This window comes from Dendropsophus ebraccatus, chromosome 3 (genome assembly GCF_027789765.1).
Source record: "Dendropsophus ebraccatus isolate aDenEbr1 chromosome 3, aDenEbr1.pat, whole genome shotgun sequence".
Lineage (NCBI taxonomy): Eukaryota > Metazoa > Chordata > Amphibia > Anura > Hylidae > Dendropsophus > Dendropsophus ebraccatus.
Window position 1 is genome coordinate 139126461 of NC_091456.1, and position 72089 is coordinate 139198549.

A 72089-nucleotide genomic window follows, 5' to 3' on the forward strand; every position below is an offset into this window, starting at 1 on the left:
GCACAATGACATCTGAACAGGTCACTGAGTATGCATACGCAATGCTTTCATAAAAGTCAATGAGTCCCCTCTAGTCTATTGCTCCCTATTTTCTCGTAGCTGCTGTAAAACAAGAAGCTCAAGCAATATGGCTGCCATCGTAATCATGTACAAATAATTCTGATGAATGACTGCATTGTGTCAGCTGTAAAGTTTGGTAAAGGGGGGATAATACTATGTGGGGGTGCTTTTTATTGGTTAACCTAGGCTCCTTAGTTCAAGTGAAGGGAAATCCTAAGACATTTTAAACAATTGTGTGCTTCTAACTTTTTGGGAACAGTATGGGCTTTTGCTTCTTTTTTTTTTCTCCAGTATTACTGAGCCCAGTGCACACAGCAAGGTCCACAAAGGCAGGTTGGGGGAGTTTGGTGTGGAAGGAGCCCTGACCTTAACCCCATGCAACACCTTTGGAATTAACTGTGATTGTGAAGCAAGCCCTCCTATCCAACATCAATGTCTGATCTCACAAATACTCTTCTGAATGAATGGGCAAAAATCTCCAAAATCCCTACAATAGGATAAAGATATATGGTAGTCCCCCTAAGGCTGTATTCACACATTGCATTTTTGCAACTTTTTTTCTGTCTGCCATGATTTTCCCAAAATTCCAAAATCAAAATTGTGCAAATTAAAAACTACAGTATAAAAAAATTATACAGCATAAATACTGTAAATATTCAACTCCAAATTCAGACACAGCCTCGATTGTCAAATCTTCATTTTATAGTTATCACTATTAGTCAAATCATTTTCTTCTCTTAAAAATATCTCTTGCAAAAATCCACTTGGAATTTTTGTGTTAAGAAAAAAATAAAAAACGGATGCGTTTTTTTAAATTTTTTATGAGGGAATTCAAACAGATACAAACAGATTCGCACAATTTCATCTGTTTTTGCATGTTTTTTCCCCATTAAACGGATACATTAAGTGAGCACAAGGTATACACAAGAACCTTTACAATTATTTCCTACGCTGCACTACACAAGCGGAAATTGTGTATAGGTTTGGAACAGGGTGACCTAAAAGCACCTGTAGGTGTTATGTGTGGGTTCCAGTAATTTATCCGTGTAAATTAACTTTTTTATGATGACCTGATACTGGAGAACAACTGAAGAATCAGACACTTATTGAGTCCCATAGCTTCTAAAAGAATTCACAGTATTGTCAGTTTTATTCCTTTGTAGGAAAAACACTGTCACCACTGTCTTAGAGATGATAGCACAGGAAGCTGCTTCAGTTTATCAAGTGGGTGCTTTGCAGGCACTTTGGAATATACATACTTTGCACAAAACCTTCCTATATGGTACATTAGTGAGTGAGGTCAGAGAGGGAGAGATGGACCTGAAGGATTATGGACAGGCATTGTCCACCAAGAAAATAGGTCCTTGACATTTACAGGAAGGCTGTGTTTTTTATCACAGTTCTTAAGTATTCTGACTGCTATATCCATGACTTCTACAAAACATATAGTATTAAGTGCTAAAGCGACCTGACTGATTTCATGAAGCATAGGAAGGACAAAATGAAGACTGTTTATGCAGCTGGCTTTTAGAGACATCTGTTCTTGTCTCCAGAAGAAAAGAAGAACATAGTGAATGGATGTGGCCATTAGCCATATGATTCTGACTCCGCACGGAAGATAGAAGCATCACCAAATCTGACTTCTCAATACAATTTATTCCAGTCTGACAATCAGTGAATTGCTAATTGGAAAATGTAAGAAAACTAATATCATGTAGGTGATGGCAATATATAATTAAAGTTGCCATAAAAAGTTACTCTGACATGAAAAATGATAAAGAGCCTATTGTTACCTCACTGCCCTCCCCCGGTGTCCTCCTGTGGTGTCTCCAGGTCTCCCGCTAACTGTTGCCACCACTTCTGTTACGAACTTGTCCCAACACAGCCAATCACTGACTCTGAGACAATACAGTGCTGCAACGAGTGATTGGTTGAGTGGGCTGTCACTGAGTGAGGAACCTGAAGATGCCACTAGAGGGCACCGAGCGAGCGCAGTTAAGAATTGCTTCTGATTCAAAATCTGCTATGAGAATGGACTTTAATGTTAATCAGATTTTTAGCAGATTTTTAGAATTCACTGTGAGAAACCTGCAGCGTGAAATCTTTACCTTATAACTGCAGCACTATATAAAAAGTTTTGCAATGCTGGAGTACCCCTGTAAAGTGTTACTGTCATTGGAAGTAACTTTTTACATGTGAAAAGTTACTAAGGTCCCCTAAGACTCTCTGTGATCCTGGGATGCAGCCAAGAAGAGTGCGCAGCATTGCACTCCACTACCTTGTTGGCAGGACATATTTCTTTCGCTCCATACTGTAATGTAAATCAACTGGTGTCAGAAAGTTATATAGATTTGACATTTTCTTCTATTTAAAAATCTCAAGTCTTCCCATACTTATCAGCTGCTGTATGTCACGCAGGAAATGTTGTTTTATTTGCAGTCTGAGACAGTGCTCTCTGCTGACATCTCTGGCCGAGACTGGAACTGTCCAGAGCAGGAAAGATTTCCTATACTGCTTTGGGCAGTTCTTGTCTCAGCCAGAAATGTCAGCAGAGAGCACTGTGTCAGTCTGAAAATGAAACATTTCCCGCATGACAGACAGCAGCTAATAAGTATGGGAAGATGTGAGATTTTTAAATAGAAGTAACTTACAGATCTATTATAACTTTCTGACACTGGTTGATTTGAAAGTAAAAGATTTTTGCTGGACAACCCCTTTACGGGAGCAGCACATACCATTTCTAGGATGAGCTGGACATATTACTCAGTAAAGCCCCTATTACACAGGGCCACATAGAGGACCAAATGAGCGCTGTCAGCAATTGCTCCTCGTTCCCGGCTCGCTGCCGGCGCTATTACATGCATCGGCAGCAAGTGGGTAAGTGCAGGGGAAGCTATTTGACGGAGCATATCGCTGCTATCACAGTGGTTTATCTTTCAACATGTTGAAAGACAAACAACAGCAACGATCAGCTGACATCATTCATGTCGACTGATCGTTGCCTTCTAGTACACTGGACGATTATTGGCCGTAACGACTGATAATCGTTCCGTGTAATAGGTCCTTAAAGCCCAGAAACTTTAATTTATAGCACTGATAGCATATACACCCTATCCATCATGACATTACAGATGGCAACCAGTGACATCATGGTTTAGGTGGTGGTGGGCTCAGATATATCTCTGAAGCTTCAGATATCGGAATAAATATACTAAAAATTAAGCTGTCGTTTTTTGAAATCCTCATGATTGCTTACTGCTCTTTTCCTAAGGCGGGCAAAAACAAGATTATCTGTTATCTGCGGCTGATAATACTCAACCGCTACTGGATCTGCTGTATATTTCCAGACCTTGACCATAAACAAGCAGCTCCCGATCCTATCTCTGCCCACAATTCTCCCTGTTTGAGGAAACTTGTGCGTCTCGTTTTTTTTTCCATTTCAGTTGTGCGGCTCTAGAATGACAAGTGCTATATTTTCTCTGGAGACTCTTCCATATTACATTATCAAAGCATCAAGGTTTCATTTAATTAGAGTGTTTTTTGAGAACAGGAAGAGCGATAACCCTGTGATGTCACTGCCCCCGCAGATAAGAAGCAAGAATGCTGCCATAGAGCTGGCTACACAAAGCTTGTTATCTGAATGTAGCAATCCCGGCTGATCCTTTGTGTTCTCACAGATATTCACAAACAATAGACTAAAAGTCATTGACAGCTTAGTGTGTGTGTGTGTGTGTGTGTGTGTGTGTGTGCGGATTTACAGTTTAGGGTCAAAGTTTGACATAATTATATGATTGTACAAGAAAACTTTTACACATACTGAGCACTGTGACTATGCATCCCTATGCATCACAATTTATTGACCTGCTGTTTGTATATACTGTACTTCCATGTTGCACTATACCTGTATCTCTTGAAGTAAATCCATCTGTATTTACAGATATATCACAGATCCTCTGCTTCTCAGCACTATTAATACTAACATCAGAAGTAAGTCTACAATTTGATTAAAGTGTATAAGCCCTGATTAAACACCTAACTTAAAAATGGTGGAGCGCCACATGGCGACCACCACAGCCACCATAAAAAATGCCTGAGAAGGGACATGTGGCCATGTCTGTTGTTTCCCCCTATAGAATTACTTGGTATATATTTTGTACCCTCATTTTTTTGTTGTTTTTGGTTTGGTCCAACACTCCCCCAACCAAGTAGTTAATAAGTAAGTGTATATATAGGGTCAGTACTTAAAGTGACACTGTCACCCCCAATAATCATTTTTCAATCTTTACAGGTGTGTGTAACCCGCCTATATCTCTCTGCATACCTGTAACTATGTTTCAGTTTCATGAGGTGGCTTTCCCTGAAATTGTAATTTGGCCGGGTATCTTCTAGCGCCACTGGGCGGGGCTTGGTCCCTGAAGCGCCACATAGCCCCGCCCATTACTGCGCCGTTGACCCCGCCCCCTTGGGCTCCGTTTTGAGGCCTCCTTGACGTGCGCGTCCACATCTCCCGCCGTCTTCCGCGTGAGGGAGCGTCATGTGGCGTGCAGGCGCAGAAGGTGACCGCCGGGTCACCCACAGCCGGGCTTTTTCGCGGTCCTTTTCGGCGCATGCGCAGTGCGCGGCGGACGCCGCAGTGCGCCTGCGCACTATGTCTGCGCCTCGCTGCTGGCTGTGAGGAGGGTTTCACAGCCGCAGCGAGGCCTCCGGAGAGTCCCACGCAACAAGGGACGGTGCGGCCGGTGTAATCGGTGGGCTGTGCGATCGCACGCACAGCCCGGCTGTGGGTGACCCGGCGGTCACCTTCTGCGCCTGCGCGCCACATGACGCTCCAGCACGCGGAAGACGGCGGGAGATGTGGACGCGCACATCAAGGAGGCCTCAAAACGGAGCCCAAGGGGGCGGGATCAACGGCGCTGTAATGGGCGGGGCTATGTGGCGCTTCAGGGACCAAGCCCCGCCCAGTGGCGCTAGAAGATACCCGGCCAAATTACAATTTCAGGGAAAGCCACCTCATGAAACTGAAACATAGTTACAGGTATGCAGAGAGATATAGGCGGGTTACACACACCTGTAAAGATTGAAAAATGATTATTGGGGGTGACAGTGTCACTTTAAGTACCCAGCTTCCTTCAGTCTTTTGGCTGAAAACACAGAGTAAGCTTTTTCCATTTGCCTCTCCTTTGTGTGGTGTGGTGCCATGCAGCGGCCATTATTGTAGCAGTACAGTATCTCTGGGGTGGTGGGACCCAGCGCCCGGGGGCCTATGTTTAGCAGCATTGGGGTTGATAGGCAACTGAGTCACACTCTCCTTGGGCGTCGTTGTTATGGCGGTGTTGGTTGCTGGGTGGTGCTATGCAATTCTTTGGTTAGGGACTCACACAAATCAAGAACTATACACGTTAATAAAATTAGTTATTCAATGATGTTAGTATTTTGCTGAGAAGCAGAAGATCAGTGAAAAGTTTATGGATGTGCAGCCATGTCTGTTTTTTCCCCCGAAAGAATTACTATAATAAAGATTCAATTTGTATGGATCTGTAATACAGTGCACCTAGAAATCTACAGGCTCATACTGTGCTATGTATCCATAAATGTTGTTCTCGTAGATTCCACAGGAAAAAAAAAAAAAAGACTAGGTTAGGTTCAAATTTCCAACTGGCTTCCGTTTGGATCCTCCTTTGTTAAGTCCGTTCAATAATAGACAGACACCTGAAAAATCTTTTTGACTTCAATGTCTGGAGTCCATTGAAGAATAAGGCCCCATTCACACTATGGAATCAGCACCGAGACTCTGTGTGGAACAACCGGCAAACCCCCCCCCCCCCCCCCCCCCCTTTCCCCGTGCCGAATCCTGCCTTCTATCTAGAGAGAACGGCCCTTTGGCCTCATTCACACGTTTAGTAATTTTTCCGGGCCACAAAACCTCCCGCTATTTTTTCTCCGTGATCCGTAGAAAATCATCCGTATTCGCATCCGTAATTGCATCTGTTTCTGTATACGTAAAATGTAAATATATTACATATGCATATGAAGACTACAGATACCTATGGATTTCTACAAGGTGAATACAGAAACTTATTTCCCATTTAAATCTGAAGAGAAAGGCATATGAAAAAACACAAAAAACAAGCTGACAGATAATGCAAAAGTTAAATGCAAACTACCCACAATTCTATGTGATTTCTGACATATACCAGCAGGAGAGAATTACTGAGATTTGCATGTGTTTTTCCTCAACTATGCACAAGAATATGCTTTGTTGTATATTGTTCCAAATTAGTAAAAAAAAATCAGAATATAGTTTTGACAACCCCATCTACCACTGTTATTGTGTGGTTAAAGCTGCGTAACTCTGGTGGAGTAAGATCTGGGCTCTCTTTTCCAGTTACTAAAGAACTCCTTGAAGAAGGACCAATAAAAATAATTCACCTCCTTACCATTACACACTATATTTACTGAATACACAAGAGTACATATGAAATACAATGGCTGTTCTGTACACAGCTGAAACAGAGCTGCCATAGAGTTGTATAGAGCCTGTAATGTATTGATTTCATATGGCAGAGATGAATACAAATCCAACTGAAAAAACATTTTGGCATGCTCTGTTGTGGTCTATATATGCAGGGGTATCCTCTCCTAGAAACACTGCATCTAGGGGAGAATATATCTGTCTGCTCTGTAAAACAGAGAAACTGAAGAGCTCGACACCTGGGAAAGAACAGAATTGTCAGTGTACTGACATGTCCATGAGTCCCTAAAAATGACACCTTTAAATCCATCAATATTCTGTGGATGTCCCAAAATTAATTTGAAACAGTGCGGAAGGTTTACTGAGCAAAATGCACCATAGCTGTATTGGGGCCCAATACAGTCATCGACAAAACAATAACGTTGTTGTAATTGAATGGAACTCTCTATGTGTGACTGTAATGATGGTAGTAAGTGATTACAGTAAGGGCCCTATTACACCAAAAAATTTCTGGCCAATTTGTCTGAGATTTTTCAAGTCAAAGCCAGGAATGGATCTGAAAAGAGGAGACATTTCAGTCTTTCCTTTATGACCTGTTCTCCCTTTATACTGTGTTCCTGGTTTTGGCTTCAAAAATCTGTCAGATAAATTCTTAAAATATCTGTTGGTCTAATAGGGTCCTTATGTTTATTATGTTTATTGAAAGGAGGCTCTAGGACCCTGTTGGGTGTCTCTAGCCTGGATACAAAATAAGATATGGCTGGCCATGGAGGTATATCTGTGGAACATTTGGCGATAGATATTGCAGCTGGGACTGTAGATTCTAAACACATGTAGGCTGCCAAAGCTGGCATGCTATAAATGGTAGATCGTTGATAAATCTGGGAAAACCTAACTGTTTGTAAGGAGTATTATCCTGCTGAAAAATGCCTACTGGAAACCATGAAATGAGAAGACGACACATGTGGCTCCAGGATGTTCGGCACCCCAACTGTATAGGGACATCCTGGTGCTTTTGTGACCCCAGAAGAAATGGCAGGTTACCTTTAAAGACGGACTTTTTTTTTTGTTGTTGTTGTCCATCCTTTTTTGTCCTGTGGATCAAGCGACTGAGGCCAGTAAAAAAGCGTTATGCAAGTTGTTTAGCAGCCAATAGAAACACCTCTCTATCTTTTATTGTCAGCACTTGGAGGCGGCCAGTGATTGTTAACACTCCACCCTATCCGTACTCAGTTGAAAAGCTCAGCCTGATCCCTTGCACTTCGATCATGAATATGACCCCTTAGGCCCCATTCACACGTCAGTGTCCGCTTTTACTGTCAGGAAATCCTGATCAGGAGGCTTCAAATGTCATCAGGAAAGTATCAGGAAACCTTCAGGATTTCCTGACAGTAATCCATTTTTACCTGTTTAATATGGTCTAGTATGCCAACATACATCACAAGTACCCACATCCCTCCTAGTGCACCGTGCCACTGCAGTGTCCCAGAACGCAAGGACTACTACTCCTATCGTGCTCATTTCTATCACTTAGTCCATGCTGGTTCTGGTAACTGTGCACACTGCAACTGCTGCTAGTTTTCCCCCTGATATTCCCTGGTAATGTGTATTCTCATGTATATCTTGGTATATATATATATATATATATATATATATATATATATATATATACTCATGTGTATTATTATTACCTTGTACAGTGGTATGCAAGGCTGTGGATCACGTGCCACTGCCCTGTAACCATGGTTCCTCCAATGGCCGACTAGCTCTGGCCAGGAGCAACCATGTGACTTCCCACTTCCTGCTGACAAGGGAGTTCAGCCCCTGCTTTCAAGCAAGGAGGTTGTGTTGCTCTGTCCTCTCCCTCAGAAGGGGACAGAGGCGTCTCTGCAGCCTTTTCACCATAAGAAGAGTGACTGATTCTGCTGCTGCGTTCCAGTAAACGGCTGCCTGCCTATACAAGTGTCCGGAGTCATCTTCTCTCTCATCTGGGTGTCGTGCGGATATCTCTCTCATCTCTACAAGTACCCACAGCAAGTATTACTCCCAAGTTCGTCCACCCAGCAACGCTAGTTTCTTCTCATACTATTACTGCCAACATCCGGCACGTATCTCCGCAGCCTATGCAGCATCACTCCTGCACTAACTGTCTAAGCCTGCTATATACCTGGTTGCAACTGGAGGAACTCGTTACTACAAGTTAATTCAACTTTAATAAAATCGCTGTTACTGAACCCTGGCATAGGTGTCTACTAACTGGTGCCCTGACTAGGTGCAGCGAAGAATCGCATGCCCATCATCACCCGCAGATTCCACAGACTGGCCCTACAGCTGTGCCGCCCTCAGGCCTATACCGTGACAAGTATAGCCCCTGCAGCTGCCCCGGTCATTGCCCGCTCATAACATCAGCACTGCGGAAGTGGCCCCCAGGGGCCAGGGCATCGCATTTTGGCGTCACGAACAGGATCTTACATCACGCGGTGTGCAAGATTTACATTTTATTATTATCTGCAGAGACTGTGCCTGAATCATCATGGGCGTAATTGAAGTGCCCCAGGCCCTAAACTGTATCCAAGATGGCCGCTGTCTCCTCTTATTCCTTGCTACGCCATACTCTGGGCCAGAGGGGGTTAACTGCCATGCTGTTAAAGCGCGGGAATCGCCCGGCGCCATAGACTTTGCATTGACTGTTCCTGATTGGCCGGCTGCCGCCGCTGACATTGCTGTTGCTGGGCAGATTCTGGGACCTAATCCTCCAGCCTGGCGCTCCTCCCATTCCTGCTACAAGTTCCGGCCAGTGCGTAGCAAGATGGCGGCTAGGATGGAAGACACGTGTGCCACTGCTGCTGCCGTGTTGCCAGGATATCCACAGCATCTGCCCGAGTTGGATCCCGCTTGCCTGTCAGCCCCGCTCCCATCAGATGATGACAGCTGGGGGTCCGACAAGTCCAACGCTGCCGAGCATAGCCGTCCGGCCAGCCCGACGCATAGTGACCGGGAGTTGGACTCCTTGTCTGACCGCAGTCTGTCTCCGATACCAGGCCGCTCCAGCGAGTCGGATCTGGTGCTCTCCACAGGAGGGTCGACCTCGCCAGAGTGTGATGAATCCGTGAGTACCGGGGTTCCGGGCGCCCCTCTTCCTGCCTCTAGCAAGGGGGATAACTCTAAGGCAACCTGCTACGCCAGTCCCTGGAGACTCCCTGGGCCCGAGACACCTTCCCTGCCTCAGTGGGTGTTTGGGGACGACCCGGTTATAAAGAAGTTGGCGGATGAGATCGAGCAGGCCCTAACCTTGCTACCCCCGGTGACTAAAGCCACCCTTACCATGGCTACTATGGTGACTTCCACTACCACTACTACCCGGTCACCTCCTACTCCTTTTGTTACTGGGGTCCGCAAATCCGTCAAGCCTGGCCTAGCGCCGAAAGCCCATCCAGCTGTCCCATATCCAGCCTATGCTCCCCTGTGGGGTCACCCTCACACCCCTTGGGCCGAATCTGATGGGGAGACTGAACGCCTGTTCATACAGAAGCTGGAGAAGCCCCGTGCCGGGGAAGTTCCGCTGGAAAGGCGACGAGGCACGGTGACGAAATTTGACCAGAAACGCGGCTATGGTCTGATAATGGACGCCTACAATGGACTCCTAGTGCTGGTGAATTGGAGGGCCATCACCCGGGATTATCAACCTGCCTACAAGAACAAGCTCACAGCCAGGGAAGTGGTGGAGTACACCCTGGTGGGCTCCAAGAAGGGTCCCTGGGCTGCTGCCGTCACCCGGCCTACTAACCCCGTACAACGGCCGTTTCTCCCTACTCCCTCTGAAGACTGGGAGGAGGATTGGGAAGATTTTCAGCCCCTGGGCTCTATCAGGGTCTCATCACAGCCCTCGGGATCAACTACTCCAGGAAACCTCACCACTGCCATGGCTAGAGCCGCGACCACCACCACGTCGGTGACCTACCACGTGGCTCCCATCATATCCCCGATCACCACTGTGACCCCGAGTATTGTGGTCACTTCTGCATCCAGTGATGTTCCTGCTCCTGCCCCTTCTCGTTATAGGTACCCCTGGGAGAAGAAGGGGAATGGTGCTGGAGATCCTGCTGCCTCCTATTAAGGCTCATACAGAGAGCTAAGCCCTTAGAGGGTTAAACTGTTTTGCTGTTCAGTATTTCTGTTTTTGTTTGGTGTGAAAAGTTAGGTAACGTTCAAGAGATGTGCCTGGTCCTCCTGACCAAGATTTCCTGCCTTAACCAGCCATGAGCTGATGGACACTCACCATAACCAAACTGTTCTCTAGTGCCTGTCCCAGAGCCTTTTCCATGGACGATAGTCTTTATTGCCTCAAAGAGACTCTCCCTAACAGAGACACTTAACCCATTCCTTCCTAAAGCACTTTTCTGTGAATATGTGATACCCAAAGTTATTATTGCACTTATTCAAGTATTGCACCTATTTCTGCTATTGTGTTTCAGTATTATCAAAGTCTCTTATATTTCCTCCTCTGAGCAGGCAAAAGTATGTTTAAGTAGCCTCAGAGTAGAGTGCCTCTTTTTGTAAGAAACTGTGTATTTTTCTAGTGTCAAAGTCAGATAGCTCCTCCTCTGAGTAAGAGAAGTCAGTTCATATATACCTCAGAGAAAGTCTAGATTATATAGGAGTGTATTTTCTCATCCAGTCTCATATTCTCAGTATTGTCTATATTATCTTTATAGCTGGAAAGATTTAGTTGAGCCAGTTTGTATTCAGATTTCTCTCAGGTTTCCTTCAGATTTACTTGAGCGAGTTCTCATCAAAGACCTTGTTGTATATGTCGTCCTTTGTACTTCCCTTCCTTGTGTCTCTAGTGTTGGTCGCCCTGTTTTGTTTCCACACGTTAGTAACCACACATAGTAATACTCCAACATTTACACTTGTCCATACCCATTGCACCTTGGATGCCTTTTCGTGTGTTTGGCCTATAGAGTGCTTGTGTCACATGATTGCTTGTGTGTATGAGGGATCCCAAAAGTGTATGGTTGCTTTTATTATTTTTCTCTCTCTCTCTTCCAGGTATCCAAGACATTTCACAAACACGCCAAGGGAATACACAGGTCTTCACAGTTCTCCTCCAGTAGGGTAACACTTTATACAGAAAACCTACTGTCTAACTGGCTGGAACATGGAGGGTCACCCGCCAGCAGTTAAGTTGTCCTGGCTTACACGTCAGATGGTTCACGCACTAGCTACCTGGTCGCCAGAGTACGCTAGGCACCCCTAGGTGAAGTCCTGCCACTAGGGTTTCTCATTCTTTCTTCTTTTTCACCTGTGCCTTGGGCGTGGGAGACACACACCTCATCACACTCACTCTCATAATTCATTCCTGTTGTTTGATTGCCCAGTCTATTCATGTTTGCTACCTTCTAGATTCGCCGAGGTCGGCTCAAACTTGCTAGGGAGGTATGCAGTGTCCCAGAACGCAAGGACTACTACTCCTATCGTGCTCATTTCTATCACTTAGTCCATGCTGGTTCTGGTAACTGTGCACACTGCAACTGGTTTTCCCCCTGATATTCCCTGGTTATGTGTATTCTCATGTATATCTTGGTATATATATATACTCCTGTGTATTATTATTACCTTGTACAGTGGTATGCAAGGCTGTGGATCACGTGCCAGTGCCCTGTAACCATGGTTCCTCCAATGGCCGACTAGCTCTGGCCAGGAGCAACCATGTGACTTCCCACTTCCTGCTGACAAGGGAGTTCAGCCCCTGCTTTCAATCAAGGAGGTTGTGTTGTTCTGTCCTCTCCCTCAGAAGGGGACAGAAGCGTCTCTGCAGCCTTTTCACCATAAGAAGAGTGACTGATTCTGCTGCTGCGTTCCAGTAAACGGCTGCCTGCCTATACAAGTGTCCGGAGTCATCTTCTCTCTCATCTGGGTGTCGTGCGGATATCTCTCTCATCTCTACAAGTACCCACAGCAAGTATTACTCCCAAGTTCGTCCACCCAGCAAGGCTAGTTTCTTCTCATACTACTACTCCCAACATCCGGCACGTATCTCCGCAGCCTATGCAGCATCACTCCTGCACTAACTGTCTAAGCCTGCTATATACCCGGTTGCAACCAGAGGAACTCGTTACTACAAGTTACTTCAACTTTAATAAAACCGCTGTTACTGAACCCTGGCATTGGTGTCTACTAACTGGTGCCCTGACTAGGTGCAGCGAAGAATCGCATGCCCATCATCCCCCGCAGATTCCACAGACCAGCCCTACAGCTGTGCCGCCCTCAGGCCTATACCGTGACAAGTATAACCCCTGCAGCTGCCCCGGTCATTGCCCGCTCATAACATCAGCACTGCGGAAGTGGCCCCCAGGGGCCAGGGCATCACACCACCATCTCCCCCTCATGTACCCTGCCACTTCTCCCCCTAATGTACCGTGCCACCGTCTCCCCCTCATGTACCGTGCCACCGTCTCCCCCTCATGTACCGTGCCACCGTCTCCCCCTCATGTACCCTGCCATGTCTCCCCCTCATGTACCCTGCCATGTCTCCCCCTCATGTACCGTGCCACCATCTCCCCCTCAGGTACCCTGCCACGTCTCCCCCTCATGTACTGTGCCACCCTCTGCCCCTCATGTACTGTGCCACCGTGCCCTTGTGTCCCCTATGTGTATCGTGCCCCCTTACCCCTTTGTGTACTGTGTCACCATCTTCCCCTCATACCATGTGTCATCCTCTTATCTGTTGCACAACTACAACTCCCATTATGTGATGTAGTCCTGCATATTATTATACACTACACTCACCGGCCACTTTATTAGGTACACCTGTCCAACTGCACGTTACCACTTAATTTCTAATCAGCCAATCACATGGCGGCAACTCAGTGCATTTAGGCATGTAGACATGGTCAAGACAATCTCCTGCAGTTCAAACCGAGCATCAGTATGGGGAAGAAAGGTGATTTGAGTGCCTTTGAACGTGGCATGGTTGTTGGTGCCAGAAGGGCTGGTCTGAGTATTTCAGAAACTGCTAATCTACTGGGATTTTCACGCACAACCATCTCTAGGGTTTAAAGAGAATGGTCCGAAAAAGAAAAAACATCCAGTGAGCGGCAATTCTGTGGGCGGAAATGCCTTGTTGATGCCAGAGGTCAGAGGAGAATGGGCAGACTGGTTTGAGCTGATAGAAAGGCAACAGTGACTCAAATAGCCAACCGTTACAACCAAGGTAGGCAGAAGAGCATCTCTGAACGCACAGTACGTCCAACTTTGAGGCAGATGGGCTACAGCAGCAGAAGACCACACCGGGTGCCACTCCTTTCAGCTAAGAACAGGAAACTGAGGCTACAATTTGCACAAGCTAATCGAAATTGGACAGTAGAAGATTGGAAAAACGTTGCCTGGTCTGATGAGTCTCGATTTCTGCAGCGACATTCGGATAGTAGGGTCAAAATTTGGCGTCAACAACATGAAAGCATGGATCCATCCTGCCTTGTATCAACGGTTCAGGCTGGTGGTGGTGGTGTCATGGTGTGGGGAATATTTTCTTGGCACTCTTTGGGCCCCTTGGTACCAACTGAGCATCGTTGCAACGCCACAGCCTACCTGAGTATTGTTGCTGACCATGTCCATCCCTTTATGACCACAATGTACCCAACATCTGATGGCTACTTTCAGCAGGATAATGCGCCATTTCATAAAGCTAGAATCATCTCAGACTGGTTTCTTGAACATGACAATGAGCTCACTGTACTCCAATGGCCTCCACAGTCACCAGATCTCAATCCAATAGAGCATCTTTGGGATGTGGTGGAACGGGAGATTCGCATCATGGATGTGCAGCCGACAAATCTGCGGCAACTGTGTGATGCCATCATGTCAATATGGACAAAATCTCTGAGGAATGCTTCCAGCACCTTGTTGTATCTATGCCACGAAGAATTGAGGCAGTTCTGAAGGCAAAAGGGGGTCCAACCCGTTACTAGCATGGTGTACCTAATAAAGTGGCCGGTGAGTGTATGCTGGAAGATGTAGTTCTACAGCCTACCCTATATACCATGCTGGGGGATGTAGTCCTGCATATTACCACACACACCATGATGGGAGATGTAGTTCTACTATGCCACTGCCTCACCCCTCCTATGAACTGCCAATAGCACATGACAGGAGTTGTAATTCTGCAACCTGGATGACCGCAGATTGCAAAACTACAACCCCCATCATGCCCTGATGGCAATCCATGATGGGAGTTGTAGTTGTGCAACCTGAAAGGGCCGCAGGTTGCAAAACTACAACTCCCATAATGCCCTGAAGTTAATCCATGATGGGAGTTGTAGTTCTGCAACCTGGAAGGGCCGCAGGTTGCAAAACTACAACTCGTATCAGGCCATGAAGGCAATCCATGATGGAAGTTGTATTTCTGCAACCTGGATGGCCACTGGTTGCAGAACTACAACTCCCATAATATTCTGTCAGCAGGGCACGATGGGAGTTGTAGTTTTGCCCACCATGCCCTGCTGACAGGTCATAATGAGAGTTGTAGTTCTGCAACCTGGATGGCCACAACTACAGCCCCCATCAAGACCTGTCAGCAGGGCATGATGGGAGTAGTAGTCCTGCAACCTGGATGGCCACAGGCTGCAGAACTACAACTCCCATCATGACCTGTTAGCAGGACACATGATGGGAGTTTTACTCGGGGGGGGTAATCTCACCGGTCCCGGAGTCTCGGCGGCTGATGATCAGCGCTGGAGAAGCAGGAGCGGTGGGAGCAGGGGCAGGCGGTGGTGCTCCCGGGGAGCGGGGGCAACCTGCTGCGGTCGCCGGGGGGGGTGGGGGGGTTGCAGGTGCGGGGTTGCGCGGGACGATCTCCAGGCACGGGAACGAGTGTCCCGGCCCATCAGCGCAGGAGGCCGGGGACCAGCAGCTGCACAGCAGGTGTTTAGTCCCGGGGGAACCTGCTGCGGGGGGGGGGGGGGGGGTTTGGGGGGGGGGGGTGGCGTTTGGGCTTCATCATCAGGCCCCGGGGGGGCAGGTAAGAAGTCCCGGCGGCCAGCCGATCAGAGCAGGAGGCCGCCAGTGAGGTTCGGGGGGTGGGGGGTGGCGGATGAGGGATATGGGGAGCGAAGGGGTAGTGAGGGGCGCTCTGCCAGGCGATCCGAAGGTCCGGACGCTTTCCTGATGTGCATCAGGAAAGCGTCCGGAGCTCGGGCGCTCCCATAGGATGAAAATAGGACAGGATCTAAAAAATCCTTACCTATTTTCCGGAACGGACACCCTTCCGGAAAAATCCGGAAGGGTGTCCGTGTCTAATGCAAGTCTATGGGTCCGGAAACATTTTCCGGACGTGTAAAGGTGGCCTTAAAGGGGTTGTCCAGCAAAAAAAATTTTCTTTCAAATCAACTGGTGTCAGAAAGTTATATAGATTTGTAATTTACATATTTTTAAAAATCTCAAGTCTTCCCATACTTATAAACTGTTGTATGTCCTGCAGGAAGTGTTGTTTATTTTCAGTCAAAAACAGTACTCTCTGCTGACATCTCTGGCCGTGTCACGAACTGTGCAGAGCAGTAGCAAATCATAGAAACCATAGAAAACCTCTCCTCCTCAGGACAGTTCCTGACTCGGCCAGAGATGTCAGCAGAGAGCACAGTTTCTGAATGTAAATAAACAACATTTCCTGGCGGATATATAGTAGCCTATAAGTATGGGAAGACTAGAGATTTTTAAATAGAAGTAATTTACAGATCTATTTAAGGGTACCATTACACCAACAGATCTGACGACAGATTATCTGCCAAAGATTTGAAGCCAAACCCAGGAGTGGATTTGAAAAGAGGAGAAATCCAGTCTTTCCTTTATGACCTGTTCTCTGTTTATAGTCTGTTCCTGGGTTTGGCTTCAAATCTTTGGCAGATAATCTTTTGTCAGATCTGTTGGTGTAATAGTACGCTAAGTTTCTGACATCAGTTGATTTGAAATTTTTTTTCCCCCTGGACAACCCCTTTAATTTACTGCTTCCATTTCCCCTTCATAATCTAGGTCTATAGCCTAGAACAGCTCCCTAGCACAGATGTGGTGGCCATCTCTATTCCTTCTCTTCTGACCATTCATGGTTGTCCTAAATTAATCAATATATGCAATACATTGTGCACTGTGTGCGATTGTGTTCATTTTCTGCAGTTTTTCACATTCAGCCATTTCAGGGCCACATTTATTAAAACGTTACAACGTGTCACACAGAAAGAGTGATGACAAATGCCCTGCAGTCGGATGCTGTACATTTTGTCTTGTAATATCGTTAACAAGATTTCTTTCAATTGTTTCCTAGAAGCCTGCCGTTGTAATTGTTTGTGGGAGAACATTGCATGCTGACCGCTATGGTGTTTACAGCCATGAAGTTTCATGCTGGAGCTTTCTTTTGCCTTATTTTGTATTTTTATAGAAGAATGCAGAGTATATTCAGACATGGCGGAACTGAAGCACAAACTTCTGTGACTGGGGATGTAATGTGTTTCCTTAGGGTGACAGTGAAATTACAGTAAGGGCTTGCATGTGTGCAAAGAAAAAGAGACAGCTTTCTAGACATGGATATTCCAGGTAGCTTCACTGTAATCAATGGTTGACCACAGAACGTGCACCTCCAAAGTTCAGCTTCCCACATTACATGGAGAGACACAGTCCACATTGGACGGCACAGCTGCCCAGCCAACCGTACAACGCCCAACGAGATCCATGCACAGGCCTTTTTATACTTATTATAACTCGCTAGGCATCGGGTGGGTGCCTTGGCAACCCAACGGCCAAATGTGAATTTTCATCTCTTTATGGCTGATGTGAGGATCAGACAAGGAGCTGACCTTTGGAGGTACCTCATGTAGCTCGGGATCGCGGCTAATAGCGGGCACGATGTGATCGCTGTGCCCGCTAATCAGGTAATCGGAGGCAGCTGTCAAAGAGGACAGCTGCCTCCGATTACCGGCTGCAGATGATCGGTGGTGGTATAGTGGGGAGATCGCTGCCGGGAGCAATCTCTGTACCTGCTGCCGGCCAGGGACCGCTCCAAGATGACGCCGTCCCCGTCTCGGCACTCGTTTGTTTTCGGCTGCAGCAGCCGAAAGCAAACGAGTGCCGATCTCATTGAACTTTGCTGTATAACTATACAGCAAAGATCTCAATGAGAGATCTGAGTGCATATACTAGAAGTCCCCCAGGGGGGCTTCTAGTATATGTGTAAAAGTAAAAATAAAAGTATTGTTATAAGTAAAAAGCCCCCTCCCCTAATAAAAGTCAGAATCACCCCCTTTCCCATGTAATAAATAAAAATAAACAAATAAATAAATAAACATGTTTGCTATCGCCGCGTCCGTAATCGCCCGAACTATTAATTAATCACATTCCTGATCTCGCACGGTAAATGGCGTAAGCGCAAAAAAATCCCAAAGTGCAAAATTGCGCATTTTTGGTTGCATCAAATCCAGAAAAATTGTAATAAAAAGCGAACAAAAAGTCGTATATGTGCAATCAAGGTACCGATAGAAAGAACACATCATGGCGCAAAAAATTAAACCTCACACAGCCCCATAGTCCAAAGGATAAAAGCATTATAAGCCTGGGAATGGAGCAATTTTATGTGACAAATATTTGTTAACAATGGTTTGAATTTTTTACATGCCATCAGATACAATAAAAGTTATACATGTTATATATCGTTTTAATTGTAACAACTTGAGGAACATGCATAACAAGTCAGCTTTACCCCAGGGTGAACGGCGTAAAAACACAAACCCCCAAAATAAAAGAAATGCGTTTTTTTTTTTTCAATTTCACCACACTTTGAATTTTTTTCTGGTTTCGCAGTGTACTTTATGCAAAAAGTCAGCCTGTCATTGCAATGTACAATTAGTGACGCAAAAAATAAGGGCTCATGTGGGTTTCTAGGTGAAAAAATACAAGTGCTATGGCCTTTTAAACACAAGGAGGAAAAAACGAAAATGCAAAAATTTAAATTGGCCGGGTCCTCTAAGGGTTAAGCGATTTTCCAACATATTTTTATAATAAGGAAATTAACTTGCCCTGCCTAGCACTTATTATATCTAATTGGGTTGTACATTGAAAATTTTTTGAGTTTTGCGAGTCGGTCATGTGACACAGTAATGTCACCGGCACCCGGCTTGTACATGGGATTTAAAAGATCCACCCTGTAAACAAAACTTCCAGACACGGGTGTGTCTGCATGCTTATGAGAGAGGCCCTCTATACGGAAGTAAATGATCGTATAGAGCAGACCGCACCAAAGGGATCCCAGCTGAGGCTGCTATGTGAAGGAAGATGACAACAGGCTCACTATACGCACCTCCAGTTATCTAATGCCACCCAGCCTTCCCTTTATGTACCCCCCTTCAAATACTGTATACAGCCACCTATAGCTGTAGTAGTAGGACAAAGTGGCAGGCCAATATGAATATGTACCTGCTGTTATGTGCCCGGCCATCCCGCTCCTGCAGCTATAGTCCGCTGTCACTGCTCTCTTCAGGCCAGGGGCCTGGGCACTGCTCGGAAAGTATATAGGCGTGACCCCGGGCAGCGATGACAACGCAATCTATATAGTTGCAGGAAAGGGCCGATATTCATATTAATCTGACACTTCGACCCACACCTGCAGCTACTAAAGCATAGGTGGGTGTATAAAGTATTTGGGGAAGTGGGGAGGTTCGCTAATGTTGCTCTCTGGGGAGCTACATACAGAGATGGCTGGGCGTCATTAGATAACAGCAGTTGCGTATAGTCAGCCTGCTGTCATCTTCCTTCACATAGCAGCCTCAGCCGGGATCCCTGTGGTGTTGCCTACTCCGTCCTCTATATCTTCAGAGAAGCCCTGTATAGGATTATTAAGTTCCATATACAGGGCTTCTCTCTTCAGTGTGCCATTGGTGTGACGTTCTGTTCAGGGTGGGTCTTTTAAACCCCTGTACAAGCCAGGCAGTGGGTCAGTGATGTCAATGTGTCACGTGACTGACCTGCAAAACTCAAAAACTGGCCAGAATTGTTAAAATAACCCAATTTCAGACAAAGTGATAGACAGGACAAGATAATTTTCTAAATATAAAAAAAGAAGTTGTGAAAACCCTTTTAAGTGATAGATGAGACATAAGGCACCCCCCCCCCAAACAAAAAACACTTATTACTGAATTTTTAATTGAGGTCAGGGGACTGCATCGAAGTCAATGGAATAATGGCCACCCAATAAACATAAGGGGACATTTATTATGCAGCTAAAAGGTCTTTTTAAGGTGCAGATGGGCCTGATCAATGTAAAAATATTCGCAAATTGTTTTTTTGCGAATATTTTATTCACATCGGACTCATCTGTGAATCTTTGGGGGGGGGGCAGGGTTGTAACGGGGGGTGAGGAAGCACACAGAGGGGAGCGGACTCTGCATTTGCGCATTTATCATTTTTCGGGAGGTGGTGTAGGTTTCACTTTGTTCGCACGGAGTTCGCTCCAGCCCTCCCTCATGCCGCCACCCCCTCTGGCGCGTCATCAGCTGGTCAGCCGCAATTGGCTGAGCATGGTTATGCTCAGTCAATCGCGGCTGAGCAGCTGATGACACGCTGGAGGGGGGCCAGCATGAGGGATGGCTGGAGCAGTCCAGCCGGCCTCCTGAAGATGACGCAATCGACCCAAGATATCGGTCGGGGTCGACAGTGATTATGTGAGTAGAATGCATCACACTTCTGGGGGTGGAGGGTACACAGGGAAGGGGGCCATTCACTTAAATAACACACATTACAAAGTTGTATAACTTTGTAATGTTTGTTATTTAGTGAATAAATGTGTAGCACCGCACTACGCCTTTAAGAAGAAAAATAATGGACAGAAAAAAATGTCATGTGAACATAGCCACAGACTGACATTGTGCTAATATTACTGAGAGAAAACTCTGACCTTAAGTTGCTGTTAAAAAGACTGGTAACCTCATAACGATTGAGATTAGGGATAAGGTAAAAATGGACACATCCCTACAAGCAAGTAAACTAATGCTGGGTTTACACGGAGCGATAATTCGCCCAATCGTACGATTAACGATTTCTAAGTAACGATTTTTCTTTTATAACATTCAGCGCTTAGATGGAACGATATATCGTACAGAAAATTCGTTTTCCGATCGTTTTGCGATCGCTTAAGCCTATCTCGCACATAGAAAAAATCAGTGAACGAATGTTTACACGGAACGATCGGTGAATTTTTTGCGAACGATGAACGACGATTTAAGAACATGTTAAAAGATCAAAATGAACGATTTCTCGCTCGTCGTTCGATGCGTTTACACGTTCGATTATCGTTCGAATTCGATCATTATCGTGCAAATTCGCACGATAATCGTTCCGTGTAAACCCAGCATAATGGTTTATTGAAAACAAGCCTGGTTTCTTCCTAGGCGGTCTATAAAAGCTCTAATCAAAGAGCGCCATCTGCTGCATCACTCATAGAAGACACTATGCACAATATTACTACATTGCCAAAGTTAGGGATGGAAGTTATCCAGGATTAGAAAAGCACAGCTACTTTCTTGCAAAAACAGCTCCACCCCAGTCTTTAAGTCGTGTGTGGTATTACAATTCAGCTCCATTCATTTCAATGGAACTGTTCTGCACAACCAAACCTCAGGAGAGGAGCTGTTTCTGGAAGCAACCTGACATGTTTTTCTTAGTCTAGATAACCCCTTTACCTACACCAGGGAGCAGTGAATATACCATGTCTGCACCCCAGATAACCACTTTAGGGACTATTAGCTAGACTTTGGGCCGTATTTGTCTGTTAATCCCTTTGTGTAATAGAAGGCAATGATCAGCCGACAAGAACAATGTTGGCAGATCGTTGTCTGTCGTTTTTCAACATGTTGAAAGGCAAACTGCTAAAATAGCAAGGATCTGCTGCTGTCGCTCTGAGTAATAGGAGCAGCAGCAACAGCAGACCACCACTATCTCCTATGGGCTCTAAAGATTGTCCACATTTAATAGCGTAGGCAGCGAGCGGGGAACGAGGAGCAAGCGAGCGCTGACCTATCAGGTCAGTGCTCGCTTACTCCCAGAGATCATCCCATGTAAAAGGGGCTTTACTCTCCTGTCCCTCTGTGCCACAGGATGGCTCTTCCGTCTATACATGGCGTGTGGTGGTTAGGCCATTAAAGGGGAACTCTGGATAAGAAAAACTTGTTTTCTATTAAAAGTACATTAAAAGTTAAATATATGTGTCTATATAATGTAATACCGTATCTGTACGGTTCTGCCACACTGGTAGCTGATAGAAATCCAGGAAGTGAAGAATAATGGCCACTGTGCAAATCCACATTGTCTCCTGCTCCTTCTGCTATCCCCCCTTAGGGTACTATTACACGGAACGCTCCATGTAATAAATACAACAATTAGCCGATGACAATGATCATTGGCTGATCGGTGATATAGGTTTGGACCTATTTTCGTTGGGAGCCGTCCGCGCACTGGTTCGTGTAATAGCGGTGCGCGGCTGGCGACTGACGATATACATTACCTATCCAAGTTCCAGGGCTGCGATTGGCTGAGCGGCCTGTCAGCTGACAGGCCACTCTAAAGTTAGAGCGTGCAGGACCCATGGAGAAGAAGACCGCAGCAGCAGCCCTGGAACGTGGATAGGTAATATATATAGTTAAGCAAGGGCTGCAAGGACATCGGTAACGTGTAATAGGTCCAGTAAACGAGCGACGATCTAGCAGAACTCTGCTCGTTTATAGGTATTATCGGGCCCCATCGGCCCGTGTAATACCACCCTTAGGAGAAAAATCTTCCATGCCTCTGTCTCACATTGTGTGTGTTTGCTGGGATCAGGCTGATGATGCAGACAGGGGGCAGGGCGTGATGTCACAGGAGGCTTGGCTGGATCCCCCAATCCCCTGAGTGATTCACCATCTCTGACTGGCCAGAAGCAGGTGTTGCACAAGTGTGCAGTGACATTAGGGCTGTGTTCACACATGTTGGAGTGTCATTGCAGTACTGCAGCGTATTCACAAAAATGATGCAGTAACACAAGTAAATAATGCTAAACGTTAAAGAGGATCAGAGCCTTATTGTGGGACTCAACTTCAAAGATAACAGATTCTTGATCATAATATGTGTGTGGAAATGAATAGAAAAAAAAATTCAAGAAGTGTATTCCAAAATCGGCATTACAGGAAGAGAATACAGCGTGCTGTGTGGTGTTCCAGGTAGAGAATACAGCGTGCTGTGTGGTGTTACAGGCAGAGAATACATCGTGCTGTGTGGTGTTACAGGTAGAGAATACAGCGTGCTGTGTGGTGTTACAAGTAGAGAATACAGTGTGCTGTGTGGTGTTACAGGTAGGGAATACAGCGTGCTGTGTGCTGTTACAGGTAGAGAATACAGTGTGCTGTGTGGTGTTACAGGTAGAGTATACAGTGTGCTGTGTGGTGTTACAGGTAGAGAATACAGTGTGCTGTGTGGTGTTACAGGTAGAGAATACTGTGCTGTGTGGTGTTACAGGTAGAGAATACAGCGTGCTGTGTGGTGTTTCAGGTAGAGAATACAGCATGCTGTGTGGTGTTTCAGGTAGAGAATACAGCGCGCTGTGTGGTGTTACAGGTAGAGAATACAGCGTGCTGTGTGGTGTTACAGGTAGAGAATACAGCGTGCTGTGTGGTGTTTCAGGTAGAGAATACAGCGCGCTGTGTGGTGTTACAGGTAGAGAATACAGTGTGCTGTGTGGTGTTACAGGTAGAGTATACAGTGTGCTGTTACAGGTAGAGAATACAGTGTGCTGTGTGGTGTTACAGGTAGAGAATACTGTGCTGTGTGGTGTTACAGGTAGAGAATACAGCGTGCTGTGTGGTGTTTCAGGTAGAGAATACAGCATGCTGTGTGGTGTTTCAGGTAGAGAATACAGCGCGCTGTGTGGTGTTACAGCTAGAGAATACAGCGTGCTGTGCGGGTGGGACCACAATGAAATCAAATTATTGCAAATAATTCAGTAACACAATGAAACTGCAATGTGTGAACACAGCCTAGATGTTCTGCAACAGCTTTTGGTGGGGAATAGGCAGGGTGGATGACTGTGATGAACAGCTGAGGGAAAGCCTTCCATTCTGGAACCTGTAGTACTGTGTGCTACAGAACAAAACCCCCCAAAACAAATGGATTTTTGTTAGTTTCAAAACTGGAATAGATAGGTAAGTAATGCTTTATGCTTCTGCAGAAGTTTCATTTTTTTTAACCTCTACCTAGAGTTCCCCTTTAAGTTGAGACAAAAGATGAGAGAACTGTTCGGACTTTTGGTCCAAAAGCAGTTCGCTTTCTCGTCATGCCTGTGATCCCGGCCGCATAGTTGCGCTCCCGGGAATATGTTGCCAGGATATTCCAGGAAATCGACGTTGGAATCCCTGGAATATCCTGGCCGCATATTCATGGGATCGCAACTATGCGGCCGGGATCACAGGCGTGATAATAGATCGCCGATGCCGTCGGACCAAAAGTCCTACGGTCCGCTCATCTCTAGTTGAGACCTCAGCTGATTGGAAGATGATAGTAGATCCTGGTGGTCTTCCCATATTGCACCTTCAACTTTAGATTCAAAATGTTTTGTTCTGCAGGATAACACAGGTGGTGCTGATATATGTACTGGACTGTAGTCTCTGTGCTTGCATTTTATAGACCCAGCAACTTTCTTCAGTGGTCAGAAGATTTCAGCGCTGTTCTTATAATTAAGTTGCTTGCAAATAATGTAAACCATGCATCCCACCACAAACAATCTGTTCATTTATAGTCTGTATTTGTCAATTTATTGTAACCCTGGTGTTCATATGAGAGCTGTACATAGTGAATTACTTAACAGCAAGTGCAAGAACCTGATAATTCAACCATATTTCAAATTCACAATTAAAGGACTCAAAAATGTTAAAGCAACTCTGTACCCACAATCTGCTGCTTTTAATTCAAGATCTTTCCTGGGGTCCGTTCGGCAGGTGATGCAGTTATTGTCATAAAAAACAACTTTTAAACTTGCAGCCGCGTGCCTAACATGGCCTAGAGTGTGTATGCATTAGGCTGGCACACCCTCTCTGTCCCTCCTCATCATTAGGAATGCTCCAGGCAGATTTTCTACTATTCATCACCTGTGTCAGCACAGCACATGGGCTGGATCGTTAAGGCACCTGTGTAATGTTCAGACAGTAGAAAATGTTCTAGGAGCATTCCTAATGATGAAGAGGGTGGGGAGGAGGGATGGAGGGGTGGTGAAAAGTTAGGGCACAGATATTCTAGGCCACGGCCGTTTGACACAGGGCTGCAAGTTTAAAAGTAGTTTTTTAGGACAATAACTGCATCACCTGCCAAACAGAGCCCAGGGCAGATATTGCATTAAAAGCAGCTATCTGAAGGTACAAGTGGTTTGGGGGGGGGGGGGGGACAGATTGTGGGTACAGAGTTGCTTTAAAGTGACACTGCCACTAGCTGCATCTCCTGCAATTAGCAGTGGGAAGCATCAGCATGAGATCGCGCTATCCAGTTACAAAGAGAACTGCACAATGTGCTAAGCAGGGGCAACAATATTTTGTGGCAATGATCTAAATTGTTATGTATGTTCACATGGGGTGGTGCAGAAAATCTGCAGTGTATTACAGCACCAGTACAGGTTTAGGCCATGTCCACACACTGTCAAAATGATGACCGTGTTTAAAGGACGGCTGTCATTTTACTGGCAAATAAAATTGCCCGTTATTTGCCATTAAATGAGGGACGTCCATTAAAAGAGGCCATTATTTTGAGGGTGTGTGCATTTACCCTTAAGCTAATCTCATCCACTGACTGTAAAAGAAATCTGTGAAAAACTGACCAGTGGTGCAGATCATAAATCTGTCCCGTGTCAATTTATGTTGTGGATGTATTGTGAATTTCCTACACAGACTTCAATAAGGAAAACTGCAATGAAAGGCAGCTCTACAGATTTTGTTGCAGAAACTGTACGGACCCTCACAAAGTTAGCAACTGTGCATGCCTAAAGGGGTTTTCCAGGCCAAATAGGCTGATGAGTTATCTACAGTATAGCTCATCAGTCAATGATCGCAATCTGCCAACACTGTATAGTGGTGGAGACCTGTAACTGCAGCTTAGTTAACAGAAACTAAGCTGCAGTTGTAGGTCACCACCATCAAACAGTATTTGCACACGGCGATCAGTGACTCTGAGACAAACTCTGTTTACAGTGAACGGTGGGTGCGGATCAGCTGATCCCCACACCTTGCCGATCGGTCTATTTTTCGAGAAAAAATAATTTAACCCACTGCTTTTACACTGTTAGGGTTCACGCTGAGGAATTCTCGCAGAAAACTTGCTGTGGATTCTGCTACTTGCTGCCGCTTGAATCTCCATCCATGCCATAAACTCCATTCTATGCTCATGTGGATTGTCAATGTCAATTCTTTGGGCGGACAGCAAAATTTGCCCGAACATAGAATGAAGTCTATGGCACAGTAAGAGAGTCAAGTCGGAGCAAGTAGCAGAATCCATGGCAAGTTATCCAAGAGAATTCCTCAGTGTGTACACATACTCTTATAGGGCAGGTTCACACTACAGAATTCTCGCGGACAATGTCCGCGGAATTCCGTCAGCTGTCCGCCCGCACATCTGGGCGCCTTTCCGCCGGCCCCATAGACACCATTCTATGGGCTGGCGTATTCCGCTATACGCTGAAAGAAGTGTCATGTCACTTCTTTTAGCGGATCGCGGAATACGCCGGCCCATAGAATGGTGTCTATGGAGTCGGCGGAAAAGCGCGTGCCCGTGCGGGCGGACAGCTGACGGAATTCCGCGGACATTGTCCACGAGAATTCCGTAGTGTGAACCCGCCCATACTCTGCAGGAGTATTTTTAGCAAAAGCACTGATTTGGTGCAGTGTTCCCTGTAGAAATATTGCAGATTTTCTAGCCACAAATACAGATGAAAAATCCACAGCCTATCCACCACGTGCGAACATAAACTCTCATACAACAATGTGAAGGGTATTTCAGATTTGGAGCATAGACACCGGTCTTAAAGAGGAAATGTTAAATCACTAATAATTCAATTTAACAGACAGCTATATGGCTGTAAAACCTAGTGTAAATGTATACAGTGCAGTCTCCATAATACATAAAATGTCTTTTCAGCTAGTCTAAGAGAATTTTAGATTTGTGTAGCGTCTTCCTCAGAAAAACAGACATATTTCAAAACGCATAAACTTATTACAACATAAACACTGGGTTCACAAGCCTTAAAGATGAATAGAGACTGGCCTTATATAACCATTAAGGATCTCGGCATTATGAGTGTTGTATTTCGCCACTAAGCATCTAACTTATACAGAGTGCTTACACTTCTCGAGCTGTTAGACATATTTAGGGAAGAGAGAGAGAGAGAGAGAGAGAGAGAGAGAGAGAGAGAGAGAGAGAGAGAGAGAGAGAGAGAGAGAGAGAGAGAGAGAGAGAGGAGAGAGGAGAGAGATATTTTTTTTTCAGGGTCTTTCATTGTTGTTTACAAGATGTGTTGAGAGCATTCTACATGAAAGACAAGAAAGAGAGCAGCTGACCGGTATATAAACCAATCTGCGATGGTTGGACAATGCAGAAATTGGTACTGTAACAAAAGAACTCAGACCTGAACAAATATGGCTTCTAATACAGTCCAACCATGTAACAATGAGACCTTGTATCTATGCGACAGGGCATTTATTCAGGGATCACCGTTCATTACAGTTTCAGCCTGCACCTTTTCCACCACCGATGGCATCCATTTTCTCAAAGTGTCCATATCTGGTAAAGAGAGCACTGTTCTGCAGAGTTCATAAGCCACCGGGGAATAATAATACAGAGTTACCGCAAATCCTTTGATCTCTTTAGAGAACTGGAGTATTTTGGGTTTCTTGTTTCTCTGTACTTGGTGTCTGAACAATTCTAGGGTTAACCCACTTAAGTGCTTAGCTACAAGGCTGACTGGATCACTTCCGAGCATATTACTTCTAAGCTGCATGATCATCTTCTTCATGTTGGTTATCCTGGCCTTTTGCCTCAGGACTTGCTTTTGAAGAGAGTTCTTTTTCCTTCTCAGGTTTACAAGGATGGGGTCCACCTTTGGGGTACGGATGTTCTCCTTATTGCTTGACACTGCAGAATAGGAGTGCTCGACAGACATAGTTGCTTCTGGTGTGACTGGTGAAGCAATAGACTTTGGTTTCTGAGCCACCGGTTTGGAGGATGCGGTATTCTCTATCTTTTTAGCAGATTTCTTGACAGCAGGTTTTTTAATACGGACGCCATTTATAATAGATGGCACAGCATCTAGACGCAGGTATGGGTATAAGGCTCCAGGCCGCAGCATATAGTCTTCTTCTGTGAAGTGGTCACTACAGAGGCGACTGTATATTGATGGTTTCCACTTGTCACGACGGATCACTGCTAGCCATTTAGCAAGGTATTCTGGATTCTTCATTGGAAACCTGCAAGTGAATCAAAGAGAAATAAACGTGACCTGATAATAAATAATTTACTAAAGTCACAATTTCTTAAATAATAAAAAAAAAAAAAAAAAAAATACAAGCATTACTTTGTTATGCTGTCTATAGAAGCAGAGCTTAAGGGACTGTTACAACATCATATTTGATGGGGGCAACTCATGGTACCCTAACAGATATGGGCCAAGGCGATACAGAGGGCCCTGCAGCCTTTTCAGTTTACAAGGGCACAGCTACTGCAAATTGCTTAGTAAACAAAGCATGGAGGCTGGCCTATTCCACGGAGGAATAGAGAAAACGATCAGCCGATGATCGTGTCATCGGCTGATCGTTTATTTTGGGCCAACAATTTGAGAAGCAGCATACATTACTTAGCAGGGCTTCTCCTCCGCTCAGTCTTCCTCCCTGGGTCCCGCGGCGCAGCATCTGCTACGGTGCGGCCTGACTGAGTTGTCAGACCGCTCAGCCAATCACAGGCTGGAGTTGATGCTGCGCCGCGGGACCCGGGGAGGAAGACTGAGCTGAGGAGAAGCCCTGCTAGGTAATGTATGCTGCAAGGGCTGCAAGGACATCGGTAACAATGTTCCTGCAGCCCTCGCTAATGATTGTCGGGCCGTGGAATAGGCCCAGTAAACGAGCGCCGATCTAGCAGATCGGCGCTCGTATACATCGTTGATCGGGCCCCCATCAGCCCGTGGAATAGGACCCTAAGACATGGTATGTAGGACTCATTGTGTGCTATGTCAGCTGGAAGTGAAGGCATTTATACACCTCTTCACCTCATCCCCAACTGTCCTAGCAGGAGCTGTACATTTACGTTGGATTGGGTTTAAAACCAAACATGATACGTACAACATAAGAACACAAACAGATTAAAAGAGAAGTCCAGTGAAATTTTTTTATTGCCCGACAAAAGTTATACAAATCACCAATATACACTTCTTACAGGAAATGCACATAAAGAGCTTTTTCCCTGCACTTACTACTGCATCAAGGCTTCACTTCCTGGATAAAATGGTGATGTCACAACCCGACTCCCAGAGCTTTGCGGGCTGAAGCTGCTGGAGAGGATGATGGCAGAGAGACACAGAGGGCACTAGAGGGACACTGAGCATCCCCCTGCCATCATTTTCTCCAGCAGCCACAGCCCGCACAGCTCTGGGAGTCGGGTCGTGACATCACCACTTTATCCAGGAAGTAAAGCCTTGATGCAGTAGTAAGTGCAGGGAAAAAAAAGCACTTGATAAGCATTTCCTGTAATAAGTTTATATTGGTGATTTGTATAACTTTTGAGAGGCAATACAATACTGTAATATAATTTTTACCAGACTTCTCCTTTAAGTATTACCAACTGCTTGCTCACTGTGCTTGCTGACAAGTGGTTGAAAATAAGTGGAGTTTAAAAAAGGAGTTGTTGGTGATTCTGTGGGTTTGGAGTGACTGATATATTGTTGTTTTTGTGCAATTGTGTGGTGTGCATTGCTGCAGTGCATAGATAGCTAGTGCCATAGTTGCTTAGTTAAACAGGTCCAAACAGTTTTTTTTTCTCTGGTCTGCTCTGCACCTGGGGGTGGGGTTAATTGATCTCAGGTGCTTAAATCAAGGCTCAGCACTCACTGTGTGTGCTTGCTCACTGTGCTTGCTGACAAGTGGTTGAAAATAAGTGGAGTTTAAAAAAGGAGTTGTTGGTGATTCTGTGGGTTTGGAGTGACTGATATATTGTTGTTTTTGTGCAATTGTGTGGTGTGCATTGCTGCAGTGCATAGATAGCTAGTGCCATAGTTGCTTAGTTAAACAGGTCCAAACAGTTTTTTTTTCTCTGGTCTGCTCTGCACCTGGGGGTGGGGTTAATTGATCTCAGGTGCTTAAATCAAGGCTCAGCACTCACTGTGTGTGCTTGCTCACTGTGCTTGCTGACAAGTGGTTGAAAATAAGTGGAGTTTAAAAAAGGAGTTGTTGGTGATTCTGTGGGTTTGGAGTGACTGATATATTGTTGTTTTTGTGCAATTGTGTGGTGTGCATTGCTGCAGTGCATAGATAGCTAGTGCCATAGTTGCTTAGTTAAACAGGTCCAAACAGTTTTTTTTTCTCTGGTCTGCTCTGCACCTGGGGGTGGGGTTAATTGATCTCAGGTGCTTAAATCAAGGCTCAGCACTCACTGTGTGTGCTTGCTCACTGTGCTTGCTGACAAGTGGTTGAAAATAAGTGGAGTTTAAAAAAGGAGTTGTTGGTGATTCTGTGGGTTTGGAGTGACTGATATATTGTTGTTTTTGTGCAATTGTGTGGTGTGCATTGCTGCAGTGCATAGATAGCTAGTGCCATAGTTGCTTAGTTAAACAGGTCCAAACAGTTTTTTTTTCTCTGGTCTGCTCTGCACCTGGGGGTGGGGTTAATTGATCTCAGGTGCTTAAATCAAGGCTCAGCACTCACTGTGTGTGCTTGCTCACTGTGCTTGCTGACAAGTGGTTGAAAATAAGTGGAGTTTAAAAAAGGAGTTGTTGGTGATTCTGTGGGTTTGGAGTGACTGATATATTGTTGTTTTTGTGCAATTGTGTGGTGTGCATTGCTGCAGTGCATAGATAGCTAGTGCCATAGTTGCTTAGTTAAACAGGTCCAAACAGTTTTTTTTTCTCTGGTCTGCTCTGCACCTGGGGGTGGGGTTAATTGATCTCAGGTGCTTAAATCAAGGCTCAGCACTCACTGTGTGTGCTTGCTCACTGTGCTTGCTGACAAGTGGTTGAAAATAAGTGGAGTTTAAAAAAGGAGTTGTTGGTGATTCTGTGGGTTTGGAGTGACTGATATATTGTTGTTTTTGTGCAATTGTGTGGTGTGCATTGCTGCAGTGCATAGATAGCTAGTGCCATAGTTGCTTAGTTAAACAGGTCCAAACAGTTTTTTTTTCTCTGGTCTGCTCTGCACCTGGGGGTGGGGTTAATTGATCTCAGGTGCTTAAATCAAGGCTCAGCACTCACTGTGTGTGCTTGCTCACTGTGCTTGCTGACAAGTGGTTGAAAATAAGTGGAGTTTAAAAAAGGAGTTGTTGGTGATTCTGTGGGTTTGGAGTGACTGATATATTGTTGTTTTTGTGCAATTGTGTGGTGTGCATTGCTGCAGTGCATAGATAGCTAGTGCCATAGTTGCTTAGTTAAACAGGTCCAAACAGTTTTTTTTTCTCTGGTCTGCTCTGCACCTGGGGGTGGGGTTAATTGATCTCAGGTGCTTAAATCAAGGCTCAGCACTCACTGTGTGTGCTTGCTCACTGTGCTTGCTGACAAGTGGTTGAAAATAAGTGGAGTTTAAAAAAGGAGTTGTTGGTGATTCTGTGGGTTTGGAGTGACTGATATATTGTTGTTTTTGTGCAATTGTGTGGTGTGCATTGCTGCAGTGCATAGATAGCTAGTGCCAGAGTTGCTTAGTTAAACAGGTCCAAACAGTTTTTTTTTCTCTGGTCTGCTCTGCACCTGGGGGTGGGGTTAATTGATCTCAGGTGCTTAAATCAAGGCTCAGCACTCACTGTGTGTGCTTGCTCACTGTGCTTGCTGACAAGTGGTTGAAAATAAGTGGAGTTTAAAAAAGGAGTTGAAAGAAGGAGTTACAAGTTCTGGTAAGTGCTAAATCTCTTTCTTTTTCACTGTTTTTGTTGCACTGAGGATGATGGCTAGCGAGATGGAAGGATTCATTCAGTGCGCAGTCTGCCGCATGTACGCACAACTGGTGCAGGTGTTCCAGGGTGAGTACCGCTGTGACAGATGTGAGCATGTTGCCCATCTAGAAGCTCGAGTTAGAGATCTGGAGAAGCATATTGCAACACTGAGGGAACTTGGCCACCTTGAGAGGGAACTTCGGCTCACTGAGCAGGAAGTTAGTGGGTTAGAGATGGAGGGTGGTGATATAGATCAGGAGGCCCAAGTAAGTAGCTGGGTTAATGTAGTTAGAGGGACCAGTAAGGGATCCAAGAAAAGGAAGGCCACTTCTCCTACTATATGCCCAAGCAAAATTGCCAAGTTAGGTGATGATGCAAGGGCATCCGTGTCAGAAATGGCAGCTCTAGTGGAACCTGTTCTCTCTAACAGCCGGGGAAACAGTCCAACTAGTAGTGGGCGGGATGGTAATGTAGGTAGGCCTAGACAGCTAGTGGTTGTAGGGGATTCTATAATCAGGAAGACGGATAGAATAATTTGTCGCCAAGACCGCCTCAACCGAATGGTTTGCTGTCTCCCTGGTGCCAGGGTTCGGCATGTGGTGGAAAGGGTGGATAAATTACTTGGGGGGGCTGGGGATGACCCAGCTGTCGTGGTCCATGTGGGAACCAATGACAGGATACAAGGTAGGGAGAGGTCTATTAAAAATAATTTTAGAGAACTAGGTGCTAAGTTGAAGGGGAGGACCTCCAAGGTGGTATTCTCTGGAATACTGCCTGTGCCATGCGCATCGCAGGAAAGACAGCGGGAGCTTAGGGAGTTAAATGCATGGCTCAAGTCGTGGTGTAGAGAAGAAGGGTTTGGGTTTTTAGAGCACTGGGCTGACTTTTCATTGGGGTACAAACTGTTTTCCGCAGATAATTTGCACCTTAATGGAAGGGGGTCCGCTGTGCTGGGGGAGAGAATCCTAGAAGGGGTGGAGGGGTTTTTAAACTAGGGATGTGGAGGGAGGACAATGTAGTGTGTAATATAGTGGTGGATAGGTTAGAGAGGGGACAGAACAATGAGGAGGGAGGAGAAGGGTCCTGTGGGGGGAGGATAAAAACAGTGCATAGGGAGATCCATATGTTGCGGATGAACAGTGAGGATGATTGTGGCCACAGCACAGTAATAATTCCCATTTCTTATAATGAAGCGGTTAAACTCAATGGTAATATAAAGTGTATGGTAACTAATGCCAGAAGTCTAGCCAGCAAGATGGGGGAGCTGGAGGCCTTGGTTCTGGAGGAGTCCATTGATGTGGTTGGTGTGACTGAGACATGGCTGGACTCCTCACATGACTGGGCTGTCAATATTCAGGGATTTACGTTGTTCAGAAGGGACCGGGTGGGCAGAAGGGGAGGAGGAGTATGTCTGTATGTCAGAAATGATATTAAAGTGAGTGTAAAAGATGCAATAGTGGGCGATGACTGTGATGATGTGGAAGCACTGTGGGTAGAACTACAGAAGGAGGTAAAGAGTGAAAAAATTATTCTTGGTGTAATCTATAGACCCCCCAACATTACTGAGGAGGTAGATGGCCAGTTGAATAGACAAATAGAGCGGGCTGCCCGGGAGGGAACAGTAGTGATAATGGGGGACCTCAACTACCCAGATATAGATTGGGGTCACGGTTCAGCTAAAACCACAAAGGGGAGGGAATTTCTTAACCTCCTGCAGGATAATTTTCTGGGCCAGTTTGTGGAGGAGCCAACTAGAAGTGATGCCTTGTTGGATCTGGTTATTTCTAACAACGCTGAGCTGGTTGGGGATGTCACTGTCCATGAACACCTGGGTAATAGTGACCACAATATAGTGACTTTTAGCTTAAAGTGTAGAAAAGAAAAACATGTTGGGAGGGCAAAAACTCTTAATTTTAAAAGGGCCAATTTTCCTGGGTTAAGGGCAGAACTTCAGGGCATAGACTGGGGGCGGCTGCTGTCACATACGGATACAGCTAATAAGTGGGAAATCTTCAAATCCACATTAAATAACTGTACTGCCAAATATATTCCTATGGGTAACAAATATAAACGGTTAAAATCCAATCCCACATGGCTTACAACCGAGGTTAGAAGGGCTATAAATGAGAAAAAAGGGGCATTCAAAAAATATAAATCAGAGGGGTCAGCTGTAGCATTTAAACATTACAAAGAAGTCAACAAAACCTGTAAAAATGTAATAAAAGCAGCAAAAATTCACAATGAAAGGCAGGTAGCTATAGAAAGCAAAAGAAACCCCAAAAAATTCTTCAAATATATTAATGCAAAAAAACCAAGGTCAGAGCATGTAGGACCCCTAAATAATGGCGACGGGGAATTAATAACTGGGGATCAGGAGAAAGCTGAGTTACTTAATGGGTTCTTCAGTTCTGTATATACAAAAGAGGATGGAGCTGTGGTGGGTGGGGCCAGTACTGAGGTGGGTGGGGCCAGTGCTGCTAACACATGTAATGTACTGAACTGGTTTACTATAGATATGGTCCAAGATAAATTAAACAAACTCAATGTAACCAAAGCTCCAGGGCCTGATGGATTGCACCCCAGAGTTCTTAGGGAACTCAGTTCTGTAATTTCACTACCCTTGTATGAAATATTCCGTGATTCTTTGCTTACTGGTATTGTGCCGAGGGACTGGCGTAAGGCAAATGTAATGCCGATCTTCAAAAAGGGCTCTCGAACTTCCCCAGGTAACTATAGACCCGTAAGCTTAACATCCATTGTGGGGAAACTATTTGAGGGGCTTATAAGGGACTACATCCAGGAGTATGTAGTGGCTAATAGTATTATAAGTGATAACCAGCATGGTTTTACTAAGGACAGAAGCTGTCAAACCAACCTAATATGTTTCTATGAAGAGGTAAGTAGAAGCCTGGATGGCGGCGCGGCTGTGGATATAGTGTACCTGGATTTTGCAAAAGCGTTTGACACAGTTCCTCATGGACGTCTGATGGGTAAGTTAAAGTCTATTGGTTTGGAAAATTTAATGTGTAACTGGATTGAAAACTGGCTTAATAATCGTACCCAGAGAGTGGTGGTCAATGATTCCTACTCCGAATGGTCCCCAGTAATAAGTGGTGTACCCCAAGGGTCAGTACTGGGCCCTCTTCTGTTTAACTTGTTTATTAATGATATTGAGAATGGAATTAACAGCAATGTTTCTATCTTTGCAGATGACACCAAGCTTTGTAGTACAGTACAGTCTATGGAGGATGTGCAGATGTTACAGGATGACTTAGACACTCTGAGTGTTTGGGCGTCCACTTGGCAAATGAGGTTCAATGTGGATAAATGTAAAGTTATGCACCTGGGTACTAATAACCCGCATGCATCATATGTCCTGGGGGGAGTTACTCTGGGAGAGTCACTGATGGAGAAGGATCTGGGTGTACTTGTAGATAATAGACTACAGAACAGTACACAATGTCAGTCAGCTGCTTCTAAGGCCAGTAGGATATTGTCATGCATTAAAACAGGCATGGACTCTCGGGACAGGGATATAATATTACCGCTTTATAAAGCTTTGGTGCGGCCCCATCTGGAGTATGCCGTCCAGTTTTGGAACCCGATTCATAAAAAGGATGTTCTAGAGCTGGAGAGGGTACAAAGACGGGCAACTAAACTAATAAGGGGAATGGAGCATCTTAGTTATGAGGAGAGATTAAAAGAATTACATTTGTTTAGTCTGGAGAAGAGACGTTTAAGGGGAGATATGATTAACTTATTTAAATATATAAATGGCCCCTACAAGAGATATGGGGAAAAGATGTTCCAGGTAAAACCCCCTCAAAAGGACAAGAGGGCACTGCCTCCGCCTGGAGAAAAAAAGGTTCAATCTCCGGAGGCGACAAGCCTTCTTTACCATGAGAACTGTGAATCTGTGGAACAGTCTACCACAGGATCTGGTCACAGCAAAAACAGTAGAGGGCTTCAAAACAGGGCTAGACAAGTTCTTAGACCAAAATAATATAGATGCATATGTATAGAACATATCACCCCTCCCCCTTCCCTGTATCCATCCCCTCCTTGGTTGAACTTGATGGACATGTGTCTTTTTTCAACCGTATTAACTATGTAACTGCTTCATGCTGTGCGGAGATGAAATATAGGAATGGGGGAAGTTTCAGGCTTTGCCAAAACTACAATTCCCATCAAGTCTTGACAGCCCAAGCTTTGGCAGTCCAGGCATGATGGGAACTGTAGTTTTGCAACAGCTGGGGGCCCACAGGTTCCCCATTTGTGATGTAGCACTTTTATAGGTCCTGTAGTATGGGAAATATAATTACAGAACACGTATACTGCATCCTTAGGCTGGGTTCACACTACGTATATTTCAGTCAGTATTGTGGTCCTCATATTGCAACCAAAACCAGGAGTGGATTAAAAACAGAGAAAGGCTCTGTCCACACAATGTTGAAATTGAGTGGATGGCCGCCATATAACAGTAAATAACTGCCATTATTACAATACAACAGCCGTTGTTCTAAAATAACAGCAAATATTTGCCATTAAATGGCGGCCATCCACTCAATTTCAACATTGTATGAACAGAGCCTTTTTGTGTTTTCAATCCACTCCTGGTTTTGGTTGCAATATGAGGACCACAATACTGACTGAAATATACGTAGTGTGAACCCAGCCTTAATGTCTCAGTGTAGCAAATGCAGTAAACAATTGCCAGATAAAAAGGCATAAACTTGGTCCTGTACTATAATAGTATGAGAATATACAACCATTAGAGCAGCTGCACAATGTCCAAAGAAACTGTAGCTTATGGGGAGGATTTTGTGTCCAATAAAAGTGTCCCAGTTCAAATCAAAGTCTGAATAAGCAGAATTTAACCCTTAGAGGACCGGGCCAATTTCAATTTTTGCATTTTTGTTTTTTCCTCCTTGTGCTTAAAAGGCCATAGCACTTGCATTTTTTCACCTAGAAACCCACATGAGCCCTTATTTTTTTGCGCCACTAATTGTACTTTGCAATGACAGGCTGAATTCTTTCATAAAGTAGACAGAAAAAAATTCAATGTCTGGTGAAATTGAAAAAACAAACAAAACGCATTTCTTTTATTTGGAGGGTATTTTTTTACGCCATTCGCCCTGGGGTAAAGCTGACTTGTTACATATGTTTCTCAAGTCGTTACGATTACAACAATATGTAACATGTATAACTTTTATTTTATGTGATGGCTTGTAAAAAATTCAAACCATTGTTAGCAAATATATGTTCCTTAAAATCGCTCTATTCTCAGGCTTCTAGCGCTTTTATCCTTTGGTCTATGGGGCTGTGTCAGGTGTCATTTTCTGCGCCATGATGGGTTCTTTCTGTCGGTACCTTGATTGCTCATATGCGACTTTTTGATCGCTTTTTATTAAATTTTTCTGGATGCGACCAAAATAGCGCAATTGTGCACTTTGCATTTTTTTTTGCGCTTGCAACGTTTACCGTGTGAGATCAGGAATGTGGTTAATTAATAGTTCGGGCGATTACGCACGCGGCGATACCAAACATGTTTGTTTATTTTTAACTTGGGAAAAGGGGGGTGATTCACACTTTTAATAGGGGAGGGGGCTTTTTATTAATAATACTTTTTTTTTTTTTTACACTCATACTAGAAGCCCCCCATGGGGCGAGCTCTGCCACTAGACACCAGGGAACGGCTGCATCAGGTAATCGGATGCAGCTGTCATCTTTGACAGCTGCATCTGATTATCTAATTAGCGGGCACAACAATCGGACTGTGCGCGCTAATAGCCGCGGTCCCAGGCTACACGCGGCCCCGCTCTGAGCACCTGGGGACGGCCCTGGACGTACAGGTACGTCCAGGGTTGCCTAAGGGTTAAAGAGGTTGTCCAACATTTTTTTCTTATAAGAATTGGGAATAATTTGTAATCTGTCCCTTTCCCTGAGTGGTTTTCTCTAACCTTTTTTCTCCTCTGTGTCCCTGGGCCTCCTCCTCTGTTGCTGCTTTTTGGACTTGTGTTTGTTTACATAAAGAACTTCCAGGTCACAGGGGTCAGCAGTGACACCACAGCTCTGCACATCTATAGCTCCACCCCCTCCTCTCTGAATCTAGCTCCACCCCCGAGCAGGAAATGTCTGTATTACTACAAGTGCCTTTTGAGCAGCATGGTGGCTCAGTGTCTGACAATTATGTCTTATGTGATCAAATCAACTAGTTTTCACTCTTTTATCTGTTGTAGGACTACAAACCTCAGCACACATGTACATGTTAGGAGTTGTAGTCCTGGATTACATATACACTACAGTAGCCATCCTACAGGTGGGCGGGGTCTCAATGAGGCAGCATTCTGTTACCTCAGCAAGAAACGGATAGAATGGTGACTGCCAGGAGGTGAAGTATCATCTCCCCCCTCCATATTACAGACAGCAGCAGCCTCTCTCCTCTCCATATTACAGACAGCAGCAGCACTGCCCTAACACTGTACATCTTTCCAGTACAATAGTAACAATATAGGGGAAGATTTAGCAAAGCCTGTGCAGGGGAGCAGTCACACATAGCAACCAATCAGATTGCTTCTTTTATTTTTGAAAAGGCCTTGAAAATGAAACCTAGAATCTGACTGGCTGCTATGGGCAACTGCTTCCCTGTTCCTCTGCACAAGTTTTGATAAGTCACCCCCATAGTTCCTTTATTTACTGTTTATAGCTCCAACCTCTGCTGCAATGCTGTACAGAGATTGTACTCTGTCATGCTCTCCTTACTGCTGCAGTTTCTTCTGGGCTCAGATGTTAGTTAGATGTTAGGGATGGGGCTAAAGAAATGTGGATGCATAACCCCACCCACCTGATGACTCACTGTTCCCTCACTGGCAGGAACAGGAAACAGAAAGGGAACGTGACATCACAGGAAGTAAAGAAAACACAGGCAGGGTGGACTGAGCCTGAGAATACAGTAAGTGCTCTAAATAAAAAATAGAAGTGTATGTACAATATGCAACACCCACAGAGGTCAATGCAATGCTAGTTTATTAAAATATCCTGGACAACCCCTTTAAGGTTTGTTCACACCGGACCGATACACTGCCGATTTACCACAGTGGAAATTCTGTACGGCATGGACAGCACGGATTTCACAAGCTTTACATAGGTGCTTTTATGTTGTAGCCTGAAATTAAAGATTGTTTTCTTGCTAACATGCTGCGTTGGATCTACAAAGTAAAGGTACCTATTAGGGCTGGGCGATATAAACGATATGCCAAAATATCGTCATCAATTCGGTTGACGATATGGATTTTTGGCATATCGTCATATCGCGATATACCACGGAGCGGTAGTGAATAAGCTTCTCACTTACCGCTCCGTGGTACCGCACTGCAGGGCCTTCCGTTCACGCATTGTCAGCGCGCTAGCGCGCTGATGCGTGTGACGTCAGGTCTCCCAGTGCATGCTGGGAAGAAGACGCGGCCCTTCTCGCCTCACGGACTCCATCAGCCAGCCCTGCAGGAAAGGTAAGTAGCAGAGGGGTCGGGGGCGGGCGGCAGATGGCTTGGCATGGGGCTGATGATGGCCCTGGCTGGGGGGACATGATGGCTGGCACATGAAATGCCTGGAAAAGAGTGAGGGGTGAGATGGCTGGCACCGGGGGGGGGCGGGGGTTGGGGGTGCTGATGACTGGCAACGGGGGGCTGATGACTGGCGACGGGGGGCTGATGACTGGCACAAGGGGGGCTGATGACTGGCACAAGGGGGGCTGATGACTGGCACAAGGGGGGCTGATGGCACAGGGTGGGCTGATGACTGGCAAGGGGGGGTGATAACTGGCACAAAGGGGGCTGAAGGCATAGGGGAGGGCTGATGACTGGCAAGGGGGGGGGTGATAACTGGCACAAGGGAGGGGGGGCTGATGACTGGCACAGGGGAGGGCTGATGACTGGCACAGGATGGGCTGATGGCACAGGGGAAGGCTGATGACTGGCAAGGGGGGTGATAACTGGCACAAAGGGGCCAGCATAGGGGAGGGCTGATGACTGGCAAGGGGGGCTGATAACTGGCACAAAGGGGCCAGTCATCAGCCCTCCCCTGTGCCAGTCATCAGCCCCCCCTCCCTTGTGCCAGTTATCACCCCCCTTGCCAGTCATCAGCCCTCCCCTATGCCTTCAGCCCCCTTTGTGCCAGTTATCACCCCCCCTTCAGCCTGAAGGCATAGGAGAGGGCTGATGACTGGTAAGGGGGGGTGATAACTGGCACAAGGGAGGGGGGGCTGATAACTGGCACAGGGGAGGGCTGATGACTGGCAAGGGGGGTGATAACTGGCACAAGGGAGGGGGGGCTGATGACTGGCACAGGGGAGGGCTGATGACTGGCACAGGATGGGCTGATGATGGCACAGGGGAAGGCTGATGACTGGCAAGGGGTGTGATAACTTGCACAAAGGGGCCAGCATAGAGGAGGGCTGATGACTGGCAAGGGGGGCTGATAACTGGCACAGAAAGATTTACAGATCTCACAGATTTTGGAAGCCAAAGCCAGGAATGGATTTGAAAAGAGGATAGAATAGATCCCAGTCTTGTCTTTATAACATGTTCCCTGTTTATAGTCTGTTCCTGGTTTTGGCTTCAAAGATCTGGCAGATAAATCTGTCTGTGTAACCGCACCATTAGTCTTAAGGTTTTTCTTATAAGAGTAGTACTCGGATTAATACTCAATTGCTAAAATAATCATTTCCTGCAGCCGCAGATCTCATCAAGCTGTGTGCCTGTTTTGGTCAACTCGCAAGCATGGAGGAGGAGCTTACAAGTGTGGAGGAGGAGGAGGTGCTCATAAGGAAGACCGGTGCGACGTCTGTCATATGGACCTGGTTTGGGTTTAAGGAGTCAGATGTTGAGCAGAAAAATATAATCTGCAAACTATGCCGGGCAAGAATAATAGCGAAGATGGGGAATACAACTAATTTGTTTTATCATCTCAAAACGAAGCACGTTTTGGAATATGAAGATAGCCAAAAACTGCGCCCTCCACAAACGCCCAGTCAGTCAAGTGGAAACCAAAAAGGTGGCCCTGCGCCTACACAGCAGATTAATATTTTAAAAGCATTTTCTAAAGGCATTCCATATGACAAAAGAAATCGGCGGTGGATTGAGATTACAAATGCCATTACCCTGTTCCTGTGTAAGGACATGGTGCCGTTTCTTACAGTGGAGAAAAGCGGCTTTCAGAACATGATTAAGACACTCGATCCACGTTATGAGGTACCTGGCCGCAAACACTTTACCCAAACTGAAATGCCCAAACTGTATGACAAAGTCCGCGAGCAAGTAAAGAAAGAACTTCAGAGTATAAAACACTATGCAACCACTACGGACTTGTGGTCCAGTCGCACAATGGAGCCTTACATTAGTCTTACAGTCCACTTCATCAATGACGAGTGGAAGTTGTGCAGCAGATGCCTACAGACAGCTTATTTCCCCGAGGATCACACTGGTGAACTCATATCTCAAGGATTAAAGGAAGCACTCGAGTCATGGGGACTTAAAGAAGAGTTACAAGTCTGCATAACCACCGACAATGGCGCAAATATCGTGAAAGCTGTGGAAATGAATGGCTGGACAAGACTGCAGTGCTTCGGCCACAGGCTCCACCTCGCCATCGGTAGGTAAACGTTTCTTTTAGTCCGAGTCGAGACTAGTTCAACATTATGCGGGGGTATTGTGCTAATAATATTTTCTAATTTTGTCCTTAGAGAGAAGTGTGAAAGATGCCCGTGTTGAACAAGCAATTGGCAAATGCAAGAAAATAGTGAGTGCCTTTTCTTACACTTGGAAAAGGAAGAGAGAAATGGCTAATGCCCAGGCTGAGCTAAACCTGCCTCCTCACCGCCTCATCACTGAAACACCAACAAGATGGGGGTCTCGACAACAGATGATTCAGAGGCTGCTTGAACAAGAGAAGGCCATATCACAGGTCCTAAAAGCAGACAGGAAAACCAGGCACCTGGTACCAAATTGGCAGGACATTGATGTGTTGGAATCTATAAACAAGACCCTCAATCCCCTGTTGGAGTTCACAGATGCTCTGTCTGGAGAAGAGTATGTGAGTGTGTCTTATGTCAAACCTGTGCTCCACCTTCTAAACAACACAGTTCTTCTTCTAGCTGATGATGACATTGACAGTGACACAGACCTGACGAAGAACATGAAGAGAGTCATCCTCAAGTATTTAAATGAGAAGTACTCAGACCCTGCAACTAATGACCTCCTGGATATGGCCTCCTTTGTCGACCCACGCTTCAGATCATCATATATAGCAGATGACCGAAGAGAGTTCATCTTCACAAAAGCAGCAGCAGAAATTCAGGCACTACAAGAGACGCAAGCTGTGTCTGCCACAGAGTCACCACCATCACACACAAGCACAGGAGCTGATGGAGAAGCCCAGAGAGAAGCCAAGAGGAGTAAACGAAGTCTGGGCAGCTTTTTTAAAAATGCTTCTGCTCAGCCTGGCCCAGCTGCCTTTACTGAGAGAGAAGCAATTGAAATTGAGCTTAAGAGTTACCTGCAGGCACTGGATGTAGAAGGCGAAGCTGACCCACTGATGTGGTGGAGGCTGCACCAGGCTAATTTTCCCAGGGTGGCAAACCTAGCCAAGAAATACCTTTGCATACCTGCCACGAGTGCCCCCTCAGAAAGGGCATTCAGCACCAGTGGCAACATAGTAACATGCCACCGATCTGCACTGAAGCCCGAGACTGTGGACAAACTTGTGTTCCTGGCAAAAAACCTTGTCTGATGTGCCAGAAGTTTAATCACGGCACACAACATTAATGTTGTTCTTGTTCAGTCATGTTAGTTTGCATTACATATTGCAAATTTGTTGTATATTTACAGGGAACCTGTCATCAGCTTTAGGCTGACCTAGAGGGCACTGAGAGCAGCATAAAGTAGTGACAGATATTGTGATTTCTGCGGTGTGTCAAATGATGAGCTAAAAGTAAGTGGCTGCTGAGAAGAGAACCAGCCTCTTAATCATTGCAGCTCAGGCCTAGAAAGAGTCAGATCTCCCTGAGAAGAGTCATGACATGGTTATTCCTAATCTCCTGCTCTCCCTGCCCATCTGATGATGATTGGCAGTTCTCTCCTAGAGAAAAACGGAACTAGGCAGAAGACGGTCAATCAACAGCAGTTGGGCGGGGAGAGCAGGAATTTATTAATACCCATGGGCCATGACTCTTCTCAGGTAGTCATGACTTTTCCAGGCGCAGGCTGTAATGATTGTGATATCGGTTCATCTTGGCAACCACTTACTTTTAACTTTTAAATGACAGACCTCTGAAATGAACTCACCTGTCTCTACTTTATGCTGCCATTAGTAGGGACAGCACAACACAAAATTGATGACAGGTTCCATTTAATGGCAAAGAAACCTGTTGAACGAACTTGAAGGGTTTTTGGTTCAAATATGTGCATACTTTGCAAGTGTGAAATTTGTTCTATATTTAAAGGGAAACTTTTATCAACTTTATGCTGACGAGTTCACTGAGGGCACCACCAGCATAAAGTAGTGACAGATATTGTGATTTCTGCGGTGTGTCAATGATGAGCTAAAAGTAAGTGGTTGCTGAGAACCAGCCTCTTAATCATTGCAGCTCAGGCCGAGAGAGTCAGATCTCCCTGAGAAGAGTCATGGTTATTCCTAATCTCCTGCTCTCCCTGCCCATCTGCTGATGATTGGCAGTTCTCTTCTCTCCTAGAGAAAAAGGGAACTAGGCAGAAGACGGTCAATCAACAGCAGGTGGGCGGGGAGAGCAGGAATTTATAAATACCCTTGACTCTTCTCAGGTGGTCATGACTCTTTTTCAGGCCTAGTCTGCAATGATTGTGATGTTGGTTCTTGGCAACCACTTACTTTTAACTTTTAAATGACAGACCTCTGAAAACAACTCACCTGTCTCTACTTTATTCTGCCGTTAGTAGGGGCAGCACAAAGTTGATGACAGGTTCCCTTCCCTATTATGGAAAAGAAACCTGTTGAACTTGAAGGGTTTTATGTTTAAATATATTGCACAACAATAAGGCTATGTTCACTCTACGTATATTTGAGGCTGTATATTTGTGGCTGTATATAGCAACCAAAACAAGGAGTGGATTGAAAACACAGAAAGGCTCTGTTCACATAATGTTGTAATTAAGTGGATGGATGTTATTTAATGCCAAATATTTGCTGTTATTTTAAAACAACGGCTGTTATATTGAAATAATGGCCGTTATTTACCATTATATGGCGGCCATCCACTCAATTACACCATTATGTGAACAGAGCCTTTCTGTGTTTTCAATCCACTCCTGATTTTGGTTGCTATGAGGACCTGACATGAGGACCAAATACAGCCTGAAATATACATAGTGTGTGAACCCAGCCTTAAGCTGCACATAATTATGTTATCAGGAGTCAGGACAACAGGACGAAATTTTATGTTTATTTTTTACATTTAATTTGCACTTTATTTTAAACAATTTTGTGTTTTACTAACACTTAATCTTTGCATTGTTTGGAAAAAGATCTGTTATACAATACACATCTTAAAAAAATGTTAAAGTGTTGTAATTTGTATACACACAAAAAAAATTGATATATCGTGATATATCGTTATATCGTGCATGCATCAAATTATATCGTGATATAAATTTTAGGCCATATCGCCCACCCCTAGTACCTATGTAAAGCTTGTGAAATAGGCTCCTGAAAACAGACAGATCAGATTAATGCATATCCATGCAGTGAGTTTCCTTAAGGGTCTGTTCACATGTACAAACTCGCTGCGTATTTATCGCTGTGAGTTTCTCGCACATAAATTCACAGCAATACTGATTGCTATCAAGTCAATGTATGTGTATTCTCGCTGTGTTTGGTGCGATTTTTACATGCGAGTTTTGATTTTCACAGGCAAGTTCAACACCACAAAAAACGCAGCTACTTTCATACGAGTTTGATGCGAGTTTTAAGCATTGAGTCTGTACGTGTGAACAGACCCTTAGGGTACAAACACACACACCGTATACGCAGAAGATATGCAGCAGATCTGCAGCAGATTTGATGGTGCAGATTTGATGCTGTGTTCAGTTATTTAGATCTAATCTGCTGCATATTTCTGCTGCGATACGGTGTGTGGGTTTGTACCCTGGAGCATATATTCATATAAGTAAAGCTATTTTACCAGTTACCTGAAAAAATGTTTACCGCATCCCTTTGACAAACGGTTTTTACAGCCATAGGCAGCACAGACCGTCATGCTGTCGTCAAGCTCCAACAGTCGGACTCTGAAAACAGTATCTGTATTTCCTGTGGGGAAAAGAAAAGCAAATACAGTGTATTGACAGATGTACCCTGGGTAATCCCTGTGCACACAGCAGATCAAAAACTTTCATTAATTAAATTACTTAATTAATAGAACACTGGACAGGAATATTATGGAAAAAAACTTACTGACGAAACAGTTTATAATCCAATAACTTCCAGCCCATCGGCTTATAAAGAGTGCTTAGAGTCTGGGAGTCATGTGCGGATGGATTTTCAACTATTTACAATATTCCAGGATATTTTTAACGGAATTCCTAACAAGAGCCAGGTTATTAGCTTTTCAGACTTGCAACCGAGGCTCTACGGACTCTTTTTTTTGCATATTTAATTTTTTTGGGGCATCAGTGGAGACTCTCGATTTAGAACTTCATTGGAATTTTTTCACAGATCTCCTTGAGTTCAGTGAATGCTGTGTTTTGTAGGTTAGGTCAAGGCCAGAAACTGCTATTTGTTTTTTGTTTTTTTTCTTTAATGAATTACTTTTTTATTTTGTGATTTTGGGGGAATACAGTCCCCTGACTCACTGAATTGCTGATATGGGGTCTCATTCTGCAGCAGCATGATCTCCAGATCACTTTAAAAGACAACTCCCACGAAATAATTTTTTGGCTTATTTAACACACACTACAAAGTTATATAACTGGCCCCTTCCCCCACTTTCGGACCCCCGACCATCCCCCCCCCCCCCCCCCCCCCCAAATTAAAGGGGTAGTGCGGCGGTAAACAATTATTCACAGAATAACACACATTACAAAGTTATACAACTTTGTAATGTATGTTATGTCTGTGAATGGACCCCTTCCCCGTGTCCCACCACCCCCACCCGTGTATCCGGAAGTGTGGTGCGCTATACATACCTGTCACGTGCCGTCTCGTCTCCGATCTTCAGTCAGCGATGTCGTCTTCGGACGGCCGGGCCGAATCCCTCCGTCCGTCCTGAGTGCCGGCCGCCCTCTTCAGCGTCATCAGATGCTCAGCCGCGATTGGCTTAGCACAGTTTGGCTCAGCCAATGACGCGGCAGAGGGCGGCCGGCACTCAGGACGGACGGAGGGATTCGGCCGAAGACGACATCGCTGACTGAAGATCGGAGACGAGTCGGCACGTGACAGGTATGTATAGCGCACCACACTTCTGGGTACACGGGTGGGGGTGGTGGGACACGGGGAAGGGGGCCATTCACAGACATAACATACATTACAAAGTTGTATAATTTTGTAATGTGTGTTATTCTGTGAATAATTGTTTACCGCCGCACTACCCCTTTAAAGAATGTATACATTACCTATTACGGTCGTCACGGTCCTCTTCTCCCGGGCGGCATCTGGTGACGACGACGTCAGAGCCGGGGGGCGGTCCGGGTCTTCTTCCTCCTCGGCGTCTTCATTGAAAGTGAATGGGAGAGAAAAGGTTGCTGGTGCACATGCGCACCAGCAGCCTTTTCATTGGCTGGAGCGCATCACATGGCTTCCAGCTTGCTCAGCCCTGATTGGTTGAGCTTGCTGGAAGCCATGTGATGCGCTCCAGCCAATGAAAAGGCTGCCGGTGCGCAAGCGCACTGGAAGCCTTTTCTTTCCCATGGACCTGGAAGTAAGAGACATCGCTGGACGGCGGTGACAGGCGGCAGGTGAATGGGGTGGCGATCGTCACCGGAGGGATGTTGAGTATGGTGTCTGTTTTTTCTTGGGGGGGGGGGGGGGCCCGCCGGAGTTGTCCTTTAAGGGTACAAACACACACACCATATACGCAGCAGATTTGCAGCAGATTTGATGGTGTAGATGTGATGCTGTGTTCAGTTATTTAGATCTAATCTGCTGCGTATCTGCTGCATATCGCAGCAGAAAATACGCTGCGTATACGGTGTGTGTGTTTGTACCCTAAGGGTATATGCACACGGAGTAAATCTGTCAGAAAACTTAGTGCGGAATCCAATGCTTGTCCCTGCGCTTCCCTCTCCGCCGGCTCCATAATATGCTCGGGCAGATTCTGCTGTCTGCCCAAAGAATTGTCATGTCAATTCTTTGGGCAGAGAACAGCATCCGCTCGAGCACATAATAGAGCCGGCGGAGAGGGAAGCGGGAGCGCAAGGACGAGCGGCAGATTCCGCATGGAGTTTTCTGACAGATTTACGCTGTTCAGAAACATCCCTACAGAGCCAACTTCAATTGGTTGGAATGCTTAACCCCTAGATGACCCAGGACGTAGAGTTACGTCATGGAAGTCTGTCACCAACTCTACGTCCTGGGTGTTTCTCCCGCTATGAAGCGCGCTCCGCTCCTTCATAGGAGGTGGGGGCCGGCTGCAGTGAGCAGCCAGGACCTCACCGGTAATGACACGCTGCAGCGATCGCGCTGCCGCGTGTCATTAACCCCTTAAACGCCGTGATCGCTGCGCAACCGCGGCGTTTAAGTGTAAGTGACAGGGGGAGTCCCCTGTCACTTACCGATCGGGACCCCCGCAGTGTGACTGCGGGGGTCCCGATCGTTGAAACGGACCGCCGGAGGTCTCTCACCTTCCTCCATGCAGTCCGATCGGCGATCTGCTACACTGAGCCTGCACAGGCAGGCTCAATGAGCAGATCGCCGATAACACTGATCAATGCTATGCCTATGGCATAGCAATCATCAGTGTAGAAATCAAACTAGTGTATGTAAAAGTCCCCCAAAGGGACTTCAAATGTGTAAAAAAAAAAAGTTAAAACACCAATACACTACCCCAAAGCCCCTCCCCCAATTAAAGTTGAAATCACCCCCCTATCCCATTATATAAATAAAACATATAAATATAAATAAATAGATAAACATATAATATACCGTAGCGTGCGTAATTGTCCGATCTATTAAAATATAATAAGCGTCATTGCGAGTGGTGAACGGCATACACGAAAAGAGGGAAAAAAGTGCGCAAATTACCGATTTTATGTTACATTATATATTAAAAAAAATCAATAAAAAGTGATCAAAACGTCCGATCTTCACAAATAAGGTATTAATAAAAACTAGAGATAATGGCGGAAAAAATGACACCTCATACAGCCCCGTAGGTGAAAAAATAAAACCGTTATAAGCGTCACAATAGGCCCATTTTATTAATATTTAATTGCCAAAAAAAAGGATTTAATAAAAAATATATATATATAACATTAGAGAATCTGTGTAACCTGCATATGGTTGTGTTCGGGCTGACCTATAGAATAATAGTATCACGTCGCTGTTACCATATAGTGTATTACGTAGACACAGGAACCCCCCAAACGTTACCATATTGCATTCTTTTTTACGATTTCACCTATTTATATCTTCATAAATAATATATTTGGAATTCCATCATACATGTTATGGTAAAATGAATGACGCCATTACAAAGTACAACTATTCCTGTAAAAAACAAGCACTTACATGGCTTGTAGATAGAAAACAGAGTGCTAGAGCTCCTAGAAGGGGAGGAGGGAAAAACGAAAACACTAAGATCAAAATTTGCGCGGTCCACTGGGTCATTTTGGGCCTGGTCCTCAAAGGGTTAAAGTGACTGTACCACCAGGCCCAGGCAGAAGCACTGGAGGCGGGCCGACCCACCCTTAGTGGGAGGAAACCCCCGCCCCTCTATGATAGGGTTCAATTGATTCTAATGGAGTCATGCCATGAAGGGGCTGGGGTTTCTTCCCACTAAGGGTGGGTCGGCCCGCCTCCAGTGCTTCAGCCTGGGCCTGGTGGTACAGTCACTTTAAATTGTTCACACACTCATACAGCTCTATCAATGGGAGTTATGACCCTTAAAAGACAAGAAGAAAAATACAAAAGCAAGCATTGGCTGCTTTCTTAAAGGGTTAAATCTGCAAAATTGACACCTTTAATGCGATAGTCTAGGCAAACTTGAAAAAAACACAAAAAAAAGGGGAAGGTAGGGGGTAGTGGGAACATAACAATCAAGTTATAATTACACATCCTGGTCCAACCACAGGAAACAGTCACGGCTCATGCTTACCCCACTGGTCTCCTGTATCTTCCACTCCTGTGGAGGTGGGACACCTCTGCAGTCTATGATTAAATCAGGTAGACAGCACAGGACTAGGAGATACAGGGAACCAGCAGGTGACCGTGAGCCATGGGGATGCAGGACAGACAACTACTATGTTCCCACCACCCCCGCCCTGCCTGATTTTTTTAAAAGTTAGCCAGGAATAACCCCTTTAAAGTGACTGTACCACCAGGCCTAGGCTGAAGCACTGGAGGCGGGCCGACCCACCCTTAGTGGGAGGAAACACCAGCCCCTCCATGACGTGACTCCATTACACTCAATGGAACCCTATCATAGAGGGGCTAGGGTTTCCTCCCACTAAGGGTGGGTCGGCCCGCCTCCAGTGCTTCAGCCTGGGCCTGGTGGTAGTCACTTTAACCCCTTAACGACGCATGACCGGTATACCCGTCATGTGGCCGTTAAGGGGAAGCCGAAAGGGCTCCCGGCATGAGCCCTCTCTGCAGCCTGCGGTCCCCGGTTGCTATGTGCAGCAAGGGACCGTGGGTATTAGCCGTCGCTTACAGCTGCATTTGAATAGTGACTGTGCCCCTGTCCCTGGGGTCTAGTGGGGGATCTCCCCTCCGTCATTTGATCGCGGAAGGGAGATCCGTTCAAATGAGCAGGTCGGGGCTCAGCATCGGAATGACGCTGATCCCGACTCGGCAATCTATGTAGATGGTCTGCTGCAGACCATTATAATAGAGCACCGATCTGATGGATCGGTACTCTATTATATACACAGCATTGATCTCAATGGGAGATCAGTGCTGTGTATAGAGAAGTCCCCCAGGGGGCTTCATATTACTGTATGTAAAAAAATAATAAGGTGTTTTTATTAATAAATAACCCCCTCCCCCTGTTCCCATTTTATAAATAAAAATAAATTAACAAACATGTTTGGTATCGCCGCATGCGTAATCGCCAGAACTATTAATTAATCACATTCCTGATCTCGCACGTTAAACAGCGCAAGCGTCAAAAAATTCTAAAGTGCAAAATTGCGCATTTTTGGTCGCATCAAATCCTGAAAAATTGTAATAAAAAACAATCAAAAAGTTGCATATGCGCAATCAAGGTACCGATAGAAAGAACACATCATGGCGCAAAAAATGACACAGCCGCATAGACCAAAGGATAAAAGCGCTATAAGCCTGGGAATGGAGCGATTTTAAGGAACGTCTAATTTCTGTAAAAGGTTTTAATTTTTTTACAAGCCATCAATTAATATAAAAGTTATACATGTTACATATCGTTTTAATCGTACCGACTTGTGGAACGTATATAACATGTCCTGACTAGGCATGTATACAAGCTGTTGGTTGTCCACTACAAATGACAGCGATCACAGATACACAGGGGGAGATTTATCACACTTTGTGCAAATATCCAACAGTGCAGCAGTTGATAACGGCAACCAATCAGCGACCAGCTTTCATTTTTGAAAGGCCTTTAAAAAAAAAGAGAGAAGTTATCTGATTGGTTCCTATAAGCAACTGTTCCTGTAAACGAGATTTGCTAAATCTTCCCAACTGCCCCCATACACGGAGATCTAGTAACTTCCTATGTACACAGGTATCACTATAATGTCTCCCCCATCTCTGCGCTACTGCCCCATATACATCCACCACGTCCTGCGCACACAGCAGGCACGGCAGCAGCCCTCTCATAGGGTCTCATAGACTTCATGCCTCTTACGTGAGATACAAGCGCTGCTCAAAACTTACTGAGAAAAAGAGTATAACTGCCGAGCGTTGTGTCTTCTACAAAATGGCGGCAGCACTCCCAAGACCCTGCAAAAGAATGTAGAGGATAGATTGTAGTTGCCTGGGGAAGGAGTAAAGGACCTTTGATGACGTCATGTCCATGTGACTAGTCTCATGTGTGGGAGGAGCTATCTTCCCTCTGCTCGGCTCTCTATGAGGCAGCTAGCTTTAGCCATAACTGCAGCAGTATAGGACCTTTGATGACGTCATCCCCATGTGACCAGTCTCAGGAGTGGGAGGAGCTATCTCCCGTCTGCTAGGCTTTCTATGAGGCAGCAGTTTAGTGAGTGCAGTCACTGCAGTGTATACAATCTGCAGGAGACAAGCCACATTGAGGGCACTCTTCTAAAGGATGAAGGGTCAGGGGTGTGGGTGCACTGCTATGTGATGCTCTGCAGGGTCTCTGGGTGCCCTGTTATTTGAGGCTCTGTAGGGTCATGGGGTGTGGGAGCACTTATATGATGTTTTGTATGTTTGGGGTCTGTAGGTGCACTGTTATAAGATGCTCTGCAGGGTCAGAGGTCTGTGAGTGCACTGTTATGTGATGTTCTGCAGGGTCAGGGGTCTGTGGTTGTGGTAAAGATAGAATGTAGCTGCCAGAAGTTGGTCTGATATCACATGGGGCTGCACAATCCTAGTAACTATTTGGGCCCGTTCACATTACGGAATCTGCGCAGAAATTCACATGTCAATTCTTTGAGTGGATAGGTGCAAGAGACCTCCCATTGAAAGAGAGAGCGGGCGGGATTCAGCGGATTCGGGAGTCCGCGGGTGGGGGTTCTGAGCGGACTATCGCGCTGATTTCGGAGTGTGAACGGGCCCTAAGGGGTCTTTGCAGCAGAGCCCAAACCTGTGAGAGGAGGGAAGGGTTGATGCGAGGTAAATGTTGGTGCTATATGTCTGTCGGCCATCAGTGCTCAGTGACGCCTTGTACAATATGGACTTAAAGGACAACTCCGGCGGGACCCAAAAAAAAATACAGACACGCACACAGTTCATACTCACCATCCCTCTGGTGACGATCGGCACTTGATTCTCCCGCCGCCCGCGACTCCATCACCTCCGGCCGTCGTGTTCAGAACTCCCTCACTTCCGGGTCTGTGTGAAGTAAATGGGAGAAAAAAGGCTGTCGGTGCGCATGCTGGAACGTATCACATGGCTTCCAGCAAGCTCAGCCAATCAGGGCTGAGCAAGCTGGGAGCCATGTGATGCGGTCCAGCCAATGAAAAGGCTGCTAGTGCGCAAGTGCACCAGCAGCCTTTTCATGTCCCATTCACTGTATCAGAAGACGCCGCGGAGGATGGAGACCTGACCTGCCCCCTGCTGTGACGACATCGTCACAAAATGGCGCCCGGGAGAAGAGGACAGGGGTCGACTGTAATCCAGTATATATACTCTATTTAACTTCCGGGGGGTCGGAAAAGGGGGGGGGAATCGGGGCCAGACCGCTTATTTAGACTTATTACAAAAGTTATATAACTTTGTAATGTGTGTTAAATAAGCTAAAAACGCTGGAGTTCACCTTTAAAATGTAACTGACACGTAAAACAGTTTTCCCAGTGGACATTGGGGCAACAACAGGGCTGGCCTTAGGTTAGATCAGAATCCTGGTCCTATAATAACCCTAAATTTACCAAGTGTCCAAACTTGGGTAACACATCAAAATACCTTTATTTAGAAGTGCTTATAAATGTGTAAGGCACAGAGTTAAAAACAACATAACTGAGTATGGATACAATTAGTCATATAAATCAGTTTCCATTCGCTTAGGGGATTGTAATACTTACAGTCGGTATAGGCAGCAATAGAATAATGATGATATAACGATCTCTATATCTGCATAGATACACACAATATCAATTACAAGGCTTTGGCACTAGGGGTCAGCAGCGCTCCACGATGTCTGGCCACACACCAGTTGTATCTGGATTCATTGATATGCCTATCACTGTGTAGCTAAATGGAGCCAAACATCCAGCCCTAAATAGTGCTCACATTCAGCTTCTGTAGCTTTTAACTTGCCCGGATTAACCAAGGATCATCTAGACCTATAGCTGTAAAAGAACAAACAGCTGGCTATGCAGGTAATAGTAAAATGACGGTCCTATATATTTAGTCTCACTATTACCATATAGAGTGGGCTAGACAGCATCCTGCCAGCCCCAGTAATATGGACTTGAATGGTGTAGTTGTTCCCAAACCCTCTATGCAGTGAACAGGTGATGCTAGTTAGTAACACATTGGGTGCAATTCCACTGCAGACGGGAGCACGCTTATATACTCTGTTACGGATAAATTAAAACTAACAGACAGGCCCCCTCAACATGTTTCAGCACGCTCTGTGCCTTTGTCAAAAGGCTATAGGCACTGTGTCATAGAACACCGCTCAGGGGGTTCTTATAACCTCCATAACTAGTCATCCTCCAATCCTCATGTTTCTCTCAACGTACCGAGACTAATCTCACTCCAAATTCACACCACAAATTTTATTTTGGGGAAGATTCAGTGATGATATTTTGTTTTTATGGGATGACACTGAACTTGAGTTTACCGAATTTGTTTCAGTTCTCATTTAGAATACAATAGTAATGAAATTTACTTCTGAACTTTATCCGCAGAGTCTAAATTTTCTTAATTTAACCATAACCCTGAAGCCTGACGGATATCCCTAGAAAACCTTACATCGAGCGTTTGCCAGGGCGACACCACGTCATGAATTATTGAATAAAAAACAAGAACCTGAAACAAGTCAGGCACCTATAATTATATGCATTGGCACTTATGAACAGAGTAATTCTCAAATTAGGGCATTCTCCACAAGTTCTGGCCTATTTTGTTGGCAGATTCTGACGTTAAGAATATAATCACCACCCACCCTACGATAACTTACTGGAGAGGTCGGAACTTGAGGGAGCATTTGGTGAGGAGTCACTTCTCAGAGGAAAACCATCCAGCTGGTTAAATCACCTGCTATAGGCTCTTTTCCCTGTGGACACTGCAAATTCTGTAGGTATATGCCAAAAACCAAATCGTTTATCAATCCGTTTGACGGTAAAAGTTGCATGATTCGTGACTATATTAACTGTCAGTCTACAGGAGTAGTATACGCAATACAGTGCACTTGCCCCAAAATTTATGTAGGCAAGACAACACAACAATTACGGCACCGGATTTCACGCCATATGAGTAATGTAAATACAGACTCTGCAATAGCAAGACATGCTAAGGAAATACATGGAGGCTCACCTTCCGTTTATAAAGTCTGGTGGATATGTAAACTTTCCCTAGGCTCACAGGAAGGAAATCTGGATACAAAGCTTTTACAAGAGGAATCGCGTTGGATACACAGGCTTAAAAGTCCCTTAGGTTTAAATGAGGGTTTTGCATTTACTGCATTTATATAATAAATTTGTCTAAATCCTGTCATGCACCCCCTTAGCTTATAATACATTTTCCTATCAACCATTGTAGACGTGTCACGGGAGAAGTGGTCGAGGGGGTGTACATCTCACCGAGGTTGATACGCACGGTGAGATGGTGAGTCCAGGAGGAACCTGTTACTCAGCAGTGTTATGCTGCTGAGATTGTTATTTATTTTTACCGGGCCTGGATTTACATGGAATGGCAGGTAGGTTTGGTGTTGGGACTTGCCATTCCCTCCCCCCGATCCAGTTTGGGTGTTCCCATCAGGTGTCCTCTGATGATCCTGCAAGAGGGTAAAAGCCCTGCAGAGTGTATAGGTTTAGCTCATAGCCAGGAGTGAACAGCCTGGGTGGTGTGTTTGCTGAGAGCTTGGAATACAGCCGCTGCTGGGGCCTATTCACACCCTGCAATACTGCTTATCGAAATGCCAGAGAGGTGACCGGTATGTTAGTAAGTGCCCAGACGGGCAGGACCTTTTATTTTGTTTTGTTCTGTTCTTAAAAGCACGGTGTTGCTATATTTCTGTTGTGAAGGACTGTTTATGATACAAATAAACATCAAGCTGTTTTTATAAGTCCAAGTCTGCTGCTGAACTGTGTCCAAACACACCATCCCCCGGGAAGATCCCCAAACCATTGTGATCATTTGTTAATTTGATTGTATGCACAATTACGCCCATTGGATAAACTAAATTCTCCTCCTATCCCAACTCTCAAGTGCACATTTTTTTATGTATCAATTCAGGCTAGGCATTGATCTAATTAGCACATTAGACCGTCCCCATATGAATATATAAATGAATACTGAAGCCCATATCATATACTTAGCTTTCTTCCGTATGTATTACTTATCGGGTAGAAGTACCAGAGAGTAAGTGCAGGCACAACCCTTCTTTGCGCATGTACGTCAGGAGTCTCTCCTCCTTTACAGGGATTCCCCCCAAGACGTGTACTTAATAGCGAAAACCAGTTCCCTTCTAAGTTGACATGCATCTTCCTTTGCGCAGCCTGTGATGTCTAAGTCCCTCCCGGTGGGAAATCTCATACGGCTTGGCATTAGGGCTGACCAACCGACCTGCAGCTTGCCTTATTTCTCGCTCTGCACCTCACCTCCGAATTGCCCTGCATCTCACCACCGCCTCGATACCTCACCTCACCGTAATACACACTGAAACTTTGCAAAAGTATGCACACTGTTGGCTTTTTACATATTTTTTTACATTACAACCTACAAGTTTGTTTTTTTTTAAATCTGAATTATGTGTGATGCATCTTGCACAAACTAGACTAAGTTGGTAAAGTAAAAAGAGAAAAATATTTACATTTTTTTGAGAAGTAAAAAAATTAAAATTGTTATGTATTCAACCCTTTTGCTATAAAGCCCCTAGAAAGTTCTGGTGCAACTTATTTCCTTCAGAAGTCACATGCTTAGTGAAAGGGCTATGTTCTTTGGTCACTATTTTGCTACCAAAACCAGGAGTGGATTAAAAACACAGAAGGCTATGTTTACACACTGTTGAAATTGAGTGGATGTCTGCCATTTAATGGTAAATAATCCTCTGCTGGTTTTGGATGCAAAATACTGACCAGAATACTGAACAAAACTCCTTTGTGGGAACATAGCCTTATAATATATTAATAGCTGTAATCAGAACCTCCTCTTACCTGCTGGCTCTGTGGCACATGTTACCACCCAAGAAAAAGTTGTCATAACAACTAGATGGAGAAGTCGTTGTGATTTTATCTTATGTGGCTTTGTAAGTAATATTCCTTCACTTTTCCACCACAGCGTGCCTCCAAATGACCACATTAAAAAAGGACCTCTACTATATGACTTTCCGGCAATACACATTTGAGTGTAAGGTAATGAGGTCTAAACATTTACATGCCAGTTCATTTATAGCGGTATATCCATTGAAGTTAGAGATGAGCGAATAAACAGGACGAAGTGAAAGTGGGCTGCGGCGCTTTGAAGTGTGCTCTGCTCCGTGCGGCTCCTTCCCAGGTGCTGGGAAAAGATGGATCCCGTCCTGGGAATCTTCTCTCTAGTTTCCCAGGACGGGATCCATCTTTTTTCCAGCACCTGGGAAGGAGCGGCATGGAGCAGAGCACACTTCAAAGTGCCGCAGTCCGATGAGCTGAATACAGATGAGGACGAAGCGCTTCGCTTCGTCCTTACTGTATATTCGCTCATCTCTAATAGCAGTAATTATTTTACATGATCCAACCTTTCTTGGCTTCTTAATCTGCAGATGTGACTGGTAAAAAGTATGGTTAAAACAAATCTTTTTAGTAAACTTTTTAGTGTATTATCTGTTTTTTAGTGTATTATCTGTTTAGTTTAGGATTGAAAAAAGAAAGAATCAAACAAAGGCTATGTTCACACAGTATTTCTATCAGTATTTTGGTCAGTATCTGTAGTACTAAACTATAGTAAACTATAATGGAAATATGTGCATAGTTTCTGTGTTTTCAAACCACTCCTGGTTTTGGTTGAAAAAATACTGAGCGAAATACTGTGAGTGAACATAGCCAAACACTTTTGTTCATTACGCGACCCTTGTCTGGTATTGTAGCATAGCCCCATTTGCTTAACCTCATAAACATCTGTGCTGTGTATGTGCAGCACAACATAAGGGTATGCACCAAGCTTGCATCATACCTAGTAAGTAATGACTCCTATCGGTATTTGTTTTTTCTTCTATGTTTTTAAAAAATAAAAAAAAATGACGTCCATTATTTTAAGGTTAAAATGATGTCCGTCATTTCGCTGAACTTTTAAAGTCCTATCGAAAACAATATGGTAACTAAAAAAAAACAGCTATAAAACATGGCACAAAAATAGCCTTCATACAACCCAATAGGGGTAAGGAAAAAGGAAAAAAACAACTTTTTAAAAGTAGTAAAATAAAACAATAGTTATATAAATTAGGCATTGGGTAATCGTGCTCACTCAATGAAGTATATTTCATAATAAAGTTGCAATTTATTTATTTTTTTATTTCACCTCACAACAATTTTTTTTTTTCAGTTGTACTGTACATTTTGTGGTAAAATGAAAAGTGTCACTACAAAGTACAGTTGGTCCTGCCAAAAATAAAATGCTCTAATATGGGTCTGTAGATGGAAATTTAAAGGACGTATGGCTTCGACAAGACGAGAAGGAAATAATGAAAATGCAAAAAAATTGCAAAACTGGCTTTGTCATTAAGGGGTTAAATGGGGTAAATTGTAATACAAGGCACAGTCTATAGATAAAAATAGCATTCTCTCCACTTAATGTGCACACACATTTTTCTTTATATCTTTTAGGTTACATAGTTACATAGTTAATACGGTTGAAAAAAGACACATGTCCATCAAGTTCAACCAAGGAGGGGATGGATATAGGGAAGGGGGATATACAAGGAGGGGATGGATACAGGGAAGGGGTGATAGGTTCTATACATATGCATTTATATTATTTTGGTCTAAGAACTTGTCTAGCCCTGTTTTGAAGCCCTCTACTGTTTTTGCTGTGACCAGATCCTGTGGTAGACTGTTCCACAGATTCACAGTTCTCATGGTAAAGAAGACTTGTCGCCTCCGGAGATTGAACCTTTTTTTTCTCTAGGCGGAGGCAATGCCCTCTTGTCCTTTGAGGGGGTTTTACCTGGAACATCTTTTCCCCATATCTCTTGTAGGGGCCATTTATATATTTAAATAAGTTAATCATATCTCCCCTTAAACGTCTCTTCTCCAGACTAAACAAATGTAATTCTTTTAATCTCTCCTCATAACTAAGATGCTCTATTCCCCTTATTAGTTTAGTTGCCCATCTTTGTACCCTCTCCAGCTCTAGAACATCCTTTTTATGAATCGGGTTCCAAAACTGGACGGCATACTCCAGATGAGGCCGGACCAAAGCTTTATAAAGCAGTAATATTATATCCCTGTCCCGAGAGTCCATGCCTGTTTTAATGCATGACAATATCCTGCTGGCCTTAGAAGCAGCTGACTGACATTGTGTGCTGTTCTGTAGTCTATTATCTACAAGTACACCCAGATCCTTCTCTATCAGTGACTCTCCCAGAGTAACTCCCCCCAGGACATATGATGCATGTGGGTTATTAGTACCCAGGTGCATAACTTTACATTTATCCACATTGAACCTCATTTGCCAAATGGACGCCCAAACACTCAGTGTGTCTAAGTCATCCTGTAACATCTGCACATCCTCCATAGACTGTACTGTACTACAAAGCTTGGTGTCATCTGCAAAGATAGAAACATTGCTGTTAATTCCATTCTCAATATCATTAATAAACAAGTTAAACAGAAGAGGGCCCAGTACTGACCCTTGGGGTACACCACTTATTACCGGGGACCATTCGGAGTAGGAATCATTGACCACCACTCTCTGGGTACGATTATTAAGCCAGTTTTCAATCCAGTTACACATTAAATTTTCCAAACCGATAGACTTTAACTTAACCCATCAGATGCCCATGAGGAACTGTGTCAAACGCTTTTGCAAAATCCAGGTACATGATATCCACAGCCACGCTTCTACTTACCTCTTCATAGAAACATATTAGGTTGGTTTGACAGCTTCTGTCCTTAGTAAAACCATGCTGGTTATCACCTATAATACTATTAGCCACTACATACTCCTGGATGTAGTCCCTTATAAGCCCCTCAAATAGTTTCCCCACAATGGACGTTAAGCTTACGGGTCTATAGTTACCTGGGGAAGTTAGAGAGCCCTTTTTGAAGATCGGCATTACATTTGCCTTACGCCAGTCCCTCGGCACAATACCAGTAAGCAAAGAATCACGGAATATTTCATACAAGGGTAGAGAAAAATTACAGAACTGAGTTCCCTAAGAGCTCTGGGGTGCAATCCATCAGGCCCTGGAGCTTTGGTTACATTGAGTTTGTTTAATTTATCTTGGACCATATCTATAGTAAACCAGTTCAGTACATTACATGTGTTAGCAGCACTGGCCCCACCCACCTCAGTACTGGCCCCACCCACCACAGCTCCATCCTCTTTTGTATATACAGAACTGAAGAACCCATTAAGTAACTCAGCTTTCTCCTGATCCCCAGTTATTAATTCCCCTTCACCATTATTTAGGGGTCCTACATGCTCTGACCTTGGTTTTTTTGCATTAATATATTTGAAGAATTTTTTGGGGTTTCCTTTGCTTTCTATAGCTACCTGCCTTTCATTGTGAATTTTTGCTGCTTTTATTACATTTTTACAGGTTTTGTTGACTTCTTTGTAATGTTTAAATGCTACAGCTGACCCCTCTGATTTATATTTTTTGAATGCCCCTTTTTTCTCATTTATAGCCCTTCTAACCTCGGTTGTAAGCCATGTGGGATTGGATTTTAACCGTTTATATTTGTTACCCATAGGAATATATTTGGCAGTACAGTTATTTAATGTGGATTTGAAGATTTCCCATTTATTAGCTGTATCAGTATGTGACAGCAGCCGCTCCCAGTCTATGCCCTGAAGTTCTGCCCTTAACCCAGGAAAATTGGCCCTTTTTAAAATTAAGAGTTTTTGCCCTCCCAACATGTTTTTCTTTTCTACACTTTAAGCTAAAAGTCACTATATTGTGGTCACTATTACCCAGGTGTTCATGGACAGTGACATCCCCAACCAGCTCAGCGTTGTTAGAAATAACCAGATCCAACAAGGCATCACTTCTAGTTGGCTCCTCCACAAACTGGCCCAGAAAATTATTCTGCAGGAGGTTAAGAAATTCCCTCCCCTTTGTGGTTTTAGCTGAACCGTGACCCCAATCTATATCTGGGTAGTTGAGGTCCCCCATTATCACTACTGTTCCCTCCCGGGCAGCCCGCTCTATTTGTCTATTCAACTGGCCATCTACCTCCTCAGTAATGTTGGGGGGTCTATAGATTACACCAAGAATAATTTTTTCACTCTTTACCTCCTTCTGTAGTTCTACCCATAATGCTTCCACATCATCACAGTCATCACCCACTATTGCATCTTTTACACTCACTTTAATATCATTTCTGACATACAGACATACTACTTCTCTCCTTCTGCCCACCCGGTCCTTTCTGAACAACGTAAATCCCTGAATATTAACAGCCCAGTCATGTGAGGAGTCCAGCCATGTCTCAGTCACACCAACCACATCAATGGACTCCTCCAGAACCAAGGCCTCTAGCTCCCCCATCTTGCTGGCTAGACTTCTGGCATTAGTAACCATACACTTTATATTACCATCGAGTTTAACCGCTTCATTATAAGAAATGGGATTTATTACTGTGCTGTGGCTACAATCATCCCCACTGTTCATCCGCAACATATGGATCTCCCTATGCACTACTCTTATCCTCCCCCCACAGGACCCTTCTCCTCCCTCCTCATTGTTCTGTCCCCTCTCTAACCTATCTGCCACTACATTACATACTACATTGTCCTCCCTCCACATCCCTAGTTTAAAAACCCCTCCACCCCTTCTAGGATTCTCTCCCCCAGCACAGCGGACCCCCTTCCATTAAGGTGCAAATTATCTGCGGAAAACAGATTGTACCCCAATGAAAAGTCAGCCCAGTGCTCTAAAAACCCAAACCCTTCTCCTCTACACCATGACTTGAGCCATGCATTTAACTCCCTAAGCTCCCGCTGTCTTTCCTGCGATGCACTGTCTTTCCTGCGATGCGCAGGCCACATTCATGAATTAATCTCATAAGTAACCAATTTTTTTTCTTTTGCATGAAAGAGTATGGCCTTATTCACATGTTCCGTAATTTTGTCCATAGTTCTGGATCCGCAATTACGGACAAATTTAGGGCCCATTTATTTATTTCTTTTTTTTTTTGTGATTTACATTTTTATAAATTTTTAAACTTTACGAAAATTTACATTAATAAGGTATATACCTTATACTCATGATACGAAGCAAACACATAAACAATTATAAGCAATACCCTAAGTCCCTCCCCCCCCCCCCCCCCCGACATCTGATTCTCTATGTTAGCCTATTACTTTATATATCACTAATTCTCAGTATATTTTACCTTAATTTTTATGTCTCTTATCCTAACTTCTATTGGGGTAAAGCTGCAAATAGTACATGCACCATTTTTGCCAATGTTTATGGGATCTTATAATCCCATCCGTTTCTACAGCTATTGCAGTTTCCATCTTATAATTGTGTTGTACCTTAGCTATAACTTCTAGTGTAGATGGGATTTCACTAGATTTCCATCTTCTAGCTATGCTGCTTCTTGCTGCCATTAATACATTTATTTCTATTGGGCTATTCCCACTATCCGCAGTTTTAGGGATCAATTTGATTACTGCAAGCACCAGGTAGTTATGCGACTTAATATTATTTCATATTTCATATTTGTTTTTAGATATTACAGATTTTAGCATAATTGTGTTGGTGCTATGGCAATGACTTGTTGGAGGTAGCTCCTAATAGGAGAGATGAGAGAGACCAATAAGGATCAACCATGTAACTACTGGTTGGGCCCCAAAATCAATTCAATTGCTGGCCCTAGACACCCCAATCTGATGGGACTTACACACAATGCACACAGTGTATAACATGACGGATGTCTACGTAGACGTCAAAATAATGGTCATGTCACTTATTTTTGGACGTCTTTTGCAAACACGGACATTATTTTTTTAGTTGTTCACACACAGTTTTTCACCATCCTTTCACCATTTTTACTGTTAAATTCAATGGCTTTTCAGGTAAAGACACACCCAAAGGCCAATTAGTCCACCTGACCTAGAATAATGTACCAACAGCCGGAATTGCACTGACGGGCAGTCAAAAAGCAAAATGACAGATGTAATCTTTTCTCTTCTAAAGCGGAGGTAAAATACGTTGTGGGAACATAGCCCATTATTTGCACAAGGTAATCAATTCTGGTCGTTATTCTATATGGTGTGTGCACTGCAGGCCAATTTACCCTTAACTTCAATGGAGCACATTATTATATTAAAAGTATGGCCATATTTTAACCCAAAATTACAGCCATGTTTTACCTTTTTATGTGTGTAAAATACCTTTATTTTATGGTGTGTGTAAATATAGCCGTAATGTCATGGGTAATCAGTGTATATTGCTATAGTAGTCTAGAATACATATATAAGTAGCTTCACAGTGGTCACCTTCAGTTGCCATATTCCTATTGTTTTGAATATTATGACTTCTGCAAGATTCACAGAATACATCAATGGCTTACTGTTTCTTCCTAATGTTGTTTGCAAATTAGATACTATCAGGTAGTTATGTTGTATTTATATTGCTCAAATACATGGAAGGAATAGGCAGGCAATAAGCAAATGGAAAACACACAAATTATCACCTGGCACTTCCTATATGGATCAGCCACAACAAACAGGTGAAGAAAACAACAATAACACTCAGTATAATGGCGTCTGTCAAGGGTGGGCAGCAAGTGGCTAGTCAGTTTTTGAAACTGATGTATTGGAAGCAGCTAAATGGACAAAGGTGAGGATCTGAGTAACTGTGACAAGGGCCAAATATTGTTGTCTAGATGATTGGGTCAGGTGCATTTCCAAAATGGCAGGGTGTTTCTGGTATATAGTGGTAAGTACCTACCAAAGAAAGTACTGCCGGTGAACCCTTGACAAAGTCTTGTATAGTGGCACAGGATGTGTCCTCTCTTCCAGAAAATATCAAAGCAGGATGACTATTGTATGTTACTTTTTTGACCCTGCAATTCTTATGCATCTCAATATCTAATCTTGAACATGTTACTGAACGTGACAGTATAACAGTGCATTGGCCCACACACACCTAGTACATGTAGTGATACAGTCTCCCCTTCAAAGCAGATCCTATAAGAGGAGAGATACTGTAGGTGTCTGCTACATTGCTGGGGGTCCTGTCGCTCTCTATATATAGGGTGGCTAAAGGAGATGCACTATAGAAAGGATATAGCTGTTAGGACCTGTTCACACTATGGAAATGAGACGGAGATTCCCCCCTTTAAATTTTACTATGTTCTGTTAGCTAGATTTGAAATCATGGCCGATACAACCCTGTCAGATGGCTCCTGAAAATAAATCTACTGAGGCCATTCACGTTAATAGATCCCTAATCCATGAGTCACATACCCAACAGTTCTCTATATACAAGTCACTCCATCTCCAGACAGAACAGCAACGCCCCCTATGCCCATTTATCTGTGGTGTCTGAAATCTAAATAAAATTAAGCTGTAAGTGTCAGACGTCTCAGAACCTTTCTTGATATCGAGATGATTTCCTTGATCACCATGAGTGGTCCTGGAGTCTAGCTGTAGATCTGGACAATTATATTGATTCCTTGTTACCTGACATCGGCCAATAAATCCAGCCCTGACCCTACCCACTGGTCAGTGTTTGCGACTATATACATGTTTTCCACATAGCCTTAGGGCTTTATCCAAGTTCAGCAGCCACCGCTAATCAAATGCCGAATGTTCGGGTTCGGATGGACTTGAGCATGCTCCAGGTTCGCTCATCTCTAGTTGTGAGCAGTCAATGAAGCCAAGACAGGTGCAGTGTCATTTTTGGAAGAAAGCTGCCATTTTTTTCTAATTGTGTTCTGCCCCTTTAATAATTCCCATATCTCTATAGGAAACATGTCAGTGTGTGGAAATGAAATATTTTTTTTTTTAGAAAAAAAATGAGACAACACATAAGATATGGGTGTAATCTATGATTTTATTTTCAATTGTATTATGTTATTATAGTGGGATCCCTAAGCTGTTGATCCAAAAGAAGGCGAAAACCTCTGGACACTGGGGTCAATTTGTGTCTCGGGGAAAATTCCTTCTTGACCCCAAAATAAGGTGATCGGTCCGAGGACCCTGGATCAAAGCTGCTGATGTGCATAACTAGCTGTGGGGTAATAGTAGTGTAGGGGCAGGTTTGATGTAGTGTAGGGGCAGGTATCATGTAGTGTAGGGGCAGGTATCATGTAGTGTAGGGACAGGTGTCATGTATTGTAGGGGCAGGTGTAATGTGGGGCAGGTGTAGATGGTATACATCACCAGTCTGTGGCTGATGGTCTTCTACGGTCTACTCTTGTTGCTGGTGGCTGTCTTGATCTGAAACCTTTTCTTGCCGTGAGGCGGATGAGGGAAGATGATTTCTTCATCCAAGCAATCGCAGAGGACTCTGGCTCTTTCGGATCGTCTTGGCAGGATCTTCTCTGCGGTCTTTGGTGTTGTTTGGTATTTCTGCTGGGCGTCCTCGTTGGTCATCATGAAACGCTAAAACAGGAAAAAGTCAGTGACAAGAGTCAGAAATTCTTATGGAACTTTCTAGAAGTCTGGAGATTAGATATATTAGTAATGGATCATAGAAGCCAATGTAGTGACTTATGTCCGTCTTGAAGATGGGAGACGGCAGAAACTTCACGCAGTAGGCAAGCAGCTGGAGGGTCCTCATTTCCGTTGTCCTGGGATTGACATTGATGTTGGGTCCGTAGAATAGTGGGAGACGTTGATAGAAGATCTAAAGAGAACACAATCCAGTGAATATAAGCTTTCCTATAGCAGGAATAAGGGGCCGACATATCATACATGTAACCTGTGTACATAGGGGTCCTATGGGCGGGGGGGGGGCATCACCTTTATAAAAAATCAGTATTATCCCCCACATATGGCAATACATTGTGGTAATGCCGCCATGGTGCTCGGGACCTGGAGGATTGTGACCCTGGTGATGATGAAGATTCCGTAGGACTGGTCCCCCGCTCTCCTCCCATTAGCATCTGCACTGGGGCCTCTGGTTTCTGGGTCCATCCCATAAATACACTGACCGGCAGTAAAGCTCGGGCGCCGGCCATTCTCCAATACTCCTCAGGTGTCGCCTCCATGATGAATATCCAGAAAATCCATGTCCAAATCGCAATCCAAAAATCGTAATCCAGTAATCAAAAGCCAAAGGGTCGTAGTCTGGGTAATCCAACCAAAGAAATCACAATCCAAGTAGCAGAAGTAGCGCAATAGATCAGCAAAGCTTTTGATCACAAGGAAGTCTGTCCTCACTCACGGATGAGATCCTACAGACTGAGTTGCCTAGTGACGTGTTGTTGTTGTTTGTTTTCGAATCCCTGCAATCCTATTGGCTGATAAGTGAACAATGGGCTGTGATGACACTGACATGTATGGACCTGTTCACACTATGCATCTTTGGAATCATATGTTTTTTTTTTAAATCTCTATTTATACACAATGTTCTGTACAACACTGACCTGCTGTGTTACCACATTATATCTGTATAAATAAGGCCCATCTCGGGATAGACATGGATCTCTTAATACTGCTAATACTAATAATTATTTGTAGATAAAATCATAATTTCTATTAACTTTTTTTCCACAGAAGCAGCGCCCCCCTTGTCCCTTGGTTGTGTCTGGTATTGCAGCTCAGCAATGTACACATGACTGAGCTCAGTACCAGACACATGAATTATATCTATCCTTATGGCGTCCACATGGTCTTTACTATGTTTATATCCTGTGTTGCCCATAGCAACCAATCACAGCTCAGCTATCAAATATTAACAAGCTCTGGGAAAAGAAAACCTGCGCTGTGATTGGTTGCTATGGGAAACAGAGGCCATTGTTACTGTAAGATTGCTGGATAATCTCCCCCCTATGCGATGTTCTCCTATGTAATAGTTACTGGTTTTATCATCTCTCCATCCCAGTGTATACTGTATACTGGGCTCTATCATAGTATGGAGGAACATAAGACTATATATACAGGCCAGTGGGAGGCAGTACATGAGGGGCTTTCAAATTTGCCCCTTACTGGGGCGGATGATAGTGACACTACCCCATGTACTATCTCCTCTATCACTGTGTTACCTGAAGGACCAGCCAAACTATTGACCCTCTTCCTATAACCCAAGAATATTCAGAATACTATATATACTGTGGTGGGGAACCTGTCATTTTCCAGCTGTTGCAAAACTACAATTCCCGTAATTCCTGGGCAGCCAAAGCCACGTTGCTGGTTTTCCAGGCATGATGGGAATTGTAGTTTTGCAACAGCTGGAGGACCGTAGGTTCCCCATCCCTGATATATACTATGCTAAACATCTGACCCCCTGGCAGCTCCACAGTATTGTCTATGGGAGCCCTCAGCTTTCTCTTACAGAAAAAATAAATAATGTTTGACAATGCGGCCCAATGTACATCTTGTGCGATGTATGCAATCCTTGATCAACCGATCGAGGGTGCATACCATTGTGGGAGATGTGTGCATGTTGCTGGTTTGGAAGCCCAGATCCTGGATCTAAATGAGCGGCTGCAACGATTGAGATGCATTAGCAAACTGGAAAGGGGTCTGGTGCTCACTGAGCAAGCACTCCAAGGGGTAGATGGGGGAGAGTGTGATAGCATGGAGGTACAGGAGGAAGAGGCAGCTAGTTGGGTCACAGTTAGAAAAAGGGGTAGAGGGAAGAGTGTGAGGGATGCCAGTCCTGATCTGGCTCACCCCAACAAGTTTGCCAAATTGGGGGATGTTGATTCAGGGGTGGCATTGCTGCAGCAGGACACTGCCTCTGAAAGCCAGGGGGGTGTCTGCTCCAGTAAGGTGGGAAACAGGAGTTCAGGGCAGGCCAGGCAGGTACTGGTAGTGGGGGACTCAATTATTAGGGGGACAGACAGGGCAATCTGTCACAAAGACCGGGATCGTCGAACAGTGTGTTGCCTTCCTGGCGCTCGAGTTCGTCACATCGCGGATCGGGCCGACAGATTACTGGGAGGGGCTGGCGATGACCCAGCAGTCATGGTGCACATTGGCACCAATGATAAAGTTAGAGGTAGGTGGCGGGTCCTTAAAAACGATTTCAGGGACTTAGGCAGGAAGCTAAAAACTAGGACCTCCAAGGTGATATTCTCTGAAATATTACCTGTACCACGAGCCACACCTGAGAGACAGCGGGAGATTAGGGAGGTAAATAAGTGGCTCAAGAGCTGGTGTAGGATAGAGGGGTTTGGGTTCATGGAGAACTGGGCCGACTTCTCGGTCGGTTACAGGCTGTACGGTAGGGACGGGCTGCATCTCAATGGGGAGGGTGCAGCCGTGCTGGGGGAGAAGATGGCTAAGAGGTTGGAGGAGTGTTTAAACTAGGGCCCGGGGGGGAGGGCAACAACAATATAGTGAGTAAAGACAGAGTAGATGGAGAGCTGGGCCTAGATTATGGAACTGGGGGTGGAGCGGCGGGAGGGGTTAGAACAGTCACTAGTGACAAGAGGAAAGGGAATATGGACAAATATATTAAATGTATGTATACTAATGCTCGAAGCCTCACTAATAAAGCTGAGGAATTAGAACTCATAATGGTTGAAGAGAAATATGATATAGTGGGGATAAGCGAGACATGGCTGGATGAGAGTTATGACTGGGCTGTTAATATCCTGGGTTATAGTCTATTCAGAAATGACCGTAAAAATAAGAAAGGGGGAGGGGTCTGTCTATATGTTAAATCATGCCTTAAGCCTATTCTGCGGGAGGATATATGTGATGATAATGTGGAGTCTCTTTGGGTAGAAATAAGGGGAGGGACGAAGAATAATAAAATTCTTATAGGAGTGAGTTATAAACCTCCAAGTATAGTGGAAAAATCAGAAAATCTTCTTATAAGACAAATAGATGCGGCAGCGAAGCAGGGGGAAGTCATTATTATGGGGGACTTTAACTACCCAAATATAAACTGGAAAGCAGAAACCTGCAGCTCCAGGAAGGGAAGCGTGTTTTTGGAAATAGTAAAAGATAATTACCTTTCCCAACTAGTAGAGGAACCAACAAGAGGGGGGGCCCTTCTGGACCTGATCTTAACCAATAGGCCCGACAGAATATCAAAAATAGAGGTGGGGGGTCACCTAGGTAATAGTGACCATAACATAGTAAGTTTTCAATTATCCTTCAATAAAATTATTAGTAGAGGGGCTACAAAAACATTAAATTTCAGGAAGGCTAATTTCCAAAAACTAAGAGAGGACCTTGGGAACATAGACTGGGACAATGCCTTCAGAAATAAAAGTACACAAGAGAAATGGGACATATTTAAGAGCATCCTGGGTAAATCGTGTGAACTACACATACCATATGGGAATAAACGTAGAAATAAGAGAAATCCAATGTGGTTAACTTCAGCTGTAAGGGGTGCAATAAATGATAAGAAACAAGCATTCAGACAACTAAAACAAGAAGGTAGTGGGGAAGCATTGAGCAACTATAGACTGAAGAATAGAATGTGTAAAACGCAAATAAAAGAAGCAAAAATAGCAACAGAAAGAAGGATAGCCACAGAAAGTAAAACAAATCCCAAAATGTTCTTCACTTATATAAATAACAAAAGACTTAAAACCGAAAATGTTGGTCCCCTCAAAAATAATCTGGGTGTAATGGTGGAGGGGGAAGAGGAAAAGGCCAATCTACTAAATACATTCTTCTCTACGGTATTCACAGAGGAGAATCCCATAACAGACGACATGACTAGGGATAATGTTAATCCTCCCATAAATCTCACCTGCCTAACACAACAAGAAGTGGGGAAACGCCTTAAAAACATTAAAATCCATAAGTCACCGGGCCCAGAAGGTATCCATCCTAGAGTTTTTGCAAGAATTAAATACTGTGTTGGACAGACCGTTATTCCTAATATTTAAAGATTCTATTACGACAGGGATTGTTCCACAGGACTGGCGCATAGCTAATGTGGTACCGATATTCAAGAAGGGGTCAAGGAGTGATCCTGGAAACTACAGGCCCGTAAGTCTAACATCTATAGTAGGTAAAGTATTTGAGGGGATTGTAAGAGATGCTATACTAGAGTATCTTAATGAAAATAATCTTATGACGCAGCACCAGCATGGATTTATGAGGGATCGGTCCTGTCAGACTAATCTGATCGGCTTCTATGAAGAGGTAAGTTATAGACTGGACCTGGGGGAGGCTGTGGATGTTGTGTATCTGGACTTTTCAAAGGCATTTGATACTGTGCCGCATGAAAGGTTGGTCTACAAAATGAGGATGCTGGGACTCGGGGAAAACGTATGCAAATGGGTAAGTAACTGGTTGTGTGATAGAAAACAGAGGGTGGTCATTGATGGAAAATATTCAGATTGGGTTTTAGTTACTAGTGGGGTACCACAGGGGTCAGTGTTGGGTCCACTTCTTTTTAATATTTTTATTAATGATCTTGTAGAGGGGCTACAGAGTAGAATCTCCATTTTTGCAGATGATACTAAACTGGGTAAAGTAATCAGTACAGAGGAGGATAATATCATATTACAGAGGGATTTGGAGAAGCTAGAGGCTTGGGCGGAGAAATGGCAAATGAAGTTTAATGTGGATAAATGTAAGGTTATGCATTTGGGCCATAGAAATAATAAGTACAGTTATGTGCTAAATAATAAAACACTGGGTAAAAGTACTTCCGAAAAGGACCTGGGGGTATTGGTGGACAGTAAACTCAACTTTAGTGATCAGTGCCAGGCAGCAGCTGCAAAGGCTAATAAAATAATGGGGTGCATCAAAAGAGGTATAGATGCTAAAGATGAGAACATAGTTTTGCCTCTTTATAGATCACTGGTCAGACCACACATGGAATACTGTGTACAGTTTTGGGCACCGGTATATAAGAAGGACATAGGTGAACTGGAGCGGGTGCAGAGGAGGGCAACAAAGGTCATTAAGGGAATGGGTGGGTTACAGTACCAAGACAGGTTATCAAGCTTGGGGTTATTTACGCTAGAAAAAAGACGTCTTAGGGGCGATCTGATCACAATGTACAAATATATGAATGGACAGTACAGAGATCTTTGTAGTGGTCTTTTTACTCCTAGGTCTGTAACAATGACAAGGGGGCATCCTCTACGTCTAGAGGAAAGAAGATTTCATCATCAGCATCGACGCGGGTTCTTTACTGTGCGAGTGGTAAGACTGTGGAACTCTCTGCCACATGATGTTGTCATGGCCGATTCATTAAATAAGTTCAAGGGAGGACTTGATACTTTTCTTGAACAATATAATATAACAAGTTATGGGCATTAGATTTCTGGTGATACGTTGATCCGGGTATTGTTCTGGTTGCCATTGCAGTCGGGGGGGGGGGGGGGGGAGGGGGGGGAGGGGGGGAGTTTCTCCATGTGGTGGGGCGGTTGTCTTCTGCCCCATAGGGGTTTTTCGCCTTCCTAGATCAACACAGTAGGATTCTCCTAGGTTGAACCTGATGGACTCTTGTCTTCTTTCAACCTTATTTACTATGTTACTATGTTACTATGTATGTTACCATTGGTGCAACATTAAACATGAAATTTAAATATTTCCTCCAATAAACCTGCAGTATAAGATATAATTATGATCCTATATGGTGGTATATGGAGTCCCTATAGCTACTGTATGTCCTGTAGAGAAGAAGGTAGTGTCCTGTCATATGGCATCTATGTAGTATTGGGCGCTCTTCAACTCTTCATATACTGTATATGTATATATATATATATATATATATATATATATATATATATAAAATTAGTCTTGGAGTGATAATATGCTTCTCTTCTATAGGCCCGATGGGCTTCTCTTCTTTGTGGATCATTCTCTTATATGTTACTCCTCCATAGGTTGATGTATACACCTAGAGAGATAGTGTATATCCCTGGGGGTCAGAGGTGTAACTATAGGGGTGACAGCAGTCATAGTTGTGACCTGGTCCCATAAACTAGAAGGCCCTCAGGCTTCACTGCCATAGCACCCCCTTAAAGGGGTAGTGCGGCGCTCAGAAATTATTCACAGAATAACACACATTACAGAGTTATACAACTTTGTAATGTATGTTATGTCTGTGAATCGCCCCGTTCCCGTGTCCCACCACCCCCACCCGTGTACCCGGAAGTGTTGGTGCATTATACATTACCTGATCAGGAGAGTCTAGTTCAGTCACATGCATGTGACTGAATTCAGCAATGACACCTATGGTAGTTACAGGTACTGACCTGTTGAATGTTTATATAGTTACTGTATGTCGTGTGGAGTATTTAACCCCTTCAAGACCAAGCCTATTTGCACCTAAAAGACCAGGCTCATTTTTCAAAATCTGACCTATCTCACTTTATGCGCTTATAGCTCAGTGATGCTTTAACGTATGCTAGCGATTCTGAGATTGTTTTTTCGTCACATATGGCACTTTATATTAGTGGCAAAATTTGGTCACTACTTTGTGTGTTTTTTGTGAAAAACATCAAAATATCATGAAAAATTGAAAAAATTAGCATTTTATGAACTTTGAAATTCTCTGCTTCTAAAAAAAGAAAGTTGTATTACATAAATTAGTTACTAAGTCACATTACCAATATGTCTTCTTTATTCTGGCTTCATTTCATAAACATATTTTACATTTTAAAGTTTCTCATTTTCAAAAGGAACATGAGAGAAAAAGCACCCCAAAATTTGTAACACGGGTTCTCTTGAGTACTACGGTACCCCATATGTGGGCGTAAACCACTGCATGGGCACACAGCGGGGCTCAGAAGGGAAGGAGCGCCAATTAGCTTTTCCATTGCAGATTTTGCTGAAGAAGTTTCTGAGCGCCAGGTGTGTTTGCAGAGCCCCTGTAGTGCCAGCGGAGTAAAATCTCGCCATAAGTCACCCCATTTTGGAAAGTGCACTCCTCAAAGAATTCATTTTGGGGTGTGGTGAGCATTTTGACCCCACAGGTATTAGAGGAAAGTATTCAAAAGTAGACAGTAAAAATGAAAAAATCAAATTTTTCCAATAATATGTTCCTTTAGTTTGAAATTTCTCAATTTCACGAGGAACA

The 72089-nt window shown here is 44.4% G+C and overlaps 2 protein-coding genes across 4 annotated transcripts; one reads left to right on the top strand and one right to left on the bottom strand.

Moving 5' to 3' along the window:
- Positions 1-26964: 26964 nt before the first annotated feature.
- On the bottom strand, positions 26965-51013 carry LOC138787355 (THAP domain-containing protein 1-like). Of its 3 annotated transcripts, none has more exons than XM_069964626.1 (3): positions 50792-51012; positions 44917-45034; positions 26965-28041 (listed from the first exon to the last, which is right to left on the bottom strand). In XM_069964626.1, the coding sequence occupies exons 2-3, from the start codon at positions 44982-44984 to the stop codon at positions 27279-27281; spliced, it is 831 nt and encodes a 276-aa protein (XP_069820727.1). In that variant the 5' UTR covers positions 44985-45034; positions 50792-51012; the 3' UTR covers positions 26965-27278. The 3 variants fall into 3 exon arrangements, with proteins under 3 accessions (XP_069820727.1, XP_069820728.1, XP_069820730.1); XM_069964627.1 differs by lacking the exon at positions 50792-51012 and adding an exon at positions 50332-50494; XM_069964629.1 differs by lacking the exon at positions 44917-45034 and having other exon boundaries at positions 50792-51013.
- On the top strand, positions 40078-42484 carry LOC138787555 (E3 SUMO-protein ligase ZBED1-like). The gene is made up of 2 exons (XM_069964903.1): positions 40078-41347; positions 41439-42484. Exons 1-2 carry the CDS (start codon positions 40477-40479, stop codon positions 42482-42484), a joined length of 1917 nt encoding a protein of 638 aa, XP_069821004.1. The 5' UTR covers positions 40078-40476.
- Positions 51014-72089: the final 21076 nt, after the last annotated feature.

Bases quoted from the DNA above. Each gene is read 5' to 3' on its own strand.
- LOC138787555 (XM_069964903.1), top strand. From the start codon at position 40,477: ATGGAGGAGGAGCTTACAAGTGTGGAGGAGGAGGAGGTGCTCATAAGG. The intron at 41,348-41,438 runs GTAGGTAAACGT...TTTTGTCCTTAG, and splicing joins CAGGCTCCACCTCGCCATCG to AGAGAAGTGTGAAAGATGCC.
- LOC138787355 (XM_069964626.1), bottom strand. From the start codon at position 44,984: ATGACGGTCTGTGCTGCCTATGGCTGTAAAAACCGTTTGTCAAAGGGA. The intron at 28,042-44,916 runs GTAACTGGTAAA...ATTCACTTGCAG, and splicing joins TGCGGTAAACATTTTTTCAG to GTTTCCAATGAAGAATCCAG.